The sequence below is a fragment of the Puccinia triticina genome, chromosome 3A (assembly GCF_026914185.1).
Source record: "Puccinia triticina chromosome 3A, complete sequence".
Classification (NCBI taxonomy): domain Eukaryota; kingdom Fungi; phylum Basidiomycota; class Pucciniomycetes; order Pucciniales; family Pucciniaceae; genus Puccinia; species Puccinia triticina.
Genome location: NC_070560.1, coordinates 462,680 through 528,538, shown reverse-complemented (window position 1 = coordinate 528,538; position 65,859 = coordinate 462,680). Strand labels below are relative to the sequence as shown.

General features: G+C 47.4%; 8 protein-coding genes across 8 annotated transcripts; 4 read left to right on the top strand and 4 right to left on the bottom strand.

Moving 5' to 3' along the window:
- Window positions 1-9,449: 9,449 nt before the first annotated feature.
- On the top strand, window positions 9,450-10,907 carry PtA15_3A50 (uncharacterized protein; the record flags this gene model as incomplete). Its single annotated transcript, XM_053167486.1, has 2 exons — window positions 9,450-9,479; window positions 10,224-10,907. The coding sequence occupies 2 exons, from the start codon at window positions 9,450-9,452 to the stop codon at window positions 10,905-10,907; spliced, it is 714 nt and encodes a 237-aa protein (XP_053018242.1).
- A 6,367-nt stretch (window positions 10,908-17,274) lies between these two features.
- On the top strand, window positions 17,275-17,899 carry PtA15_3A49 (uncharacterized protein; the record flags this gene model as incomplete). The annotated part of the gene is made up of 3 exons (XM_053167474.1): window positions 17,275-17,567; window positions 17,657-17,748; window positions 17,823-17,899. The coding sequence occupies 3 exons, from the start codon at window positions 17,275-17,277 to the stop codon at window positions 17,897-17,899; spliced, it is 462 nt and encodes a 153-aa protein (XP_053018241.1).
- A 790-nt stretch (window positions 17,900-18,689) lies between these two features.
- On the bottom strand, window positions 18,690-24,272 carry PtA15_3A48 (uncharacterized protein; the record flags this gene model as incomplete). The annotated part of the gene is made up of 17 exons (XM_053167463.1): window positions 18,690-18,823; window positions 18,891-19,027; window positions 19,108-19,201; window positions 19,270-19,437; window positions 19,505-19,718; window positions 19,777-19,988; window positions 20,064-21,210; window positions 21,278-21,754; window positions 21,825-21,976; window positions 22,039-22,082; window positions 22,147-22,325; window positions 22,396-22,979; window positions 23,045-23,210; window positions 23,273-23,291; window positions 23,363-23,745; window positions 23,826-23,898; window positions 23,995-24,272. The coding sequence occupies 17 exons, from the start codon at window positions 24,270-24,272 to the stop codon at window positions 18,690-18,692; spliced, it is 4,461 nt and encodes a 1,486-aa protein (XP_053018240.1).
- A 2,189-nt stretch (window positions 24,273-26,461) lies between these two features.
- On the top strand, window positions 26,462-26,770 carry PtA15_3A47 (uncharacterized protein; the record flags this gene model as incomplete). Its single annotated transcript, XM_053167452.1, has 2 exons — window positions 26,462-26,522; window positions 26,607-26,770. The coding sequence occupies 2 exons, from the start codon at window positions 26,462-26,464 to the stop codon at window positions 26,768-26,770; spliced, it is 225 nt and encodes a 74-aa protein (XP_053018239.1).
- A 5,899-nt stretch (window positions 26,771-32,669) lies between these two features.
- PtA15_3A46 (uncharacterized protein) lies at window positions 32,670-34,187 on the bottom strand (the record flags this gene model as incomplete). Its single annotated transcript, XM_053167441.1, has 8 exons — window positions 32,670-32,695; window positions 32,798-32,998; window positions 33,084-33,119; window positions 33,209-33,343; window positions 33,446-33,705; window positions 33,780-33,842; window positions 33,927-33,981; window positions 34,088-34,187. The coding sequence occupies 8 exons, from the start codon at window positions 34,185-34,187 to the stop codon at window positions 32,670-32,672; spliced, it is 876 nt and encodes a 291-aa protein (XP_053018238.1).
- A 1,154-nt stretch (window positions 34,188-35,341) lies between these two features.
- PtA15_3A45 (uncharacterized protein) lies at window positions 35,342-37,620 on the bottom strand (the record flags this gene model as incomplete). Its single annotated transcript, XM_053167430.1, has 13 exons — window positions 35,342-35,501; window positions 35,590-35,722; window positions 35,829-36,031; window positions 36,113-36,322; window positions 36,404-36,432; window positions 36,504-36,527; window positions 36,622-36,750; window positions 36,831-36,883; window positions 36,950-36,987; window positions 37,069-37,179; window positions 37,258-37,297; window positions 37,412-37,470; window positions 37,556-37,620. The coding sequence occupies 13 exons, from the start codon at window positions 37,618-37,620 to the stop codon at window positions 35,342-35,344; spliced, it is 1,254 nt and encodes a 417-aa protein (XP_053018237.1).
- A 21,171-nt stretch (window positions 37,621-58,791) lies between these two features.
- Window positions 58,792-59,771, top strand: PtA15_3A44 (uncharacterized protein; the record flags this gene model as incomplete). The annotated part of the gene is made up of 2 exons (XM_053167419.1): window positions 58,792-58,799; window positions 59,564-59,771. The coding sequence occupies 2 exons, from the start codon at window positions 58,792-58,794 to the stop codon at window positions 59,769-59,771; spliced, it is 216 nt and encodes a 71-aa protein (XP_053018236.1).
- Window positions 59,772-64,773: 5,002 nt separating this feature from the next.
- On the bottom strand, window positions 64,774-65,262 carry PtA15_3A43 (uncharacterized protein; the record flags this gene model as incomplete). The annotated part of the gene is made up of 3 exons (XM_053167408.1): window positions 64,774-64,847; window positions 64,930-64,973; window positions 65,030-65,262. 3 exons carry the CDS (start codon window positions 65,260-65,262, stop codon window positions 64,774-64,776), a joined length of 351 nt encoding a protein of 116 aa, XP_053018235.1.
- Window positions 65,263-65,859: the final 597 nt, after the last annotated feature.

Below are 65,859 nucleotides of genomic sequence, written 5' to 3'. Positions count from 1 at the left end.
GGGAGGATCGACGAGCGGAACTTACGGAGTTCGACCAGAAGAGACGGAAGACGAGAACATGGAAGACGCGCTAGGAGGGCAACGACCCGCGGCTCCAGCGCCAAGCGGAGCGAAGATACGGCCCAGGGATTATCCGCACCTTAAGTTTTCAGAGGCGGAGGTGGAGCGTTTTATCGACCGGTTCGAAAGAGCGGCTTTGCAAGAAGGTCTGATGGATGCGGATAAAGCGTATCAGGTGGTCAACTTCTTTCCGGAAGGCGAGGACTTGCGGGAAGTGGAGGACATGAAGGGGTTCAAGAGTAAGGATTGGACCAAGCTCAAGGAAGAGATACTTGAGAGGTGGGAAGATCGCGGGCCCAGATATTGGGAGAGTGACTTGGAGAAAGTGGCCTTGGAGCGTGCGGAAAAGGGCGGTGTGCGGACAAGAGCGGAGTATGTGTCCTACATTACCAGTTTCGATCAGGTTCTACGGTACTTGGAGCGGAACGAGATCGTGACAGCCGATATGGGTACAACGAAGCGGATTTTCTTGAAGGGATTCGACCGGACTTTCACTGAGAAGGTACTGCGGGGGCTGATGGTCAAACCACGACTCGGCGGGCCGAAACTGTTGCCCAGCATGAAGGAGCTGCGGTCCGCCGTTAAGGCGGAACTTGAAGTGTTGGAGCTCATGAACGACAGTCAAGGAGATGCGGTCGTGAAGGCGGACCCGGCTCCGCAGGCGCCGGTGACGGTCAAAGACGTGAGTGACCTGGCAGATACGCTGAAAGAGTTGAAGCTGTTCATGCAGAAAGCGGCGCACAAGCCGAAGGAGCAACAGGCGGCCGTGGCACCAGCAGCCGCTCCCGCGGCTCCTCAGGCGGACGTTGCTCCGCAGGCTGGCGGGATGCCGCCGTGGAGGCGAGGACCTCCCGTGTGCGACTATTGCAAGGAAACTGGCCACATGCGGAATCAGTGCGAGTATTTCGAAACGGACAGGGCTGCGGGAAAAGTTTCCTCGTGGGGGCGCGCGTTCTTTTGGCCGGATCGTACGCCAGTAGATGGACCGATCCCGAGAGATGTGGTGCGGGCCGGACAACCTTTGGCGAAAGGAAAAGAGGCGGAAGGGAAAGTGAATATCGGGATGGTTAAGGGCATGGTGTGGAAGCCGCCGGCAGTGGCCAGCAGCGTGAAGTGCGTGCAAACGGGGGAAGTCTTTTTGGGGGAGCGTTTGGAGAAGATGGATTTGGATCCCGTTCCCGCTCCTAAAGCCAGGCCGGAGCCGGTCAAGCAGCTTCCGGCAGCTCCGGTGGTGGGGGGCAACAAGAAAAAGGCGGCAGAAGTTGCACGGCGAGCAATGGGCGCGGAAACCACGGTAGCTCTTACCTTGAGGGAGCTGGCGGCAATTTCCCCGGTGATGGCGGATGAGATGATCAGCGTGTTGAGATAAATCTGGGGACAGCAGAGTGAAGACGAGGATGTGTTGGAAAGGATTTATTTCAATGAACAAAAAGGAAAAGAGAGGAAAAGAAAAAGACAGAGAGAGAGGACTAACCTGGGGACAGCAGAGTGAAGACGAGGATGTGTTGGAAAGGATGAGGAAAGGCTTTCCAACACATGCTGCCCCAGGTTAAGTACACGGGTAAGAATGAGAGAGAGATGTGACATAGAGGTGACATGAAAGTGAAATGAAAGATTGAAGCAGGAAACAGAGAAACCAGAGAAACCAGATGAGCACTCTCAACACAGCGTGCTGAAAGAGGCGTCAGGGGAAAGGAGGCCAGCGGCGACGGCTGTTACCACTAACACGGAAGCTGCGGAGGTTAAGTGTGCGGAGTTTGGACACTCGCTGGATTCAATTCCCGTTCTACCGTCTACGGCCGTGTCCTGTCCACTGGGATACGTTAGTATGAGGGTGGGAAACGTCACGAAATGGGCTATGATCGACACAGGGTCCATGATCAACATTCTCCTGGCGGATTTGGCGTCGGAGGCTAACTTGGTGCTGCGGAAGACTCACATAAAAATCCGCACAATGGGCGGGTTTACTTGTGAAGTGGACGGGATAGCGGAGGCGGAGACGGTGGAGGTGGCGAAGGTGACCAAGAAGTTATCGTTCTTGGTGACCAGGTCTCACGAGATTATTCTTGGTCGACCAGCACTCTTTGCTTTTCGAGCGCAACTGCGCTTCTGCCCCGCAAGGCAAGAGGAAGTGATGCGGGTGGAAGGGACTCACGGAAAGCAGTACGAGACAATCATCTGTCAGCCTCAAAGCGGAGATTGGGTGACGGAAGTGGGCGATGGGGCACCGCATCACTGTGCGGAGCCTCCCGCGGAGGATTTTTAGTTGTTGGCCAAGCTATCCGGGCGGAGGGAGCTTCGACTCAACCTGGACGGTCGACATTTAAGAAGCGGGAGGGTATTGGCAAAGGTACGGCGAGGCGGGTCAATACCAAAGTGAGCTTTCCATCGTGTGCATCTCTGAGTGCGGAAGGATCAAAGCACTACCACAGCGCCACTGTGGTGAGCCGTGACTCTGCGACAGGGACGAGTGACGAGCGGGAAGCGGGAATGGACAAGAGCGGAATAAATGGTGCGGAAATCGGGAACTGCGCGGTGGAGGCGAGCAGTGTACAAGTAAGTCCTCCTAAGTATGCACTACCGAGTCGGCTTTCTACGAAACCCTACCATTGTGCCACGGTTGTGAGCGAAATGAGACGTCCGCGCAGGGGTTTTATTGTGGCTAGGACAATCGGCAACGACGGTGGAGCGAGATTGGGCCGGGTCAACGGCGGAAGGTATAAGCCGGTGGCGAAGAAGGTGCGGCCGCGGAATGTGGCGATGCCGCAGGAGCTCAACCCGCCATTGAGGGAAATCAAGTGGAGTCGGGACCCATTCAAGACACCTCTGCATCGGGTTCCGCCAAGGTTTGAGCCGACGGGGCGGATTACGGCGGAACGGATGGCCAGTCTCAACTTTGGGCCACCGGAATGGCTTCACAAGGAGGAGTTCCACTTATTGGCCGAAGCCATCACATTGCGGGAGAAGGCGTTGTCGTTCGGACCGGAGGATCGGGGCTTACTCAAGCGAAGTATTGGTGACCCCTATTGGATACCCACGGTTCCGCACGAGCCTTGGCAGATACGGCCCATCCCCATACCGGCGGCGATTCGTGGAGAGATGACGGAACTGGTGTGGGAACGGTTGCGGACGGGGTTGTATGAGCAATCATGCTCCAGCTATTCTAGTCCTATCTTTGCGGTAATTAAGCAGGACAAGAAGAGTCTGCGGATCGTGCACGATTTGCAACGGCTTAATTCGGTCACTATACGGGATGCTGGGTTGCCGCCACGCTTAGAAGAGTTCATTGATACTATGGCGGGGCGGGTTTGCTACGGCCTGGTGGACGTCATGGGCGGATATGACCAGCGGGAATTGCACACGGAGTCGAGGCCGCTGACGGCGTTTGAGACGCGACTGGGGCGCTTGCAGCTTACTCGGCTTCTGCAGGGAGCTACGAATTTGGTGGTGGTGTATCAGGCGCAGATGTCTTGGATTCTACAGGACGAGTTACCTCAAACGGCGCAGATATTTATTGACGATGCGGCTGTGAAAGGACCAAGGAGTGACTACGGCGGAGCGACCTTGGCGGAGAATCCCAATATTCGTTGGTTTGTCTGGGAATACGCGGTGGCTCTGGAGCGGGTTTTGTTTAGGATCGAGGAAGCGGGCCTTACGGTTTCTGGAAAGAAGTTTGCGGTTTGTGTACCGGCGCTGGAGGTCCTAGGGCACGAAGTGTCTAAAGACGGGCGGCGGGTCGCGGAACCAAAGCGGAACAAGATCCTGGATTGGCCGAAGCCACGGACGGCGTCTCACATCCTGCAGTTCCTCGGGTTATGTAGTTTTGTGCGCATGTTTATCGAGAGGTTTGCGGAGATTGCGAGCCCAATGCGGAGGTTGACCCGCAAGAATGCGGAATGGAATTGGACTCGAGAGTGTGACAAGGCGTTCGCAATGCTGAAGGACATCGTGGGTCGACAGATTTTGTTGAAGGAACTCGACTACGATAACGGCGGAATTCGTTTGGCAGTGGACTCAAGTGAGTTTGGTGCGGGCGGAGTACTCACCCAGGAAGAGGACGGGAAGGATCGGCCCGTACTGTATGAATCGGTGACGTTTACAGACGTGGAATCGCGGTATTCTCAGCCGAAGTTGGAGCTGTGCGGAGTGGCAAAAATCATGCGGAGATTGCAACACATACTGTGGGGCGTCTATTTTGAGTTACTGGTCGATGCGGATGATCAACTGTCCATCGTTGCCTAATGCCCCTATGACGAGGTGGGTGGCATTCTTGCAGCTGTTTTCTTTCGAAGTGGTGCACGTGCCGGGCAAGGCGTTCACGTTACCGGATGCGCTTTCCCGCATTCCCCTTGGTGACAATGAGGATTGATTCGCGCTGGCGGAACAGCTGGATGTGGAGCAGCGGATTCTTGATGTGCGAATGGCGAAGGACGCGGTCGTGAAGGAGGGCGGAGGCTTGCCAGTGACTCAGACGCTGAGGTACGAGTACTTGGTGGTGTTTCTGACGACCCTTCGCTACCCTGCGGGGATTGGGCCGATAGTTCAGCGCTGGATCAAGCGTAAGGCGGCGAATTTCTTCGTGCATGAGGGTCAACTATGGCGTCGGAGCGCACCGGTGCACTTGGTGGTAGTAACGCGGCGAATTGATCAGGAGGCTGTACTGCGGAGTTTGCACGAGGAACTTGGTCATCGAGGTGAAGCGGAAACGAGACGGCGAGTTCAGGCGCGATTTTGGTGGCCAGGTGTTGCGAGGAGCGTGCGGCAATGGGTGCGGAGTTGCGAGCAATGCCAGAGGCGTAGTCAGCATCTACCTAAGGAGATTGGGAAACCTACGGAAACGGACACGTTGTTCAGCAGGATATTGATGGATGCGGTGCACATTAAGGCAGGGAAATTCAAGTACCTAATTGTAGCGCGGGATGATCTCTCCGGCTGGGTAGAAGCGCGGCCTCTGATGAATCTTACGGCGGCAAAAGTCAAACAGTTTCTGGAAGAGGATTGGTTTGCGCGGTTCGGGAGCGTGCGGCTTATCACGGTGGACGGCGGCGCGGAATTTCGTGGCGGCTTGCGGAAATTGGTGGAGTCGTGTGGCGCTATATTTGGTAAAGTAACGGAGTACTATCCGGAGGGTGCGGGAATGATCAAGCGTGGCCATCAGCCGATCAAGAACGCCCTGGTGAAATTGTGTGGCAAGGATGGTAAGAAGTGGCAGCAGTATCTGCCCGCCGTGTTATTTGCAGATCGGATTTCTACTAAGCGGACGACAGGGTATTCGCCATACAAGATGTTATTCGGGTGCCAGCCGGTTTTGCCCATAGATATCGAGATGTTCACGTATCTGGCGGTAGACTGGTGGAAAGTTAAATCGGCGGACGACTTGCTTTTGGCACGAGCGGAGCAGCTGTTGCGGCGGGATTCTGTTATTGCGAAGGCGGCGGCGCGCCTTAAGGAGAGCCGTGCTAAGGCGGTCCGCTATTGGGACCATCGGTGTTCCCATCGCTTGCGGGATTCCCTCCGCAAGGGGGAATTGGTTCTTCTTTACAACCGTAGCCTTGAGTCTCAGTGGGGCAAGCTGTTTGCTAACAGGTGGAATGGTCCTTATCGTGTCGTTTCACAATTTCCTGGTGGAAGTTATCAGCTGGAGGAACTGGACGGGACGCTTCTGAAGCGGAGGGCGGCGGCGACGCACGTCAAGCGGTTTTACGCGCGGGGTTCTACGGATTTCGATCAGACCGCGGAATCTGGTGACTCTGAAGAGGAGGTGCGGGTTCCTGAGGACGCCTTGTCTTCAGCAAGCTCAGAAGGTGCGGAGGACACGGGCGCGGCGGCTAGCGACGAGGATTCCGGTTCGGAAGCTGTGTCGGAGGAGGAAGATGCGGATCTGGCACCTCCGCCTTTGCGACGGAGTCGGCGTTTGCGGACCGCTGGGGACAGCGGTAAAAAGGCTGGGGCAGGCAAACGCCACAAGTGATTATTGGTGAGAGGGTGCGCTATCTGGTCTACAGCCAGGTTACATAGCCACCCCAGAATGTTCGTTATCTTATAGAGTTCGGTTTCAGTTTGTTATACGTTTCACTGGCTTGTTGTCTATCTGTATTTCTAGGTGCGGGGTACGGGGATTTTTGTGCGGAAAATCCTTCTGGGGCGGACCAGGTACCTTGCGGAATTTCTCTCGTGGATTGCGGAATTTTCTCTGGTTTTATCTTGTGGATTGCGGTTTCTTTATGGATTGTGTTACGGTAAAAGGGTGGTGGATATAAAAAAAAAAAAAAAAAAGAAGGATAAAATAGGAAACGTAGTGCGGGGACTAAAGTGGTTCTCATTCTGGGGCGGTCCAGGCACTTATAAAAAAAAAAAGTTTTTTTTTTCGGGAAGGCGGACCTTTTTGCTCACTTTGCTTTGGATTCTCAGTAGTTTTCTCTCCCTAGGTGGCAATCATCCAGGTGCGGAGCTCAGAATGCGCGTGTATTTCGAGCATTGTTTCCGCGTATAGGAGTATATACAAGGGGGGAGACGACAACAGAAGAGGAGAAGAGGAAGCGGAATAAGGGAAGCTAGGGAAGTTGGGTGTTGGAGAAGCGGCGGGTACGCTCAGTTCGGAGGCGCTCCGCAGGGATAGGGAGGTCGTAGTCTGCGACGGTGGGTTGCGCGGGGTGTGGCTCATTTCGCAAGGTTTCCTCTAAGTTCTGTCGAGCTCGAAGAGTACGTTCGTCAGTGGGAACGATGACGGCTAGCTCAAGGCGATCGATGAGCCGGTTGATGCCGACGATGAAGACTGCGTACCTACGGCGGCGTTGTGCGGGCGTTACCGCAGAGAGGTGAAGTAGAGCACGGTACATATCGCAGAAAGCGCCTACGCATTCGAGTACGGCGGCGGCGGGGAAGACCGCTTCCTCCCAGAGGGGATTTTCGGGGAAGGTGTCGCGCAAGTCGCGGGCAATCTCCGAGATTTCACGATTAAGCGACCCAGCTGCGGTGTCCGGGGCAGGCTCGTTAGGCGGCGGTAAATGGATAGGTACCGACGAGGCTCGAGGACGCGGAGTCGGAGAGTCACGGGACGCGGATCGAACAGTAGCGGCTGGCGGGGCAAGGAGTCGAGGCGCCTTTGGGGTGGTCTCGGCCGGCGGAGACGGTGGGTCCGTGGACTCTAGCGTATGGACGGAGGCGGCGCGGGCGGTTCTGGCCTGCGGGATTTCGGCGTGCGGAGCGGATTGCGGGGAACTGGGCGGTGAGCCGGAAGGAGTATGGGACGGGTCTTCAGGTGCCATCTCGGTGTCCCTTGCTGGGGTGGCTGGAGCGAAAAGAAACGGTCAATGGTCAGCGGCGATGCGACAGGCAGAAGCGGAAAGATTGCTTACCGGGAGCCTGGGAAAACGCGGGTTCTGGAGAAAGAACAATCGGCGTTGGATCACGCGGACGAGCGGAAAACCGGGCCGCAAGACCGAGGGTTTGCGGACCGGAGGGGCACGGGCGCTTAGAGGACCGATCCGTAGAATCCGCAGAGGGGCGCTTCGAACCAGTAGCGGGAAAAGGCCTGGCAGACGATGAGGGTCCAGCGGCTGAGGTCGATGCAGGTTCTTGAGGACGTTTGAGACGCTCGTTGACCAAAGGCTTGTTGACGCCGTGCTTAGTAGCCCACGCCTTGGCTTGTTGGACGTATTCTTTGACGTTTGCACAGTCGGCGCGATTGGGTGGCGGAGTCATGAGGTCTTCACCGTGTGCGGTGGGCGACTTGGTGCGGGAACTAACCGAGATAACAGATGGGGAGCGTTCCGCACGAGAACTTTGGGATCCAGACGGCGGCGGACGGTTTTGGGATCCGCGATTTCTGCGGGAGCTGTCGGATTTGGGAGTGAAGGCGGAGCAGCGGCGCTTCGAATCTCTACAGTTGTTACACGCACGACCAGCGCGGGAGTAGACGCAGGGTAGTCCGAGTCGAGTGCAGCGATCGCAAGCTACCATGTTTGAACGGGAAGAGATGGGTGGGAAAGGAGGATGATGTGTATGGGGTATGTGTGACGAGTGTGGGAGTGGATGAATGTGTGGGAAGATCCTGGGGGCAGGACTTCAAAACTGGGGCGGATGTGGTGATTTATATAGGCAAGCGTGGCAGAAATGTCCACGCGGGGATAGCGCGGGCGGGGAATGCACAAAGCCGGTGCATTCCGGTGACATAAGCACTGAGGATTAGGTCAGGAAAGCACGCTAGGAAAGCTTACGGAAAGTCACACGCGGATTGGAATGCACGGATTGCGGATCGCGGGTTTCGGATCGGAGCGGAAAAGACAGGGCTGGACTGCGGTGGGACTACACATGTGGACTGGTAGCAGCGGCGCGTCAGCGGGTGAGCCACGACAGCCGGAGCGGGTTCCACTAGCGGGTGGAACCGGGGTGAAGGCGGAGGCGAGAGAACGACTGACGGGGGCTAGACAGAGGACGGTGGGAGGACAAGCGTCGGAGAGGAGCGGAGTCTGGGAGAGTGACGAGCGGGATAGCGGGCGGAGCTGGAGGACTAGTGCAGGAAAGTGTCAGACGTGCGGGATTGGGTGGGAACGGTGACATGCGTGGAGGGAAGGATGGGGTGGCTGAGGGTTTTCTCCTTTCCTTTCTTTATCCTTAATCCTATCATCTTACGGATTACTCGCTATTGTACTTACAACGACGGACGTACTAGAGTATTAGGAGATTACCTGTGTTCTTATTCTTTTTAGAGAGATACTTGCGGAGTTTGTGCTACGAAGTGCGGAGCTTTATTCACCTGCGGATTATTACGCTATAGATCAGGCTCAGTAGAGGAGCGCTGAAGGCTAGCGGAAAGTAGCAGTGCGGAGCCGAGTTACCGACAATCACACAGCCCGGACATCAATATATCTTGAAGGAGGCGGTTAGCGGACAGTTTTCACCAACTAACCAGCTTTTATTCTCACAAAGGAGACCCCAGAATGACTCAGTCATTTTTGGAGGGGTTATGAAGGGTTGTTCTATTGATCCCTCAAAAAATATCCCAAAAAATGCAAGCTGTTTTTTTAGGGGAATTCACAGTGCGCAAAGAGCCATGGCAGAAGCGCGCACTGGGGCCTGGATGTCAAGACAGCAACTCCCACAGTGCGCCAAGAGTTTCCGGCAGTGCGCAAAGTAAGTCCACAAAATTATAGTCAAATTTCCCAATGTGAAAAGGGCCATTTTTTTAGCAAGAGTGTGGCATTGTCAACCAATATGAAGGGCACAGTTTTGATTCCAACAACACAGTTTTGGCAAAATAACACCTATCCAACCATTTCTTAGAAAGAGATTATGGAATTGTCAACAAGGTTGAAAGTCACAGTACTTTTGATTCCAAAAACACCCTCAAAGTAATTAAGCAATCATAAAATACTACTCAGGGGCAAATGTGCAGATGTCATGTGGAGGTCTGTAAGGTAAATGAGTTTTTGTGATTTGAATTTAAGGCCATCTTCCTTTTTTTATCTTATAATCTTCCTACAACTGTTGTTACCTTCCTTTGACCAAAAAAGAGGATCCCAGGGCATGGTTTATTGGATTTTGCTGTTCCTGTCAGTCCTCTCAGGCCTCAGTACAACCAAAGCCTTCTCGAATCCTACCAATTCCCGGCCGTGCTCTCAGATAAGCACCCCCTCTTCATGTATGTATGAATGCCTCCCTGTGGTTGGCGGTGGCGCTGCGCTCTACTCAGCCACACTTCAGCGGGGTGCGAGCATCTCCACGAGTTGGCGACGGGGCGGCGGGGACGGGCGCCTCTTTCCAAGTTGGAGGTGTCGTGATTTGCCAGGCAGGTTGGGGTGTGGCTGGGCACCCCATCGGGTCCTGTTGTTCTCTGGCCCGCCCGCTGGTCTGCAGTGCCCAGGCCCAGAAATATCGTACCTTCCTCCCCCTTCTTGTACTCCAGCCCGGACGAGTTTCCACCCCAAACCATACCACGACCAGACATGTCTCAACCCCTCAGCTTCAACCAACCCAGCATCAGCACCAGCTGCAGCAGCAACAGCAACAACATCATCAACAACGTCAACTTCGATCAGCTCCCAAACTCCGATCCAGCAGCTGTATTCTCAACCACCTCGCTCGAGCTGGCCTTCCATCCGATCCACTTGCTCAAGTTCGCACTCCTCCTACTAGGTTCGTAATCCCAGCTATGTACATAGAGCAGAGAAACAGGGGAACTGAAACACGATCTTCCCTCTGCAGCCTTCCTCATCATACCCATCCTCTCCACCAGCAACCTCCCTCGCACTCCACTCGGCCACTCCTCCCGGAAGCTCCCGGCCAAGAACTCCCATCGACGACGCCGCATCGGCCGACGCCAGCTCCCGGCGAGCTACCAGCCCCCACAGTCCGTCGTCGATGCCCCGTTCATACCCCTGCCCACCCGACGACACTTCCGCATCTCTCACGTGGGCAACCAACGAAGACGGCCGGCGCTGGGCACGGTGGTCTACACCAATCACTCTTCCTCTGAATCGGACGAGTACTGCTCCGAAGATGCCCACCATAAACCCGAGCCCGTCGAACACTTCAGACTCGTCTTTGGAAAGAGACTCAGAGGCGAAGAGCAAGAGTTCCGAGGGCTTAGCGCCATGAAAGGATCCCGTCTATCCGCCCGGCCTTCAACAGCCACCTTTTCCTCGCCTCACCACGATCATCCCGAGAGCAACCACACCCAGAAGCCCAGCCCCCCAAGACCTGAGCCAGCTGTCCATGAGAAGCAGCACGAGCCCACACTGGAGAAGAAGTCCATCAGTTTCGCCGCAACCACCCAAGCCTGCACTCAGCGGATCTCGACCCAGATTGACTCCAGCCTGAGCTTCCTAAGCTGCCAGCTCAAGTAACCAAGCCACCCCCAAGCCGCCTCGTCCTACCACCCCTATATCGGCTTCGTAGAAGGAATGCCTACCACTCGTTCATCGAGGCAGTCCGATACCCCTGCCAACTGACGAGCAACACATTCATTTCTCTTATCCTTCTTTTTCTTCTATTCTCTGTCAGTTGCCACGCAATGGACCCTTGCTCTTAAAGAACAGTACATATTTATTGTTAACTTCCCTTGTTCATTCTAAAAAAAATAATATATATACATACTCTCATTCAAGATTTCCAGTTTATCTATTATTTATTTCATTTTTTTTTGGTCATGCTACACACATTTGTCAACCTCAGCAACAAAGCTTGACTTGATGAGCATCAGATCCCAACACTTTTGTAAACCCATAGTATCTTCAAAAAAAATCCCTTTTTCTTCACCCACAGGGGTTTTTTTATGTTGATTTGTCTGTATGTGTATGTAATTCATACATTTGAACTGCCTATCCCCAGTTTCAATTAATAGGGGGAAGCAGAAAGTCCAGTTAGCTAGGGGCATTTTCATATTTTGAATAGCTCTGCTCCCAGCAGCCCCCTACTGGGTTTGTACCCCTTGTTAATCTTGAGCTTATTCTCTACATATTGATCTCAGGATTTCTCTACTGCCTTATATTGAATTATAATAATATAGTAATGTTTGTACTTCAATGTTGGCTGCATGGAGATCCAGCCAAAGGCTGTTTTATTTATGTCCAGCCATTTCAAAAAATCTTGGCTTCTTTGGAAGGAATTTCAACTTGAATTTCCTCTTGGATTTGCCAACCTATATACATTATACAATACACTATCAAGGTTGGATGTATGGATATTCATGCCTGCCTCATTGTGGTATGCAGGATGCATATACAGCAGCAAGGTCAGCTTGATCAGAAATTTCATCTTGTTTTTCCTAGGTTTGGTTCCAGAATCAAGCAGTTCAACTGATTTTCCCTCCAGAACCCCTGCATCCACCTGCCCTGAGGTATGATGGCGCCCTGTGGTGCTGGTCCCCTCAGTGTCAAGTATTTATTTTTCTACCAAACATCTTGATTGGTAGCATCCTGCAAGCAGCTGTGCATGCAAGTATGAATATGTATCCAACCTTGATGTTGGATGCAATAGATCCAATAAGAATTTCCAGTAGAAAATCCTTCCAAAGAAGCCAAGCCTTTTTGGAACAGTGGCATTATTTTATTTTGATGAATCTATGCAACTAACTTGGAACACCCCTCCTTTTTACATAAAAAACAGCAGGATCCACCCAAGTAGCCTCATGGCACCTTATTTGCCAGTGATACAATTACAAATACAATCCACATTCCTGTGAAGTTTAGTGAATTTTGACAGACCTGATCAACTGTCACATAGCATGTCAGGAAAAAATAATGACATATCACCAACATTATTGCTTCCAAACAAGGTGACAGGTCTATGATATATTGCTTGTTGATCCTTGAATTTTCATGCTGAAACTCTGGTATTCTGTGACTGATTATGATTGCATCACAGTATTGATCTGTAGGAATCTAATACATGCAGTGTGGATCCACAGACGGATTTGCCAAACTCAATCAATAGGGTTTTTTTTGTTTGTGAGCTCAAAGGTGTCTCAAACCTTAGTTCTGAATGCTTTTGTCACTAAGAGTGGGGGTAAAAATTGCTTAGCTATAAGGTGCCCCAAGCAGCTGGAAATGATTATTCTTTTTTGATTTTTTTGAACAGCTGATTTGTTATTTTATCCCCAAAAATCATTTCTGCTTCTACTTAATTTTTGAGATAAGTCATAAGCCTTGCCTATGCCAACGGTGGGCCAGCTATGCTAACATTAGTGCTAGCGTAGCGTATGATGAGTGAGACAAGGGGTCTTGGACTGAGGGGCGAGTGAGTGGTGAGCAGAATGGATAAGATAGATTGCATAAGATATCAGAGACATGACAGGAAACAAATGGAAGAGAAAGTGAGATGGGACTATACCTGAGGGGTGAGTGAGTGGTGAGCAGAATGGATGAGTAATCCATCCTGTCACCGTAGGCTCCTCAGGTATAGCCCTCTATATGTGACACCTGTGCAACAGGCATGTAGCATACGCGGAAAGGGGCTAGAGGTCTAGCTCAACAGCATAGTGTTAGCTTTTTTAAGCTACGCTATGGTGGCGCTAGTGTTAGCGGCCGGATTTTCCCGCTAACACTAACAAGGTAGAAGAAAGCACTTGTGTAGCGCTAGCGTAGCGTTAGCGGTTGTTTTTTTACAGCCGCTAATGCTACCATTTCGTCTGGATAGCGTTAGCGTAGCGGTGTCAGCTTAGAAGAAAGCTAAACTAACTTTTAATGTAGATTTTGTGTACGCTAGCGCTGCCTGAGGAAAAAACTGGGCAGAAACAGCCCAATTTTGTCCCCGCGCAACTACAGAGATGAAACTGGGCAGAAATAACACTCCATTTTTTTCCTGCAGTCACACAAATACAGGAAAAAAACTAGCGCATCATTTCTGCCCAGTTTCTGCCGCCCTAGCGTAGCGGGAATTCATTGCGCTACGCTACCGGGGGAGCAATAATCCGTTAGCGCCTATCCCGTTACGATAACCGTTAGCATAGCGGATTTGTTTTTGCGCTAACGCTAAAAAAAGTGTTAGTGCAGAAAAAAAAGCTACGCTAAAGCTTGGTGTTAGCGGCGTAAAATCCCGCTAACACCAACAATGGGCCTATACTATAATTTACTATAACCAGGCCTTTCTGTTATTGTATAGGTCTGGTTGTACCACCCTATACTAATAACTGTACTAGTATTGGCCCGTATAGTATTCTGTGGTTTTTCTCTGAAACAAAAAATACAGGTATAGTAACTTTTTTTGCCCCTGGTTACCGCAATAACACACTTAACCAGGTGTAAACATAAGGCAATGACATGTGGGCTCCTGATGATTGTACAGGTGAACCATGCCACCTACCTGGTCCTTGCGGCAATAACACTGGGTAGGTCTTGTTCTGTTGAGAGATTGTTCTCTGTGGCTGCAGAAGTGTGTGGCTCCAGACATGGTGGTCTGTTCCCCTCAACTACTTCAAAATCCTTCAGCAGCCTTATGTGGCCTTGTGAGGATTTTTCCCTCTCAGGGGACTTTGCTGAGGCCGGAAAGGCATTGGGTGCTCTGATCCCCAAGCCCAATAAATAGATAGATTTTCATCCCTACTGAGTAGTCGTACTGGCCACATCTGGCCAGTATAGTATTGAGATTTTTTTGTTTCTTCCTTCATTTGGATATATTATTTTCAAAAAAAAAAATCCTCGTGCAATTGGATATAGTATTAAAATTTCATTACGGAAAATGGAAATAACAGTACTGTTATTGGACCAAAAAAAATACAATGACTATACTATACCAATATCTGTATAGTAAAGGCCCATTGTTGCTAACACTACAGGAAAACTGGCTTCCTGTTAGCGCCGCTACGCTAACGCTAAGTGGCCCTGTAGCGTAGTGTAGCGTAGCGGCCCAGCGTTGCCTATGCCATGGAAAGCATCCTGCAGGGCAGAGCATGAGGCTTGGTTAAGCTATTCCCTTTCAAAAAAACTATAGGTCAGTCACAGTACTGTGCCAAAATTTTGGTGACTTGTGCTCTCTTAATTTGCTTGATTGACTCAATAATATAGCAGCTTTTCCTTGCCTATCCTGGATAGGATGATCAGCTAAGATGGTCAGGGAGATTCCCTGCCTGTGAGCAGGATCAAAAGAATGGAGGCAAGATTAAAGTCTGCAGGTGAGCAGAAATGCAAGATCACTTGAAGTTGAAGTAAGGTGAGCTATATTGTGCGTGTACTATTGAAATCAAACCTGCAACCTCAGCATTCATGAGTACACACTGCTAGCTTTGAATAAGGTAGCAATTTATGCTTGTGCTGATGATGAATTACCTCCAATGCTCAGTCTCATCATGAATGTGTAAGCAAATGTGTATTAAGCATTTATGGTGTTCAAAGTTGGTTTGCATAATTTTATGCATGCATAAATCATAAAATCATTCAAATATTCTGGTGAGGAATTTTTGTATTACATAATAAGACAGTCATATCCCCTGCAAAAAAGAATTTATGATTTTATGATTTATGCATGCATAAAATTATGCAAACCAACTTTGAACAGCATAATTGTCTAGTTTGACACTTCAACAAGCTATCTGGAACTGGTGGAACTGGTTAAGAGAAGGGGGAGGGCATTCTTCTGGCCTTCCTTTATTTGGGTCACCAGTTATCTTGATTTATGTATCCTGGCAGCCCTCAAAACCAACATGACCTCACAGCAACGGTGGGGAGCATGTTGAAAGATTTCAGAGAACTAAGAAATGTATTCCAGTTAGACTCGCCATTACTCTAGGTACAATTAATGATGAGAGCAATGATAAATTTAGGTTTTACCTAAGAGCAGACACTAGACCGTGTTCTACTAATGAGATAAGAGTGAGAATAGAAAAATGGAACCTCAACGGTTCAAAGGCTGATTTGATCTGTTCTGCTTTAGCAGACACGGTATCAGTCCTCTTATCTTCTTCTTTTTTCTATTGAACTCTTTTGTTCCTTACATTAATCCAGCCAGAGACCAGGCAGGTTCCAAAGCTTAATTTGTTTCCGCGAAACAACTGCGAAGAGTTACAACATTATCTGTAGATACATGTCATCCCCTTCTTAGTCTTTTGTTTCCTTTCACTGCTTCTAACACAAACACATACCAAGTTTTTCTCCGGCTCTTTGAGCGGAATCGGTGTGTTTGGTTCCTCTGTCTTTGGCTTTGCCTGAAGAACATTGGATAGTGCCTTAGGAGCTATCTACCCATCTGTCTTTGATTTATATTGAACTACATACCTTTTGTAGCAGTTGTGATCCTCTCAAACAGTGGTTGCACTTCGGGGTTTCCCTTGAGCTGAATCTTGTTGCTCACGGTGATTGGACCTGCATGCATCAAAAGATGTTTTCAGTTTACAATCCCGCGGCACTAGTTTGGACTGCGGATGTGGTTTGCTTTTGCTTACCATTCTCCGGTGCTGTTTCGGATCCCGGCATCTTTCTCATTTTATGAGATCAATGCCTTTCACCTAGACGTGAATTCTCACACATGTCGGGTAGATTTATCCGCTCCACACGAGCGCAAAGCAAGCCGGATAAATCTGGTCCGGGTGTGTGGTGAATTAACTACTGCAGCCGGAGCTAAACCCAAGACATGGTTCACCTGACAAAACTTGGTTGTCATCAGCCGTCTATTGATCAGGACCCTGGAAACCCCCTATAGATGTGGGTAACCAAAAATCAAAGATTTTGGCAAAATTCATACATTGGGGGGCACCGGGGAATGGCTTTTTTTGGCTGATTCATACATTTTTGTGCCTGTGCCTGGGGCAAAATCGCCCCGGGGAGCCCGAAGTCCCCGAAGGTAAGCGGGGTTCTGCGGGTTTTAGGGGATTTAACTGAGTATCAGCAGAAATCCATACATAAATGCCATCTTTGGTGTGTACCCTTTTGGGTTCCAAACCCCATTCATACTGATTTCGTGCCTAACATTTTGCAAAAAAATGTAAAACTTCATACATTTAGGTTACCCACCTACATCGGGGGTTTCCAGGGTCCTTATCGATCCAAAGGCAAAACTCTAACTTAACTAAGTCCCTCTCTATGTGGAGGGGGGACGCCGTCCCGCAGGGACCCTCCCTCCTTCGGAGGTCGCTTCGCTCCCCCGAGGAGGGAAATTAGCCAAGTTAGGGCAAAACTAGACTACAACTTTTGATTTGTTCACCTGGTTGCAGCACTGCATATCGAGGATAGGCCAGTTGTGATGTTTCATGTTCGCATCGACTGGAACTTTATTCAAGCAGAATTCATTTTTGGTCGTATCAGGGGCCTATAACACTCCGGTGTGCTTGGATATGAATAGTCGAGAAAACCAGCAACCTCGTCAACTCAATTGATGCTGTAGCTCTACCCAACCGGCAACGGTTCTGGCAGACCTGAAAGTCGGTCACCAGCGATTGGTATCTCAGATCTGAAGACTCGCATTACAGGTTTCCAAAAAATATGTTTGAGGGGGAAGGAGACGGCCCTTCAGGATTCGGATGACTAGGAATCCGAGGTCACATTGACAGTTGGTACGGGCGCCGAGGGCCCTGTTCGACTTCCACGATTTTGCAGCCGCTACGATGATCTCGACTGTGCTCGCGCGCTTAAAAGGCAGCATTTCTCCTGCGACCCCACATCACCCACACACTAAATTACCATATCTATTACAATTTGAGTTAGATTGTAAATATCGGCTAGTTTTTCTCTCCTTATCCAAGCACCGCTTTCTCCTTACCTTTTAGGTCCATAGCCTTCCAAGATGGTTCTTATTAACTTCGCTACGATTTTCAGTGTCTTACTGCACGCATCCCTAGTGATCAGCTTGCCCCAACCCCAGGATTTTAGTCAAACCATAACTCTGGAAACAGAGAATGTAGGAGTAATCGATCTTCAACGGAGATTTAAAAGAGTACTAGACGCGGCAAACAGAGATGACCCGCTTACAGTGTACTCGTTGGTATCTGGCCTCCAGCAATATGGCATACAAATGACTGCCGCTGATGGCTCGACAGTTACGGTGACCGGGGGATCTGATTACTTGAACCTCATGGAGTGCGTTTCTTCGTTTTGGTAGTCGAAGTCTGCGCTAAGCAGAGTTTGCTGAACTTTACCTTCAACAATCTTACTTGGTTTTCTTACAGTGAATTTGTTACCCAAGTCGTTTTCCATACCTACGATACGGATTGGGTGGTACATCATGCCACACAAGCCATGGAGCTGATTCAGAGAACTGGTAAATCTCTTAACTTCAAACCACCTGTCTAAATTCAAACACTCTACTGACCAATGTTAACCTTACTTTGACAGGGTACACGTATTCCATAGATACGACAGTGAAAAGAACTACATATGAGTCGAGTCAAGTAGTCCAGGTTGCGAAATAGGACTATTGTAATTAATGAGACTACTCTAGAAATTCAGAATGTTTGAATCTAAGTTACAAAATCCTCAATCAGCCTATGTGGATCTTACTGATCAGCAAAAGGTAAATATATGTATTTCTCACAAAAAGCGATTGTTTTTGTTTTTTGTTTTTTTTTGATATCCAATGTACATATCATGATTTCGTTTTTCTTTGGACTATCAAAAACTGGTTTTTGAAAAAGCAGATGTGATTGTGACTTCTCAATTTCAACGTAGTGATCAGAGAGTTTTAAATTTCTTTTTTGATTGTAAATATTCTTGTTTGACATATTTCCCTAAGCTGTAATAAATGCGCTCTCTTACATTTACAAAGCAAGTAGGTCATGCATGCCGGGAGTCCGCGCGATGCTGGAGCAGGGTGCTTATGGACAGAGATACTCACTCAAGTACATAACAAGACTGATTGACAGTGATATTAGACCACCCAGGAATGCTGCCATAAGAAAACATATAAAGAGAACTCAATGAATGAATTGGTCATTGTGACTGGGAGTTGATTACAATTGACTGGCTTATAAATAAATAGATTGTGATTACGTATACTATCAATGATAACAAGGAATGTAGGGGTACAAAAGTATGAATGAACTGCAAGGGAAAACCCAAATTAGAATACAAAAGTGTTTACCAAGGCACAAGGATGATGATGAAGGATACTGTTACATCAGAGGGGGGGGGGGAGAAACAAGTGGAGTCGGAACGGGGAAAAATTATAGAGCTGCGTGGATGTTTATGACATAAAGGGGGAGATTATCTTTTGGCGTATTTTAGAGTCAACGTCTTTGCGGCGGTGACCATGACGAAGAAGTTGAAGACAACAAACAGGGCCAATATCCCCAAGTCTCTCCAGCGGTTGGAGAACGAGAGATTCAAGCCTTCATAAACTAATATGAGCGAAAAAAAACTTTAGCAATCTGTAGAAAGGCCGGAGTTGAAGGTGTGAAGACTTACATTGGTCACCCTTGGAGAATTGGCAGTACCTGCAGTCAGTAGTTGAGTTGGAATTCTCAAGGTAGCCTCCTCTACTGGAGATGAAATTTTCAGCCCATTGTCCACATGTTTGTCCAGCTGGTGGTTGAAAAACGGAGCTGCGATGGAAAACGGGCAAGAAAATGTCAGTTTTCGTTATTCATTAGCAGGAGGACTAGATCCTGGAGGAGCTACATACAGTTCAGGCTGCTTGCAAACTACGGGCATGTCGTGTAGTTCATTCACCAGTAGTCCGGAGATGATACGGGTGTAAGGATCGAGCTGATACATCCCTGTAGAACGTGTCGCTTTAGCTATCAAGTGTATGTTATAGCGCTTAGAAAAAAAGGAGGAAACGAACAATCTCTCCAGAATTTTGGCATTTGAGCCTGTGGTACGGTAACACCGCAGAACAAATTCAACATGACGGAGAGTGGAGAGTTGACTTGGGAGGCGAAGAAGATCGAAGGCGAAAGCGCTGCGATGGCCTGACCGAGCGTGACGGCGAACATCTCAACCATCCAAATCACTGAAGTAAACAAATTGGAAGATCAGCTACGAGAATCAGGTGTTCAGATGAGTCGCGGAAAACTCACTCAAGAACGCATACCCAGCCCGATCCGATGAAGCGTTAAAGCCAGCAATGAAGTACCAAAGCACAAAGTAGGCAGTGGCGCAGAGCAACGAGTAGGGAACTTCGGCCAAGAACTGAGCAAGAGCAAACACCTGTTCGCTGTATGTTTTCGAGGAAGCTTCCCGCAAGAAGATCATTCTTGCCATTATGAACGAGGGCTCGACTTGAGCTATGATCTATTTTCAAAGCGGTCAGAACCAGCCAGCTTGCTCTCGAGGAGAAAGAGGAACTCACAAGAATAGGTAGTACTCCAGCAATAAAAATACTGAAGATTCGATATTGCAAATCGGCCACTCCATTACCAACTTGAAAGAAGGTCAAACCGACAAGCAGACTGATAGTGATGTGGTTAAAGAGCCTTGTAAACTGGTAATCGGCATTACGGTAACACGCCAGGCTTGATCGAGCCAAGACGGTCTTCAGCTGGAACCAAAAAGTTTGTGCGTCTGTCAAGTTAGAAAGAAGGGGTCAGTATCCTGTTGTTGAAAGACGTGAAGGCAAAATGAAATGAGGGGACGAACATTGGGTGGCGGGGGGTCCTCCGGGGCTAGCTTGATCATGGGAAATGGACTCTTTGTTCAACAATTGGATCTCACGTATGTTTTCTTGGTGTTCTTCACTTTCGAGCCAACGATCGGCCCAATCCTTGTCACCGCCCATTTGACGTGTGGTACCACCACCAATGGCTTCAAGCATGAATTCAGCAGGGTTCGCTTCGACGGGACATACAGCACCATTGCGAGCAAAATAATCTCGGATGATGTGCGAGTCAGTACCAATGTCTCCAAAGTATACACATCGACCACCTTTCTTCAAGAGCAAAAGTCTGTCGAAGTTTTCAAACAAAAGGGCATTTGGTTGATGGATTGTGCACAGAATTGCTTGTCCGGCTGAGGCCAACTTCCTCAAAAATCGCACGACGTTGTAAGCGCTCTGACCATCCAAGCCAGAAGTCGGTTCATCAAGGAATAAGAGTAATTGGGGCTTGGCCGAAAGTTCAACACCAATGGTAACACGTTTACGAGCTTCCACACCTAAGCCAAAACCGGGAAAACCAATCATCGCATCGGCCAAATCTTCAAGTTCTAAGAGCTGAATGACCTCCTCGACGTATGCGTTCTTCTCTTCGACCGACACACTTGGGGGTTGTCTCAGGTATGCCGAAAATCTAAACGCCTCTCGGACGGTGGCAGTCCATTCATGCACATCTTGCTGCTCGCAGTAGGCTGTCCCTCTTTGGAAGTCGGCGCCTGGGGCACGCCCGGAGACCTTCACATCGCCTCCAATCACACCCGTCGTCTTTCGGTTGGCCAGGACATCCAGAAGTGTTGTCTTTCCAGCTCCTGAAGATCCCATCAAAGCTGTCAGAGTTCCGGGTTTGACATATCCATAAATGTCATTGAGTAGACGGCGTTGGCCACCTGGAACTGGGACATCGTACGTCAGGCCTTCCCAGGTAAACGGCTTTCGAGCGGAAATCAAGCCGCTGAGGTTTTGCTCGACCGTGCCTTTACGAAATTCTTCCTTCTGAGCTTGTAATGCGGCATTGAGTTTCTTTCTTTCAGCATCTTCCTTGGCGAAAACGTTAATGGCAGGCATTCCGGATCCCAGGGCGAGATTCTCAACCGCTAAGAACAAGCATGTCATGAACAGAACAATGTAGGCGCACTGCAAACCAAGCCGATGATCAGAGAAACGATTTTGAGGTAGGAAGGCATGTAGTTGCTTCACTCACCTCAATACCGAAATTTCTCCAGACATTGCTAGTGTGGTAATTGAACGAGGCGCGGATATAATCAGTTCCGGAGACGATGGGGTTGCCAGGTTTGGAGCCTCGGAGAGTGCAAATTTGATTGGGGCCTAATGAGGTTGGATAGCCTGGGCCGTTGGGCAGAATGAAGGCCCCTTCACATAAGATATCAAGCCTCTTGAATTCATTTGCCATCAATGCTGAGAACGCGTAGTTGACTGGGTTGATGTGGTATATCCACACGAGCCATCGCTTCATAGCCGGTTCGGGAATCATGTACCCACTGTATAGGACCATGGACATCACCAGGGCACTGGCCATCCTTGCCGCGGTATCAAAGCTGAACGAAATCGAGCCCAAAAACCTGAAGAATGAACTGAGAGCCAGGAAGGTAAAGTAAACAATGATGAAGTATGTGAAAAAGGCTCCGCCGTCCCGAGTTAGTCCTGCCATCATGTAAAGCTAGCCAGAGAAGATTTGCTCAGATATCTATCGCACCCGAAGTAAACAGAATACCTGTTAAAAGACTTACAATGAGCGAAAACAAGAAAATTTTGGGTGCAGAGAAGGGTATGTCAGAAATTGAGTTCGCTATCGCCAGAGCACCGGGGCGATAGAAACAGAATGCGGTTTGTCTCCACATGATAGGACGGCCTAACATTTGGCCAGGAAGTTGGGTGAAAGCTACATAACGACAGCTTGATCAGCAAAATACGAGAGAATTCTTTGAAGTAGAAAGAGCCTACAAATAAAAACATTAAATAGCAATCCGATAAATATAACACCGCCCCTGAATGAAGTGAAAGACTGCGATCAGAATCAACTAAGAAAAAAACAATGTCATGGAAGCAAACCTGGTGAATGCGCCGGCGGCAGTTTTGGGAATATTAAGGTAGATACTTCCAATAATAATAGAGATCATAATGGCTGTGGCCCAGCTGAAAGCCAGACCCATGCGATCTTGGAGCTGTAATTGTAAGTCTCGAATGACCAGAGCTTTCAACTGACTGAAGATCGAGACTGTGAGAGGGGACTGAATTTCCGGATAAAACTCAGTGCTGGGTGATCGAGAGGAAAAAGGGGAGAAGTGCGGTAAGACCGACCTTGCTTGGAACAGCACTACCCTTGTCGTTCTTGACAGCTTGAAGGAAGTTTTCTCGGTCTCGGTTTTCCGCCGCCAAGTAGAGTCGATAGTCCTCCATCTCCGCCCGCACCTTACTGCAAATGTTGCTGTTGAGATACGCTTGCTCCATTTCTTCAGCCGTCTGCGGGACAGTGCTTGGATCGACGCCATCGGCAAACTGGCGCTCATTGGAGTCAGTACAACCTGTGAGAAAATCGGCAGTTGTTTGGCGGGGCATGTTTTTGTAGCCCAAATCGATGAAGTACTGGCGGGCTTGAGAGGCAGGGCCGAAGTAGACTTGACGCCCTTCATTGATCAAACAGACTTTGTCGAATTGCTCGTAGATCCCTTCTCCAGCTTGGTATAGTGTCACGAACATCGTAGTCCTGAATATGTTGGTCAAGATCCTGAGCGACTTGGCGTATTGAAGTGCAGTCGAAGCATCGAGACCTCTAGTCGAGTTGTCCCAAGCCAGAACGGACGCTCTAGTTGCCATCATCTCGGCAATGGAGACTCTCTTCCGTTCACCGCCTGAAACGCCTCGGATCTGAGCGTTACCGACAACTTTGGAGGAGCCAAAATAAGCTTTACGCAAGGGTATAATTCATGCAAAATGTTCAGAGACTTACGTGTATTCTTGGTGTGGCTAATGCCAAGCATGCGTAGAAGGAGATCCAAGACCTGTTGCTGGAATTGTGACTTGGTCTGTTGAGGAAGACGGGTGGCGGGTACTTTGGTAGAGAGTGCGAACTTCAGAGTTTGTGCGACCGTGAGGGTGGCATGGTGGACATCATCCTAAAGGGAGAAGGCATCATGTCAGTCATCGTAGTGAGAAATACTCATTGAATTACACATACCTCTGGATTGTACACAACTCTGGAAAAAGTTGAAGATTGCAGCGAGGTCAGCTCACCATGTTCGAGGACCAGCAAGAACAATTTACTCACTCTCCCTGGTACGTCTTTCCCATTGTTTTGGCATCAATTCCGCCATACTCGACCTGTCCGCCAACATCCATGAATCCAATGCGGCGATTGGCAATGACTTTGAGGAATGTTGAACAACCGGCATTGGGGCGACCAAGGACAAAGCACATCTCCCCAGGTTTGACAAAGCCGTTGAAGTTTTGTAGGAGAAGCTTCGGCGGTCGGGAGACGAAGTTTTTCATGTAGAAGATGAGAGGAAATAACAGGTACTCCTTGATGGCATCGGGGAAAGTTCGAATATGAAGCCGCAAGCCACCCATACCGCTAACCGATAAGTTGGAAAAGATGACGCCGAGACATTTGAGTTGAAACCCGTGCTGGTCCCGCGCTTGTGATTTTCCCCTCTTGAAAAATGAACGATAAAGCAAGCATTACAGTGATTAATATGTTGGTTTGGTAGGAAACGATTGAAAATGGGACAAACCAGGTAGGCCAGAAGGTCAAATTCGTCGTCTCCACTCTGCTTTTCCTTATCAGCATACAGCCCGGCGGACGAGCTGCAGGAGGTAAATTTGGCAGTGGAGCAGAGTAGTCAGCACAGCTAATCAAACGGCATTTCGGCACGGCAAAAAGAAAGACGCCGAAGAGCTCACGCTTTAGAAAGTTGACGACTCAAGGCAGCAAACTCGCGTTCGGCGCGTACCACATCTACCGAATCTTCCGTGGGGATCGAGGCTTCAATAGTCGAGTCAGAGTCGACTATCCCGGAATGTTTTTCGATCACCCCGTGAAGTTTTTCATCTTTGGAGTCACCATTGAAAGATTCGGCGCGAGTAACGTTGGAATCCCGGCGTGAGGCAGCCGAGTCTGTGAGGGGCAGGATGGTAAGATCGTTATCGTGAAGGTCCTCGAGCGGTGGTTGGATGGTCATGACTAGTTTTGATGCTAGACGAGGACAGCTGATTTGGAGTTGAAATCAAAGCAACAGATTAGTACAACCTATGGCATTTAGACCCAGCAAAACAACAACGGTATAATCCTCAGCAGTTAACGATAGGCAAATAGTTCTAGGACAGGAGAGAAGCAGCCGGGAGTAAGCCTAGTGGCAATCTTGGTCGAAATCCGATCAGGCTGGAGGCGCGATTGGACAACTCTGGAAAGGTGCGGCCAATTGTACCTGAGCTCCTTGACGGTGGGATTACTAGGGAGGTATGGAACGCGGGAAGAGGAGATCACAGGGGAAGAGGGGGGTATGATTATGTTTATAAGTAGATGAAGGACTGTCAGTTGGGTCAACTGCTCCAAAGCAATCAGCTGTTTCATCAATAGAGGTAAATCCTCAGAGGCAAAATGTGTAAGTTTGGAGTGCGCCGAGGAATATGGTTGGCTTCATGGATGCCAGGTCTCCAGAGGCACCAAGAGGCAGCAGCTGATAGGAGTGGTGGAATGGGGTGCGTGGTAAACCGATTGGATGCGAAGATCGCTCGAGCGGGTCGATCCCACAAATGGAAAGAAGATCACAAAGGCAATGATGCAAGGACCAGAATCGGGTGGAACTTACGGAGCGAGTTTCGAGCAGGGCTAGTTGACAAGGTGGGCAGCAGCCTTAAAAGATGAGTTAGGTTATGAGGTTTAGAGTAGGGTCGTTGACAGTCCAGGATATCGTGGAAAACGTAGATAAATGTGTAGAGTTAGGGATTAGTAGAAGATAATTTGCGATAGTCAATAGCGTTAAGCTTGTCTGAGCTGGGGTGGCTCGAGGAATCTCCTGGGGAGATGGGTAGTGGGCTGAAGATGGGTCGACTGACTCGGAGATTGGAACTTGGTACTGCAGGGGATGGAATGGGTAGACTGGTAATGTCTCGAAAAAATTGTGGAGTTGTGCTTGATGTGGTCGATTCAGGGTTATGATGAGAAAGGCAAGACTGCAGACGGCCTATCTTTATACTCGATCCTCTACTGCCAGCCATTTCTCCTCTCAAAAGGCCCAGGTATTCGGTCCTGCCGATATGTCGCGCTGCATTATCAAACTCAAGACCACCCAGGCCATTGTGCTGATGCTTCCTTACTTCCTTCCGAGCTTTCAGCGGGCGAGCGGCCGGCTCGTTACTATTCCTGCATCCGCAGGGACCAAGCTTGGTTCAGCCACGGACTAGCAGACATGCTCGGTGCCTGACTGTGCAAGGAAAGGCGAAACCGCTCAACTAGGGCTGGCTGTCTATGCTGTGCGCCGGTGGCCGGGCCAGTGCTGGCCGAAAATGGAACTGACTTAGTGAGCATGACGAGAATAATTCGATGCAACGAGAGAACAAAAAGAACGAGAGAAAACTGTCTGTGACAGCGAGATGTTCGCATTGGTCCAGGTCATCTTCAGTCCTCCCACTTGGTACCGTTCAGTAATTCATCTCTCTAGCGGCCCGGGGTTCAGGCTGGAGGAGAGAGCCCCGAGAAGGGGATATCCGGCTGTTCACCCTGACCGTAGGGGCTGTCGCATAGGGGCTGTCGCAAGTTGGGTCGACCTTGGCAAAAAGCAGTCACAATTTGGGAAGAATAAATCTGAAGGAAACTGACAAGCTATGTTTAAAGTATGTATCTGCCGTCGTCCCATGAGCCTCACGGGGTCTGATCGTATGCAATCCTCCTCCACCGATCGAGGGTTAACCGGCAGCCTTTCCGACTCTCCTCCAGAATCCGGCTGGGCTTCCTCAAGAAGATCCATAACTGCCGCGCCGAAAACCATGCTACACAAATTTTTATTTAAATTTAAATAAATAGTTGCATGTAGATGGGCCGGCGGGATTTCTGGTTCGAGCTTATAGGTCCAACAAAAACTCACTGGAACTTCACTCCTATAAGTAAATATCCTCGAATCTCATGCCAGACCACGATCTGACTGGGGCGCAAAGAAATTTGAGGAGCCCAATAAACACAGGCTGGACTATTTACATAAATATGAATATACATACTCGCTCCCTTGGACTCTTGGAGGCACTTGGACTTGAGCACCTCAGCACCACTTGAAAAATCTCACTCATCAGACTTGAGATGCGCGTGGCTGGAAATCCCTCGAAGGCAATATGTAAAACGTGCTGATGAAGGATACAGCCCTTCCAGAAAAGGATGGCACTCGTGAGGAATTACCGCCCCTCGCTTGTGCAAATCCTTGCACTTCGTGATCCAGGTAAGTTTGCAGTGGAGCTTAAGCTTAACCATGTAGCCACATGCGATGTCCGACCGGACCAATTCCCCCCCCTCCCCCCTCCAGCAGCGGCCAGATCCTGCTTCCCCTCTCAATTCCATCTCTCCCGGATCCTCGAATGGCTGAACCCTTTTCCACCCACCCTCTCCTCGCTCCGCGGAACTCGGCAAAAGGCGACTCCCGATCTACAGGAAGACAAATTGGACCGCAAAATCGGCGGAAAATTGTAGGTCTCTGACGAGTTGTTGATTCTGATGCCAGAAAGATTGAATGGAAGCAAAGAGCCGTCGGAAAGAATCTGATGATTGTCGGTGATCAAGCCATCGCCGGGAGTGATAGGAATTTTTCAGGTGCAAATAAATCCCTGTCAATGAAGCCCTAGTCAGCTTTGTTTGCCTCAGCCCTAACAAATTTCATCAGTGATTTATGTCTACGTACCACCATCAAGGCTGTAACGCTGCGCTGCGCTACAAAAAAGCGGTCTTTTAGCGCAGCGCTGCGCTGGGAACCCTGCGCGGTCAGCCCAAAAAGCGGTAGCGCAGCGCCAGCCCCGCTGCGCTACCGCTGCAAATAGCGGGGCCCCGCTTTTTCCCCGACCCAAAAAGCGGTAGCGCAGCGGGCGGGGCCGCTCCTTTCAGCGCTGCGCAGCGGCCACCAAAAAAGCTGCGCTTTGCGCTGCGCTGCGCTTTTTTGGCTGGCAGCGGGGGAGCGCTACGCGGCCAGCTCAAAAAGCGGTAGCGTAGCGGTGGTTCCGCTGCGCTACCGCTGAAAGTAGCGGGTCTCTGCTTCTTTCCAGACCCAAAAAGCGGTAGCGCAGCGGGCAGGGCCGCTACTTTCAGCGCAGCGCAGCGGCCACCAAAGCCGCTGCGCTGCGCTTTTTGAAGCGCAGTGATTTCACCCTTGCCACCATGCAGCAGACTTGAAGGGATATCAACAAATATTCCGGCCAATTTCGTCGCATAAGGCCTCCTTCTCTGGGGCCCCGTACTACCTCTCAAAATGACACAAGAAGCAACACCGCAACAGCTACGCTATGCAAAGCGGGAGCGTAGCGGAAGCGTAGCGAATTCCAGGTCAGCTTTGCTACGCTGAGGGAAGCAGCCATGCTGCTTCGCTTTTTCGTTCAGGAATAGGGGGTGGGAACCCAGATCATAATAGCGCACTATTTTTAGCGGCAAAGAGTGGGCCACCGCTACGCTAACCACTATAATAGCGGCAAACCCGCTAGATAGCCGCTTTTTAGCGGCTTGGTGCCGCTGAATAGCGAGTTCAGATCGCTAGTGCGCTTTTTGCTATAATAGCGTTGGGTGCAGGGGGAAAAAAACATTCATTTCAAAGGGGGGGGGGAACTGTTATTTTATCTAAGGGGGAAGGAATAGTATTATTTCTATTTCTTGAGGTCAGATTTGAACTTGGGATTTTCGGCCGCCGTGTCCAACAATGCTTGGCAATCTTGAAAGTTGCCGGCAGCCCTGACACCATTACGAATCCAGAGGTGCGAACTGATGCACCTTTCAATTGTTCGAGGGGCCAGAGAGCTCCTGGCTGATGTACAGATGTCTGAGGCTGCCGAGAAAGTTTGCTCAACACAAGCGGAGCTACTTGCACAAGCAAGGTAGTCCCTTGCGAGGGAAGATAGCACCACAAATGACAAGGATTGGCTCTGCGGAATCAAAAAGAAATTCAGCGATTCCAGGACCAAATGTGAGCAGATGGATAAATTTTGAAGTACATACCTTCCACCACGACAAAACATCACCCTTGATTCCCAGCAAGAACTTCGAATCATGGTATTGCATGAGCTCCTCTTTGCCATTTTCTAGCCCTGGGTAGCTCGGATAAAAGTTATATTCTTTGTCTTTGGCAACGACTTCAGGTTGTGAATTCTGTTGGGTTGGCAGAGGGGTTGGCGGTTCTAGGACTGCTTGGCGTTCTTTGAACTTCTCGGTGAGTAGCTGCTGAGCGGTTGAATGATGTGATGGGAACTTATTCAAAAAAAGGAGCAATCGCCAAGCTGGATGGAGCATGGTTGCCATCAATATTGGCTCGCACTTGAGAGCAAGGTCCAAGTACTTCTTGGCCACTTTGATCATCGGATCAAACATGCACTCCAAGACTCCATTCTTACTCGCTTCCTTGTGTTTCTGAAGTGAATCGATTAAGCGACTATACTCAAAGAGAACCATCGCACAAGATGGCCCATTGCCCTCCATCCTCTTGGTCAATAACAAGAATTCCTATGAGAAGTTTGTCCGTTAGTTCTTGGGTCTAAGCACAATTGGATCGATCAAATCATCGGGTCTAAGTACAATCGGATTGACTGATTCATACCTTTAGAACTGTGTTGAGGGTCTTGATATTCTCCCATTCTTTGGAAGAGAACTCGTATCCTTTGAAGAAGGGCTTGCCTTTTCCACTCTTGGATTCATTTACCAGAAGCTGATTGATCACCTAAGGCCAACCACGAGATATCAGCCAGGGAAATTCAAAAGTGTATTTGATTTGGAGCTTTGACATACCTTTCGCGCATTGTATGCTCGGTTCCTGCTGTCATAAGCAATATTCCATTGGATACCATACCCACCGATAATTCCAGGACCCTCGTAACCCAGCTTTTGAGCCCAAACCTTGAACTCGGATTGCTTTGCAGGCGAGCTTGCAATGCGGCGACACACATAGTCGATCTGCAAGAATGATGGATGATTTTCAATTCAGTGTGACGAAGATATGCAGCAATGATAAACACCAAGAGTATCTGACCTTCATCAAAGTAAAACCAATGCCACTATTGGCATACTTTCCTTTCTTCTTGGTTGTTCCGGCCGGCTTCGGATCGGATCCGAGTTCAGATTCCAATTCAGATTTGGATTCAGATTCACATGACTGATCATCTTCATTCGCCTCTTCCTCCGCTTCAGAAACTGGAGTATCTTCTAGCATCTCTCCCTCTTTGCTAATTGTTGGAAGGCATTTATGGGTTGCGTCAGGCCCCGCTCGTCTGGTACAAGCGTCTGACATCATACCTGAAGACGCTGGACTTCCAAATATCAATTTCTGACCCGTGTGTGTTCTGGCGACGCGAAACGGCCAGCAACCCGGCAACCTGGCTATTTGCTCACGTGGATGACATAGTTATCATCAGTCATAAGCCAGAAGTATTCAGAGCTCAAATGGAGAAGGAATTCGAGATAAAATACCCAGGAGAAGCGGAATTTCTTTTGGGGATGAATCTTCTTCGCTTCAACGACGGCATCCAGATAAATCAAACCCAATATGTGGAACGCAAGCTAGCTGAATTCGGACTTGACAAGGAGTACCCGGCATCGTGTCCTCTCAACCCAAGGGAACGTCTTTCAAAAGCAACACCACTAGAAATTGAAACACTCAAGAAACTCGAAGTCAACTACCGCGCACTAGTCGGCTCGTTGAACTACCTCAGTATACTCACTAGGCCAGACATCTCCCTAGCAGTCAGCCAACTCTCACAGTACCTGGAAAATCCAGGAATCAAACACTATCAAGCCGCGATCCAGGTATTCCGCTACCTATCGGGAACCAAGCACGTAGGACTGACATTTAAGAAATCGTCCTCAATCAACCTCAAGGCCTTCTCTGATGCCGACTGGGGAAACTGCCCCGACACAAGGAGGTCCACCACTGGCTTCGTCGTGACAGCCGGCTCGCATTTGCTCAACTGGAAGTCGAGCAAGCAGCCAACGGTCTCCCTCTCCACGGCAGAGGCCGAATATAAGGCACTATCTGATCTAGGTAGAGACCTAGCTTGGTTCGCAAGCCTCATCAAGGAAATCGAATTGCAAAAGACCGTAGAAGACATCACCGTCGCCGTTGACAACAAAGGCGCCATCGATCTCGCAAACAGCGAGACGTCTCAGAATAGCTTCCGAACTAAACACATGAACATCAGACTTCACTTCGTTCGAGAACTGATCCTGGCCAATCTCATCAAACTCCAATATGTGAAAACAAACGCCAATGCGGCTGATTTTCTCACCAAGGCTCTTGGACGCTCAGTCATTCGGCGTTCACTCGCCCAAATAGGAGTCATCCAAGTCTCCGAGGCTACTTCGAATCTCGCGACTCGAAGTATGCGAGGCTGTAGGAAATCAGGATCAGACCCAAACCCGCAGCAACCTCCTAGGAAGCTCGCGCGGCTAGACCAAGGCGCAAGCCCAGCTGCCATAAAAGGTTAGACCCCTTTTGCAGTCCAGACCAAGACCTAACCACGGCAAAGCTAACTGTCGTGTATCGCCCCGTCGACCGCAGATGCCGAGCAAGCGAGAACCTTAACGGTCACAGCCCCCAGACAAGCCCAAACGCAAACCAGAACCTTGTACGTCCCGAGAGTAGCGAAAAGCAGACTTAATCTTAAGGCTGACTTTATTGTGTTCACTTGTAGAACTCTCGCGGAACGACTCGGATCCAGAACCCAGGCAGACCTGCTCTCAAGACTATCGTCTGAGGCACCGGTTACGCGTAAGCACAGAAATAGCAAACAAACAGCACAAAACAAAACAAAGAAAAACTAATGTTGCAAAAATGCTCCTAAACAAACAGAACAAGAGCGTATAGACCCGTACAGACAAGACAAGACGAAGTTACTTCAGTAACTCGGCTTGCACCCGTAAGTGGGAATAGACCAGAAGACAGACTCATTGCATAGAGAGACTAACATCGGTTGTGCCCATCGGAGTGCAGGATTCAATAGAACACCCCTTAACGCACGAAGATGGCACAAGCGTGCACTCAACTCAGTACCCGGGCACCTCCTGCCCTGCCTTCAGGTACAAGCCCGGTCTTATCTCTCTACTCACATCATAATCATATGTTGTCAATGCGATTGTATATACAGAGCTCTAATAGAAATAAACCCTTCAGTTGCTCTAAAATTTTCAGGGAGGACCTCCTTCGCCGAGCTGGATGCACATGTATCCTGCTCGCCAGGACCTCACCGAGCTGGATAAATATGTATCCAGCTCGCCGGGACTTGACCGGACCTGACGTATCCAGCTCAGCGAGGGAGGTCCTCCCGACGAGCTGGACACGATCAGCTCGCTGGGTGGACTCTCGCCGGGACCTTCCTTACCGAGCTGGGTGCATATATCCAGCTTGGCGAGAGAGGTCCTCCCGGCGAGCTGGACACATCCAGCTCGCGGGTTGGCTCACTTCTTTGACGGAAGGAATCCCTCCGGTCAGGGAGGTGTACATACCTCTCGACCGGGGGAATCCCTCCGGTCAAGGAGGTATCAATGACTGAAGTCATCAAGGTATGTACCCAGGACCGATGGTACATCTAATAGGTTATGTGTTGATGTGCGGACCCTTCCACATGCAGAAGCCCAATTTGCTCCTGAAACAATTGTAAGTGGGGGCATTGGAAGATTGCAGGAAGTTTTGTGTACTTGTATGGCAACTCTGGCGCTTGGATTCATTGGAAAATGGATTTATCATTTTCAAAAATTTGTTTTTTGTTTTTTATTTGTTTTGGCATGATTGGCGTGTCAGGGCCTCCATATCCGACTACCAAAATGCGCCCGGGTCAATTTTTGGTCCGCGCGAACCGGGCGCAACGTTGAGTAGCGGTTCTCCCGACGTAAACCGTGTTTGGCAGTCGGAAGTTGAAATCTAGGGTAGTCAATTCATCAAGACCCTAATAGTATTGGTTTCATGTAGCTTACAAGCGAGCATTTAGAATAAACAAAGCCTTTCTACAAGAGGAAAAGAGAAGACAAGAACAAGAAGTAGAAAAGTAAGAAACAGAGAAATGGAAAGCAAAGATTCTTTTAGACGTTTAAGATCTGAAATCTCAAGTAATCTTTGTTATATGTAATTCTTGCAAATTTGCTTTAAATGGTATGCAAGCTGGCTAAATAGCAGTATTATCTACAAAAATTGTCTGTGGATTCAGGCTGGAATTTCGAAAATACAGAGGCGAAAATTCAGCGAATGGGGTGAAGTCACATGAGGTATGAGTAATCTTCAACTTGCAGTTGCACTAATGGTACCACAGAATTGCGGTTCAACTACAAGAGGTCTGCCTAGATCTCCTTTTGGTGCTTGGATTCCCACTTTGTGGAATGACATTTGTGAAAAGTTCTGGGGGTAGTTCTTTCATGGCAGGAGTTTCTTGATAGTTACTATCAAAAAGTAAAGCCTCTCCAGCCCCTAAAACATAACGAGTTGAGAAAATTAGTTAATGAAGCATTCATATGGTTTCATCATATTTCAATAATGCTTACCTGGGAAGAAGCCATATTTGCCAATCCAGGAATCTTTTGGAGTTACTCCCCAAACTGTTACCGACACACACCCATTTACCTCTTGACATGTCTCAAGAACAAACTTATAATCTTTGGCCTTTTGGGCTTGCTTTTCTTGAGTAATACCCTGATCAACATTTTCAATTCTAACATCCAGTTCGGTGATAGCCACTTTTAATCCTTTGATTTTGAACCAATGAATTGATCAGCAAGAAGAACTCCGTGGGGTCTCAAACATTCGCCAAGAGGAGCAAGACAGATTTACCTGCATTTGTAAAGCGCTCCAAGTTTTCCCGGAGATCTGAATGAAGCATTCGACGTTCCGGGCAAATCAATTAATTTTCATGGAGCTACTTAGAAGGGTCATTGTGGATAGGCACTATATCGTACCTTTTGGAACTTGTCCCACGATAAAGTGACCTTGAAATCCGACCGCATCCAGAATTCCTTTCTTGTTAAGCTGGGTAGCCAAGTTTAGCATTGCATCGGACTTGGGGCCTATCCCTTCAATACCATAGTCATTGACTAAAACAGAATTGGATCACATCCGACATTTGGAGCATGAGCTTGAATCCTGGAATGAAGAATACGACTATGATAACCGAAAAGACGAAAAAATTAAATCACGGTAGAGAAGCAGATTTTTGTTGTACTTCTTGGTCAACTGCCTGGCCCTTGTATACACAAATTCGATGAAATCTCCAGTTAGTTTCTGGACCCAAATCGTGTTGCGTAGGGCGCCGCTCTCTTCGAAGATCTCGTTACAAACATCTACTGCTATCGCCCGTTCAGAATATCGCTGTATAACCTTGTCCAAGATATTGACCATGGCAGCCTTCACTTGGTGTGACTCCAAATTCGCAATCCAATCTGGAATTTGTGATTGGCTAGAAAAAAGCATACCAAAGTTTATTCTAACTGAGCAAGAAGAATAATTTTGAAAGCTTGGTAGGGCACATACGCGAAGAACGTGTGGATCCGAAGGAATTTTTTATGCGTCTTTACGTAGTCGTAAATTTGATCACTAAACCAAACCATACAAAATGTGCGATGCATCATATCAACAAAGGCTGAAGTTTGAAAGAAAAGGGTGTGAAAATACACATACGCGTCCCGAAAGTTGATTTCGCCAGGAGCCCGCTCCAATAACCCCCATTTCATTTCTATAAATTATAAATATGAGCACATGCACCGCCGCCAATGCCGGTGAGTTCATTGTTATTCAGCTGAGCCAGCCCCCAGTGCACACTAACCAAGGTGAAAACTTACCATTTCCCGCCGTAAGGAGAATAAATTTGTTTCGAACAATTTTCTCATATTGCTGATCTGATTTCAAAAGGTTTGCGCTCACAGCTACTCCCAAAAGCATCTTGTCTCCAGGCCCACTTCCCGAAATGGTCGCAGAGTTTAAACAGGGAAGCGAAAAGCAGAGAAGTAAGAAGAGAAAGAGAACGTGCCCCAGGCAGCATGTCATATTCATTCAGCTTCGACGGCTCCCGGCTGACCAATCAGAATAAAATGTGCACAAGGACAAGTGATAGAGTTAAAACTATTCTGCAGTTGGTGCAGGTAAGGCTACGAGTGTTTGGCGGAGGACATGCGAACGACTATCTCTTATATGTTGATTCTGAAGGTTGAGCATCACTTCGTACAGGCTGGTGGGGCTTGACAGGAGCTAGCTTCGTTGATTCCAGTATGGAGTGTCTTGGACATCACCAGACAGTCCACAATACATGCTGTCCTGAGGACCAACATCAGCCAACATCCGGGTTACTGCTTACAATTCTGAGAATTCAATGTGTCGACTGGAGATAAGCACAATATGCGCAACCGTTCAGGTTACCACGGGTAGGGGCTGGGCGAAGGCGATGTATTTAGGAAAGAGTGCGATTCCTTGGGCTGGAGTCTGACGTCGTTAAGTTTTGATTCATAGGTTACGGCACGACAAGCGTGAATTCCAAAGTGCAGAGAGTCTACTACACACTTGGGTTGGTCGGCAACATCTTTCGATGATCATTGCTGTGGTTGATGACTGTAACCGTGGGGGCTTCTTTTCAGCCAATCGCAACGGGTCACCCGTTATGGCTGTCGCGAAGTTGATAGATAAGATAAGAAGATGAAGATGTGCTTCACGCCTGGATGGTGAACTCGCCCCATGTTTACTGCAGAAGACCATCGTGAACTATGACACAGCGAGTTTATCGCAGGATCAAGGTTGTGTGTCATTGATAAGTTGAGCTATTGACAACAATCATTTAACTCTTAGCCGTCAAGGACTGTTTAGGAAACACTTCCGTCTCATCAAGACTTCGCTTGCAAATGTAGGCGGCGGTTTTCTCAAATTTCAATCTAGATCCCTCACCGGTTTGCTTAGGAAGTGCGAAGCAATCGTTTGTGGCAATTACTACTAATACTTCTGCCACATTTCTGAAGTCCAACAATGGCACGGATGGCAATACTCCAGTAATTAAGATATAGTTGACTAGACCACTAGCTTAGAATGCACGTATGCGTTCATGCGTTTTAAGCGGCTGACTTGGATCTGATAGTCAAGCAATTGATGCGGAGAACTTGACAGAATCGGTCGATCGTTCTTAAGGAGCTGCCAAAGTAGCCGACTATGGTGAAGAAAAACATCAATCGTAAATAAACTAATTCTCCCCATGGAGACAGGAAGGCGGGTCTATGAATGAAGGTTTCCGGATATGTTCATGTATCAGCTCATACAAATTCGGGCTTAAGAAAAAAAAAACTGAAGAGATGAAACTGACAGTCCAATCATAGGTAGATTGATTGCTATTGATCCTCCTATAATAGGAATCAGCATTCCAGACCAAAAAGGAAAGGTCGATTTCGTCAAATGTGATAGAATGATTCTCGTAGCGATTCGGCCGAATATTAAACCTGAGATAAATGATGCCAAGATCAGCCTTTCAAATTCAAGGATGAAAAGGAACTGTGATATTTCAAAATGCAGAAGTTGTTGTTTCAATAGAATGAAATCACTAACATAACATTAGGCCAAACTCGATTATCTTTTCACTTTTCAGGATGTGTGAATTGGATGATGCGAGCCACGAGGCGGAGCAGAATGTGAATATTAACAGTGGAAACAATCTAAGCAAGGCTTGTGAAAACGATGAGATTCGCGAATCTTGTTTAGAGCGTGGCTGGGACTGATTATTTCGAATGGCCACATATGTATTGTAAAAACTGTGAGGCAAACGCATAAGGTCACTTTGGTGGGACCCAAGGTGACAAGAGACAAGAAACCGCGACCATGTCATTACGTACCATGATGGGGCGTGTCCGAAAACAAGAGCAAACAACACAAACGACACAAACAAGTCTAATAATTTCAGTTGGTGTCCGAATTTGTCACAGTAGGTTAGGATCAGCCGTGGCAGATAGACTAAGTCTTCGGCTGGTTTGCTCCACATCTGAACTCCACCAAAACCGGTGCTAAGTAATACCGCCATCGCTATCAAAAGTCCTTCCGTAGGCCTAGATCGAAAGAGTACGAAGAGAAGCCACACACTTTGAGTGCTTTATTTTTTATGGGCTGAGTAACCCATGTTGACATACCCATTGACAAAGCCCAAATACAAAATGCCCTTATCATCATACAACAAAATGGGTTAGTAGTGCTGTGACAGCGGAAAAATAGTAAACAGTAGACACCTACAGTATGATACTCTTCCCAAGTGCTCTGTTCAAAAAAAAAGAGAAAGAAAACAGAAAACAGCGATGCATTAATCTCGACGAAGAAACTGTCGAATTACGTCTATAAAATTGAAATTTACCAGATACATTGGCCAACAGGCTACAATGAGTATGAAGACTGCGTAGAGCGAATGTCCAGTTCCAACAGCAGCGCATTGTACCAGACCTCCCAAGACACAGTTTAGTGAATCAATTCCATGATCGAACAACTGGTGGGAACAATGCGTAGAAAGACATCAGGTTTGCAAATCAGTCTTGAAGTCCTGGCAAGAGTAATGGATAGGCTGACCTCGCCTAGAGGAGAAGAAGTTCCAGTTTTCCGGGCTTGCTTTCCATCGACATCTGCCCACGAGTAGTACGATACAAATCAGTGCCATTGACACGTAAATGTTGCCAAATTATACTGACTATCCATGGTTTGGTAGATAAACAACCCTAAGGCGAATCTATCGGAAGTAAAACGTGTCAGTCAGAGGAGGACATAGATTACACAAAACCTAAGTACAAGAAAAATTTGAAGTGCTGACGAAAAATAAACCCAACTTGGGGCATCGGTCTTGAGATCAGGTATATAAATGATTACTGTCATGACATTCAAAACAATGAACATCAATCCGATCAGGGTAATCGTATTAGGCCTATGTTGATCAATTCATGGTTGTTATTCGCTCGGGTTTCTCAAGTTACAGTGCAAAAACGCCATTTCCTTTACTTACGCCAGCCACGGGGGCATCCATCCTGCTACATACTCCCACCCTACCCTTTTTCAAAGATCAAAATTATCAGAAGAACAAAAAGGAAAGGTTCCATCAGTCAGTGTTATTCAGAGTTGACCAGGCAGAAAGTGATATTCGTTTGGATTGAACGTACAATGCCTCAAAATATACCTTGTAGTTGGTGAATGATCCACCGATCTGTACTGATAATTCCTGCGTGAGTACACCCAAGCGACCAGAAGCAGGTCAGACCGTCAGTGGTCAGCCAGCTGGTAGTCTTGAGGATGGAAGTATATACTTGAGTCTGCTGAGATGCTGATCATTTAAATAGTCCTCGGATCGGGTACATTCAGTGTAGTCCATTGTTGTTTTTGGTGGGTTGGTGCTGCAAACCACTTGTCTGACTCCAGGGAGAAGTGCTCGGCGTACGAGCCCCGCGAGCCTATCGGCGTGAGCCCGAAGGACAGCCGAACCAACGCAAGTCCCGATTCCCTACGGGGCGTATAGCTCGGGGTGGGTGGCTGGGAACTCACAGGTTCGGGGTACCAGGCGGGAGTGGCCCGAACTTAGTCAGTCCTCCCTTCTGAGGTGGCGAAATGTTGATGGATACTACAGATAATCAAAAAAATCACGACATTAGCACACAGCTTTCAGCACTCAAAACACTCTGCCCGCCCCAGAGGAGCTACTAGACTTGATACATGAAGTATTCCAATAGCAACCGGACAATTCTTCACGAAGATATGGCTTACATTTTGTAGGTTTACTGGAAAGTTTTCAATTTGTACTTCTCGAATTGCGAACGGATGACTTCGGAAAGTGTCTTCTTTTTCTAACCAAACAAAACCAATGAATCAAACATAAGTATCCGAACGAGATTTATCTCAAGCAGACAAGAGCATAAGGCCTCTTTCCAGTATCTAATCGTAAAAAAAATAGCTCTCGCTACCACTGTAACGGGGCTCTTACAGGTGATTGGACAGAGCGCGGTGATGAATGCAAAAAGGTAGTGATCAAGATCTGTGTATCGTATTCGATGAGAAAAGGATACAAGATCAAAACAACAGGCCTTTTATGTACAACCACTGAGAACTACGAGTGAAATAGCATAGGCAGCATGAAATAAGATGAGATATTTATGCTGCAGTGAGATATATAATAGGCATGATCATATGTAATATAAAGTGAAATACATAATAGGGGGGTTCACAATTGAATTTTATAAAACTTTGGAGGTTGTTTTAAGGCCTTTATGAACATAATTTAAAAATTTTGGCAAGACGTCCAGAAAAAGGTGTGACTGATCAATCAGTGCAATTGATCAACTTTTTAAAAATATGTTGATAAACAGGTTAAAATGGGTCCTAAAGTTTTACAAATTTCAATTGTGAACCCCCCTAATACAAAAGGAGAAGAATAGTCTTCGATACATCTACATGAGAAGCTTGTAATAGTAAGTCCGGGGGTTACGTAATCCCTAGGACGCACGGCTACAGGGGGACCCCCACGTCCCAAAGGGACTCTCCATAGGAGAGTCTGGTTGTCGGCGCCACCCCTCATGGCGCGCCTAGGTGCGCCCGCCCCGCACCCACGCACCCAGGCGCGCACTTTTTGTGAAAATGAGGGTTGGCGCGCACCCAGAGAGATCAATTTTTTCAGGAGCTGGGAAAGAGTGTAAAACAATAATGGAATTTGAATCCCTGATAGCCCTGGGAACCGAAGTTCAGGGAACTCAAGTGGAAAGCAAAGAGTGAGGGCTAACTGAGACGTACAGAGGCTTGATGAAGCCATCATCCTCATGGTCTTCAACCTTCTGCTTGTTCATTCTTTCAACAAGCCAAATCTGCTTTAATATGCGGCCAACTAGAACCTTGCCTGCTGCACCCAATTGGTCAAAGCCGTCTCCTTCCTATGGGCCAAAATGGGCTGGCTTCTTGATGTCCAATCTCTGGAATGTGTGATACAGACATTTACTCTAGGTTTGAGCCGTTCAAAGAACACTGTCAAAAACAGAGAAGAGAAAGCAAAAAAACTGAAAGAAAAAAAAACTCCGAGTATGAAAACATGAACCTATACAACTCCTTTCTTACTCCAGCCAAGCAAGCTGGAAGCATTGGAAGAAGGTGTTTTTGACCAATATCAAGCTCGGAATGAGGTGCTCCTCTTGCAAAGATGCCTTCATGGATACACTGTTTGAATTTGATTTGATGGAACACTTTCCTCCGCTAAACAAGGTCATTGATATTCATGTGATTATTATCAACCCCAACAAGGATTCAAACTGGAACCCCGAAGACCTTATGTGCTGCTCTACTTATTTGTCTCCTTGTCTTATGTATATACTTCAAAATTTTATATTTTATGATTTTGCAAAAAAATGCTTGGCGCCCCCAGCCAAAGGCGCCAGCTGCTGGCATTTTAGAGGCGCCGTCTAGCGCGCACTTTTTCAAAAGTGGCGCCGACAACCATATAGGAGAGGCTTATGACTTATGTCATACTTTTTGCCTGAGAGTTAATTGGGGCTTTTGTGGCTTTTTATGCCCTTTTTTCCTTTTGTCCTCCACACAGCAAAAACTGACAAGCCTCTGCTGAAGCCCTGAAGGGTCAATATAGCTGACCATCTTGGCTTCATATCCATGTCCTCATAATGAGGATTGGATGCATGAGCTGGATTGGCCAAGGCATATTGACCAGAGCTTGGAGAGCTTGGATCCTGTGGAATTGAATTGAATGAGCATAATGTTTTCCGAGGTCAGTTCAATCCACACATGTCATACAGCCCAGAATACCCCAAAGACCATAAGTTTGGAGGGCCATGGGGGGAGAACGCTTGGACTTCCAGAGACTTGTGCAGCGGCAAAAGATAGGGAAGAGTGAGACGAGTTTCATGATCCAAAGGGCATGCCTGGGGCCCTTTGGGAACAGGGTCAAAATTTGAATGACACAAAACACCCACCAAAAGGCCTCAAACCCTCAGGCCAAAAAGTGGACATTAGTCCCAAGTGCCTCATTCGGAGGTTGCGCTTCGCGCCAGCCCAGGCTGTACCAGGGCCCTCCAAAGTGGGGGACTTGTGTTAAGTTAGGGCGCCCCTCGCGAAGGAGGGACAGAGACCCTGCGGGGCTCTCCTCCAGAGAGGCTTGGTTAAGTTTGAGAGTGGTCTTGGTTGCATTGCGCCAACCTTTGGGAGGGACTTGCGCCCAATCACACAAATCTGGTGTGGATCCTTGGCAATCTTTGGTGGTGCACCTGTGTCATCTATGCTTAATTTTTACCCAAATCATCGGCCCTTGGAAGCGAAGTCATCCAGGTTGGACTTTCCCGGAAAAAACACCTCCTGGAAGGTCTCCTGCAAACCTAGATTCCTGACCAGCGAGACCCTTCAGGAGGTCAAGGAAATCAGGAAAGCCCAGTGTGGAACAAATAAACCAACCCATCTTTGACCTCATGAGCCCCGAACAGAACTGAACCCCGGGAGCTTTTTTTGCCATCTTCCATTCCAGTCCAGCATCTATTTCCACTTATCAATGATGCAATAGCTGTGCATTCCTCCCCCAGCCAGCTCCGCATCTCCCCAACAAAGCTGTTGCTACCAAAGCCTTTTGATGAACATTTTGTAGCGGTCATTGAGAGTCACGAGTTCTCTTGATGACCGGTACAAACTGGCCATTGAGACAGGACCTCGGAGAGCCCCTACCAAGCCGACATATGTCGCACGTATCCGGGGGACATTTTTTTTGCAAAATGCTCACCAGGAAAAAAAACGTAGTCACTTGATGGCAAGTGACATGACACAGCTTTTTTTTCAGCTCCAACACTGCTCCAATGCTGCTCCTCTCCACCAGCACATCTGGGGCTCACATGATAGGTGTCAGGATCAAAGCACTCAATGTGAAAAAACCAGCTGATGCTCAGCTTTGGCCCTGGCCCAGCTGATGCTCAGCTTTGGCCCTGGCCCAGCTGATGCTCAGCTTTGGCCCTGGCCCAGCTGATGCTCAGCTTTGGCCCTGGCCCAGCTGATGCTCAGCTTTGGCCCTGGCCCAGCTGATGCTCAGCTTTGGCCCTGGCCCAGCTGATGCTCAGCTTTGGCCCTGGCCCAGCTGATGCTCAGCTTTGGCCCTGGCCCAGCTGATGCTCAGCTTTGGCCCTGGCCCAGCTGATGCTCAGCTTTGGCCCTGGCCCAGCTGATGCTCAGATTTGGCCCTGGCCCAGCTGATGCTCAGCTTTTCCCCTGGCTCAGCTGATGCTCAGTTTTTCCCCTGGCTCAGCTGATGCTCAGTTTTTCCCCTGGCCCAGCTGATGCTCAGCTTTGGAACTGGCCACCTGATGATCATCTTTTGCCCTGGCACAGCTGATGCTCAGCCTTGTCCATGGCTCAGCTGATGCTCAGCTTTGGCCCTAGCCTAGCTGATTTTCAGCTCTGGTCCTGTCCAAGCTGATTCCCATCTTTTTCCCTGGCCTGGCTCAGCTGATGCTCAGCAAGCTGAGAATCAGCTGGCCGGCTGGCCCAGGACTGGGCCAAAGCTGAGCATCAGCTGGGACAGGACTAGGAGAAGGCTAAGCAAGGACTGGTACAAAGCTGAGCATCAGCTGCGCCAGGACTAGTACAAAGCTGAGCATCATCTGGGCAAGGAATGGTCAAATGGCTTTTTTCCAATTCTGAGAGTGAGCTGCGTGAAAAAGCTGACTATGAGCTGGGCAGAAAAGCTGAGTATGAGCTGAGTACCAAAGCTGAGTATCAGCTGGAAAGAACTGAGGATCAGTTGGGATCATCAAAAACTGAACGGGACCTCCTTGGTAAATTTTGGAAGTTGAGGAGATGGTTGGGAGATTGGGTTAGATAGTGGATAGATATTGGATAGATGGTGGGTAGCTGGCTGGAGCTGGTGTAATTTCACTTGTCATCAACTGACTATTTTATTTTCCTGGTGGTTCCTGATGTAATTCAGCGGATACGTATCCAAATTGAATTTTTGTCCCAAGATGATCCTGATGTGGTTGGTATCTTTTTGGCATTTCCTAGAAACCAAAACCAAATATTTGGGTCTTGGGTTCAATTCCCACCCAAAAAAAGGTTTTTTCTGCCCAATTGTTCCCTTTTAGGCCTTTATTGTTCAAAATCCTCCTTATTTACACTGTATCTAAACCGGGTCTAATTGGGAAAAACCCAATTTCTCCACGTATCCAAAACCCGGAATTCCAGGAATTTAGATATGTCGGCTTGGTTGGGGCTTTCCGGGGTCCTATTGAGACTGAGAGGGATCAACTCTTGCAATGAACAGTTTTTACTGGTCATCAGGTGTGTAAGGACTCTGTTAGTCCTTCACTGAGAGTGAGCTGGAACAGGCACAAGGGACAAGGCGGAGAATCTAGAGCAGTTCTAGGACCAAACACAGGGGGGGTTTGATTACTGGCTCAGAGAGAAGGATGTCAGTTCTCTACTGGGAGGAAGAAGAGAAAAAAAAGTAAATAGCTTACCTGGCTCAGAGAGAAGGATTTCAGTTCTTTACTGAGCCAGAGAAGGAATGAGACTGGGCTATGTAAGAGGGTATGACGGGGTTGTGTCACCTTGTAAACCCCAAAGCACCAGGAAAAATAAATTGTCACTGGACTACAGGTGACACCAGCCTCAGTCCACTGAGCTACCCAGAAGTTGCACAGCTGGCCGCATGTACAGCCCCCTGTACGAAACAAAGGGGCCATTGTAGCCTAGTTGTGGTAGTTCCAGAGCTGGAAAAAAGTGACAGCCATTGTTCCTTGATGTCACCTGATGTCTGGTGACAATTGATTTTTCCTGGTGAAGGAGGAGGGGGGTTTACAAGGTGGATGGTATAAACCTGTCATCTAGAGGACGCAAGCTGCCCAATGACCAGTACAAACTGCTCATCAAGATGACCGGTGTGGTGATTTATATGGGAGTGTGCTATGAAAGAATTCAGAGAACTAAGAGTATATTTCTTGAGTCAGAATCTTAATTGCCACTATATACAAGTGTTGATCTTAAGCTCTTAGGAAAGAAAATTACCTAAGAGCAGGTGATTTTCCGCTCTGACAAAGTATGAAAAATAAAACAAGAGTGTTGTTTTGATTTTTCTGTTTCTCGTTTTCTATTGGGCTTACGTTGGCGCTAAGGCAAGACGGCTGAGGAGTCAAGCAATGTTTTCTGTGTTTACATTGATTTTTGCCCTCATTAGCCTTTTTTCTCTTTGTGCCTAGCTAGCAGTGGACACAGGGGTCTTACCAATTGTCTCTCCAAATCTTTGAGTGGAATTGGTTCCGGTCTTTGTCTGTTTGACTCTGCCTAAAGGATCAAGACAGAGGGTTAACTCTCATCTCGTCTACATCTTGGTTAGGAATCCAGCCGCTTACCTTTGGCGCTTGCTGTGATTCTTTCTCCAAGTGTCTTGGGGCTGGGAATGTCCTCAATGTTGAGGTTACTCTGTTGTCTAGTTCACTCATACGTTGTCCGCTTCAATCCTGTCTTTCATTCTCATGTCACATGTTGTGACACCTTTCCGCTCATCTCAGTTTCACTATATAGTCTGAGGCAGCAGCAGTCGGAACCCTTTTCCTCATCCTTCCGACACACTCATCACTCTCGTGTTTGCTACCTCAGGTATTTTTTTCTTTTCTTGTCTCTTTCTTCATTTGTTGAAATGCATCATCCTTCCGACACAATCATCACTCTCGTGTTTGCTGCCTCAGTCTGAGTACATCTCAACACTCAAGCCTAGTCTTCTGGCTTGCGTATATTGTACCTGCATGCACCAGAGGTGGATCAGTTTTTTCAACTTTGCTTGCGCAGTCTTGGACTGCGGAAAAGGTTTGCTTTTTTGCTTACCTTTGTCCGCAGCTGATTGAGATCCTGGCATCTCTCTCAATTTATGAGATTGATGCCATTCACCTAGGCGTGCATTCTCACATGCTACAGAATGTCCACTTGGCAATAGCACATGCAGGAATTTCGCATGCAAGGCTGAGTTCACAGCACATTTGGTGACATAAGAACTGAGGGGATGTCAGGAAGCACAACTAAAAGGCATATGGAAAGCACAGAATGGGAAAACTTAGCTGGACTGTGGCAGGCCAAGACATGGACTGGATAGCAGCGGGTGAGCCAGGGCAGCTGAAGCGGGTTTGTGAGCCTGAGTCTCTATAGTGACAGCAGGACACAAGAAATGGGGGGGCAATAGTTGGATTTCTTGGGATAAAGAAATTACAACTATAATAGAAAAAGAGAAAGAGAGAGAGAAACCAAGCAGGATAAGAAGGAAGAGAAGTACTAGGTTATTCTAGTGGGAATGCACGTCCACTGGCAATGCTACTCTTCAGAAGAGTGCTGCTAATCTGTGCAAGAAGTGCTACAGCTTCCTCTCAGGAGGGTATCTGGATTAGATAAGTCTTAATCCAGCCACAGTTTTTTAGACTTCTCTCTGGACAGTCAAGGTTCTTAATGGGAAACCTGAGGGACAGCCCTGAACCTAGATTTTGAGGCAAAGGCCTGATGATAAGAAGGGACAGCCCTGTGATCAAGATGGAGGCAAAGGCCTATAGATATGGAGGGACAGCCCTGTGATCAAGGAGAAAGCAAAGCAAGAAGAAAAGGCAGATCCAGCAAGACACAGAGTTGTACCTCTGAGATAAACAAGGTTCAGTGAAAGAGGTTACTTACTGTCAATATCCTAGGCGCCTGTGACGGTAGGTATACTGGGAGTATAGTAGGCTCTTTGGTGGTGATCCTGGAGTTATCTGGGTGGTGGTTCTGGTGTGCTGAAGTCTGTGGATCCGCCTCAGGCAAGGGGGATCCTGACTACGAAAATTTTCACAGTTTGCTTATGTAATTTACATATGTACATGTGGTTTGGCGCGCCTGGTAGCGCTGACACGTCACAACTGCGCAAGGGCGCTACAACTCAGTAACTCAGGGAAGGAGTATAGTTACAATGAATTGGTAAGTTGTAACTAGGGTTAAAATTGCATGAGGAAACAGAATATGAAGTCAAGACAGGGATATCTCTTAAGATGAAAAAGATATAAAGTAATTTATATGTAACAAAGGTAGAACAGGCAGCTTTTAGGTCAGCTGTGATGACTCTAAGGCTGACATTCCCTACCACCAAAAGGGTTGGATTTCTGTAAGAAATTAAACCACAGGGTTAGACCTCTTGTCACTTCTGAATTTCCTGAGAAGGATAGCAGAGTCTGGGATGTCTTTCTCAAGGAGCCATTCATCATGATCAGCACTCATACCTTTGTATCTAGCTAAGTACATCATAACATCTCTGTTTTCCACTCTCAATCTCTTGTCTCTGAGAATCTTTTGTATGACTTTACTCTGAGGGGTTTTATCCATAGGGGGAATGACAACTTTGACTTTTTGTCTCAAAGGGAACTTGTCTGGATTGGGGTCCTTGTATGGTTTCACCAAGCTGACAGGAAATGTGGGATGTTTCCTGCTAAACTCTTCAGTCAGTATCACTTCTACAGCATTCTTCCCATGTAAAGCTTTCACAAGGAATGGTCCAGTGAAGGAGTCTCTCATCTTCTTAGGGCCAGACAGGTTGTTGAAGTTTGCTGTGGATATTAGGACTTTATCACCAACTTTAAAAGATGGTTCTTTGTGACTCTTGTCCCATCTTTCTTTGTTGTAGGATGTAGCTTCTGTTATGCATTGCTCAGCATGTTTTCTGGCTTTCTCAAAGATCTTTCCATAAGCAAGAGCAGTAGGATGAATGTCTACAGAGTCTTGCTTCAAGAAATTTCTGGGAAGGTTTGGGATCCAGCCTTTTTCCAGGATGGCAGGAGGTTTTCCAGTGGTTGAATGTATGCTGGTGCAGTAAGCTAACTCAAGGATTGGTAGAAGTGAAACCCAATCATGAGTGTAACCATCATTGTCTTTGAATTCTAGACCATATGCACAAAACCTCCTGATCATATCTTCAAGTGTTTGAATCATCCTCTCAGCTAATCCATCAGTCTGAGGGTGGTAAGCAGTGGAGAAGGAGAGTTTTGTTCCCAGCATACTATGTAAACCAGTCCAGAATTCAGATGTGAACTTAGGGTCTCTATCAGAGATGATGATTCTGGGGATGCCAGTCCTAGGCATTACTCTGTTCCAAAACAGTATGGCAGTGTCCATAGCAGAGTCATCCTTGAAGCAGGGTACAAATATAGGGGTCTTAGAGTATCTGTCCACTATTACCAGACAAGCATTGAAACTAGCTGCTCCTCCAGGGGACAAAGAAGTTACCCAATCCATGTTAATAACATCCCATGGCTTTGAAGGTTCTTCAATTTTCATGAGCAGTCCAAATCTTTTGCCTGTGGCTTTATTTGCTTTCTGGCATCTATCACAGGAAGAGCAGTATTCACCAGTGTCTTGTTTCCAGTTAGCCCACCAAGCAGTATCAGCTACTTTTTCTAAAGTCCTGTCTTCAGAAAAATGACCTGAGTAGACACTGTCATGGCATTCATGCAAGATGGTGTTGATACTTTCTTTGTCAGCTAGGACTAGGACAGAGTTGTGTTTCTCTCTGAAGTAGATGAGGCCATCAAATATAGAGAACCTTCCTTCATCATATAGCTTTCTCCAAGGATCTTGTAAGGAATTTTTCAGCTGGGCATCTTTAGCATCTTTCAACAAAAGTTCAGATAATATGGTAGTGTTCTTGTCTTGCTTGTAGCCTTCTCTCACTGAGTCAAAGAACTCATTCTTGAAAGTGGAAACATGTATGCCCATGATGGGGAATCTATCATCATCCTTGTCTTCTGGGTCATAAGCAGGGTTACTAGGATCATTTGGCAAAGCCCATCTGCTCAGTCCATCAGCATTCTTGTGAATATTCCCATCTCTGTGGATTATGGTCATATTGCCTCTGTATTCCTGAATAGCAATCTGCCACCTGAGCATATGTCTATTGGGAGTCTTCATGTTCAGCAGTGATCTCAAAGCTGTGCAGTCTGTTACAACATGAAAGACACTGCCATCTAAGTAGTAATGGAGTTTTTCCAGGGCCCAGACCAGACATAAGCATTCAAGTTGACTAGCACCATATCTTGTTTCACTGTCCTTCAGTTGTCTGGATATGAAAACAATGGGTCCTTCTTTTCTCACTCCATCAATGACTTGGACTTGATGTAAAGCAGCACCTAGACCAGTCATGCTAGCATCTACATATAGTGTGAAGGGATGGGCCCAGTCAGGAAACAGTAGCAATGGAGCTGTGGTCAGTTTCTCTTTTAACAAGTTGTAGGCTACTATTCTATGATGAGTCATCTCATATATGACATCAATCCTTGTCAGTTCAGTCAGAGGTTTTGCTATCTCTGCAAACTTCTCAATGTGTTGTCGGTAGTAGCCAGCAAAACCAAGAAATGATTGCATTTCTTTCCTATTACTAGGCACAGGCTTTTGGAGAACAGCAGCTACTTTATTCTGGTCTATTCCTATGGCAATACCAGACACAAGATGACCTAGAGCTTTGATCTGATCGAATCCAAAGTTACACTTCTTCAAGGAGATTTTCATGTTCATGTTAATAACAACTTTCAGGATCCTGTCTATCCTATTGAGGTGTTCCTCCCAAGTGTTGGACATAATGATGATATCATCAATGTAGATAATGGCCCACTTCTCATCAATTTCCTTTCTGAGTTCAATGTCCATCATTCTCTGGAAATGAGAGGGGGCATTCTTGATCCCAAAGGGCATTCTCAGGTACTCATAGATTCCTTTGTGCATAATAATCCTGAGTAGATGTCTGGAATCTTCTGCAATGACATTCTGGTGAAAACCTTTGAGTACATCCATGCTAGTCAGGTACTTAGCTTTAGCCAGATTGTTCAGAGTCTCACTGATCTTAGGAATGGGATACCTGTCTGAAGCAGTGTAGGAATTCAAAGCTCTGAAGTCTCCTACCATTCTGGACTTTCCATTGTGCCAGGCAATGATCACAGGAGTAGTGATCTCAACTACTTCATTATGACCAACTTTCCTTAGAACATTCAGTTTTACTAGCTCTTCAATGTGTTGCTCAAGAGCTTCTCTGCTTTTGGGGCTGGCAGGATAAGGAGGTCTTCTGAGGAGAGGAGGGTAAGGTCTCTCAGTTGTCAACTTGATATGAACTTCATGACCCTTAATGGCACCAAGGGGCTGATTGGTGTTGGAGAAGGCAAGGTTGTTATTGTAGAGGACCTCAAACAGTTTCTCCTTTTGCTCAATAGTCAACTTATCACTGAATTTGGCTTCACAGAGTTCTTCTGTAATAAATTTCTGCAGTTGAGGATGGGACTTCTTTACAGCAGAAATTTCATTAGAAGGGCTCATTTTCTCCAGATGATGAGACTTAAAGCTGAATTTCTTCCTCTTGTTCTCATTTCCAATGGTAAAGAATCTCTCTTTGCTGTTTGTGATGTCAAAGCCATAAAGAGACATGTAATCATTTCCAAGGATAAGATAGTTAATTCTTGCATTTTTCATGACTACAAATTCTGTTAGAATTCTAATAGAACCTTTAGTGTGAGGAAAAATCAAAGCCATTTCTATTATGCCCATTGGCTGTAATTGGTCACTACAGCTGTGGAATTTAGCATGGTTAATTGGCATGAGCTTGTTTTCCCATTCTGGTAATATAGAATCTAGCAATTTGTTGCTGATGATTGAGCAAGAAGCTCCACTATCAAGAAGACATGATTGTTCTCTGGATTCAATGAGGACAGTAGTAAGATTTGCTTTTCCAGTAAGATGAGCTTTTCCTCTATCAGGCTTGCATTTCATTAGTCTAGCATCTTCTATGTGGGAAGACTGGCAGGATTTGTCCCAGGTCTGAGGTTGATGAGTTTCAGCTTGAATTTCAGCAATGGAGAAGTCTTGGTTTATCTCACACTCTACAGCATGTGTTCCAAAGTCAAAATCAACTAAGGGATCATAATTGGCACCATTTCCATTGTCCATGGCAAGAATCATGTGATTGGTTCTATGATTCTCTTCTTCTTCATCTAGTTCTGATTCAGACTTGTGTGGTTCACCTTGGTCTTCTCCATTGTCACTCTTGGGATCATCATCATCATCCATTCCTACATTATTGATTCTGTTCTTCTTCTTAGGGCATTCCCTGGAGAAGTGACCAGTTTGTTTACAGAAATGGCATATAAGTTTGTCTTTCTCAGGGGCAGAGACAGGATTCTTTTTGGCAGAGGAGTCAGTTGGCTTATCAGTTTTCTCAGGGGCAGGATTGCTTCTCCATTGGGATCTGTTTGGAGTGTTATAATTATTTGTCACAGGCTTGTTCTTTTTCATGACTCTGTCTATGACCTCTTCAGCAATTATAACCATATCCTCAAAACTCATTTCAGTGGCATCTCTTTTGTATCTGCTTTTAATAGCATGCTCAAGGTTTGGAGGGCACTGCTTTAAGATCTTCTCACAAATAAGGTACTGACTGAGTTCAGGTTGATAAGCTTTCAGTCTTTCTCTCTGATTACCAAACCATTTATGGATTTTCCTCCCGTCATAGGCAAAGTGATCATTCTCAAACTCTTGTTGCATTTTCCATTTCAAGTTCTCAGTGCCAAACTTATTTCTGATGGCATTCTTCCACCAAGCCCAAGATTTGTTTCCATACTCATCTCTGATGCCTAGGTACCAATTCCTTGCAGTGTCAGTTAACAAGATTGTTAATCTACTGATTATCATGTTATCCAGCATCAAGTAGTCTCTAACCAGGATATCAGTATTTTTAATCCAAAGTTCATGATTGTAAGGCAATTCTCCAGAGAATTTCTCCCAGTCTCCATTTTTGGGGATACCTTTCCACAGTTCTTTCCTCATTTCAAAGTCTATAGCTCCATGATCAATGTAGGGGAATTCCTCTTGGGTCTTAGTATCAGGAGTATTGCTAGCAGGCTTAGGAAAGTGATTTCTTGGTGGTCTCTGTGGTTCAGGAGTAGGAACAGGAGGAGTTGGTCTGTGTTCCTGTTGTTGCTCATGGTGGACATTCTGGAAGGGATTATTGTACAAGAGATGAGGGGGTTGGTCTCTGTCATCTGGTATTAACACGGAATCCAGCTTTGAGCTCACGGTGTTTACTACAGAAGATATGTCACTGAATCTTCTCTTAGATTGTTCAAACCTGTTGTGCTCATTGGCATGAAGGTCATTGATCTGATTATCAATGGAAGTAAGATTGTTGCTCACTTTCTCTTCAAAATCTTTCAGATTTTGGCCAATTGTATCCATGTTAGAATGACATTGTGATTCATTTACCAGAATCAAATCTTGAACTGTCTCAAACTTATCATCTATGTGTTTCTTCAGTTGTTCTAACACATTGTTATTCACTGTGGATTTCTCTCTGGCACTTTCTCCTATGTTGTTCAGGATTTGATCAAGCAAAAGGGGAATGAATTCATTTTTAAATAGATCAAGAATGGAATGATTCAGGACATCTTTAAAATTGCTGACACAAGATTCAAGAAGAGTACCAGGAATGGTTTCAACAGTACCAGATAATTCAGAGAGAAATTTGGAGAACAATACTTGTAATTTTTCTTCTAGAAACAAGGGGCCATTTCTAGACATTTCAGAGTTAAGATTATTGAGAAAAAATTCTCTATTTGAAGGATCAGAGAGATTATCAATATATAAACTGAGGCCTAGTGGTGAATCACTACTTAAGGAACTTTTAGGTAAAGATTCATCTAATAAGGGCCTCTCCCTCTGGCTCTCCCTCGTCCATAGCCTCTCCTCACTCCTCGTGTGGCTCTCATCAAGTATTCTCCTATTTCTAGAACTCTCTGAGTGTCGTCCTGAGGGCGTCTCCAGTTCCTCCCTGATCCTCTCCAGTTGTTTTGAGGAGGAGGGGGGTTGTGGCCTGCGAATTCTTGCGGCATTTGCGGATAATGGGGTGGATTGTAGCCGCCAGTTTGCAGATGCGGGCTGGGGCGGAATAATTGAACCACCTCTCGCGGTATAGAAGCTGGTGGCTGCCTCGCTTGGAGCGTCTGCGGCGGTTGTGGCGGCGGCAAGGGAGTTCCTTGGTAGTTCTGATTCTCTGGGCGCATTTGAGGCTGCGTCTGTGGACGGGATTCTGGAAGATTGGGAAGGATAGGAGCCTGGAACTCCTGCGCCAAGGCTCGGTGCTGAAAACCCATAGGCTCTGGAGTCGGCGTGACTAGTAAAGGCTGTTGGCTGGCGTGCGGTATCATTGCTAGCTGCGAAGGAGCTCGGATTTGTAGCGCGGTCGAGTTCGGCGGCCCGTTGCCGTTGTTCTGGCGCGTCAGAGATATTTCTAGATTGTTGAGTTCCTCTCTGGGGATCCAATCCTGACACAGGCGTATCCCGTCGTTCCTCCCAACCAGATCTATGATCATTTCTTGGGTCATTGAGGCTTGGGAGAGGAGACGCCTCATAGTTAATATGTTCTGCGCTTCCCTGGCGCGGACAAAAAGGTCGAATTGTTTGTTGAACATACTGATGAGGCTGGATAACTCCTCCTCTTCCGGGATAAGGTCCATGGGTCCTGAGGACGCTTCCCGTCGAGGGCTCTGAGTGTACGGAAGGAGGGCTAGATTGGACGGCGCCGTGGGTCTCATGCCCTCTGGGTTGATAGGCTGGGAGGGCGGCTGACTCGTCTGAGGAGGGTTCACCGTCAAATCTATTTGTTCCCTGTCGACAGGCCGTGGAACCGGCGTGGATCTGCTCGACGCTAGAGCTATGGACGTTTCTCTCGGCTGGTATAGAGCCGGAGGGATCCCGGTATCTGGGGGGAGCGGCTCCTCTTCCGGGAGCTTGAGGAAATCCTCCTGTAGAGGTGGCAAGGCTGCTTCTAGCCCTTCGAAGCCGTTCTTTGGCGGCTGGGCTAAGGCGGTACCGGTGGCGGAGCTCTTCGGAGAGGTCTCGGCCATTTCTAAGGTGAGGAGGCATTGTGATAAGGAGTAAGAGAGGTTAATTTAAGCGGAAAGAGAAAGTTTTTTTAAGAATTAATTCAAGGTTAAAATACCTTGGGACTTAGGTTTAGAAGATAACCTTTTACTTTTACGCGTCGTAGTAGAGGTTTTTTTCTTAGTTTCCTTTGCGCTGGGTTTCGCGGCGGATTTTGAGGTCCAATCAGAGATATTAACAGCGGCGGTGACCTTACGGCGACGGACTTTTGGGTATTTAGTAGTAGCAATAGGGGTCCAAGAGGAACTATTGATCCAGTTTCCTTCTTTCGGATCAGTTACGCGGTTGTCGTCGCAATTTTCGTCTTCTGCGCTAGTCTGCGCCGTTACGAATTTTTTTACGGTCAATTGCGGCAATTATAGTTAAGAAGCAGGAGAATCTTTTGAGCGTACTCCGTTTTTCTCTATCTCTTCTTGATCCGAAGATATAGAGGGTTCTGGGGAGGATAAGTCCGACGAAGGGATAAATAGCGGCGCGGAGGAGTCGCAGTTCTGCACTTTCACGAGTACACAGGACGTAAAAAAAAATTTTTCAAGGGTTCAGTTAGGAAATTTATCAATGTAAAAGCAATTTTGGATGATTTTAGAAGAATTTCAGCGTTAGTAAGATATGTAGAAAAATTTTTTAAGGTGATTTTTCGAATTTTTAGAGTTTTTTTTTTGTTTGATTTAGTCAGGAGGATCAGTCTTTTGGCTTTATAGCAGTCTAGAATTATGAAAAGGTGAGTATATTTCCCGATGAGGCCCCCAATTGTGAGCCTGAGTCTCTATAGTGACAGCAGGACACAAGAAATGGGGGGGCAATAGTTGGATTTCTTGGGATAAAGAAATTACAACTATAATAGAAAAAGAGAAAGAGAGAGAGAAACCAAGCAGGATAAGAAGGAAGAGAAGTACTAGGTTATTCTAGTGGGAATGCACGTCCACTGGCAATGCTACTCTTCAGAAGAGTGCTGCTAATCTGTGCAAGAAGTGCTACAGCTTCCTCTCAGGAGGGTATCTGGATTAGATAAGTCTTAATCCAGCCACAGTTTTTTAGACTTCTCTCTGGACAGTCAAGGTTCTTAATGGGAAACCTGAGGGACAGCCCTGAACCTAGATTTTGAGGCAAAGGCCTGATGATAAGAAGGGACAGCCCTGTGATCAAGATGGAGGCAAAGGCCTATAGATATGGAGGGACAGCCCTGTGATCAAGGAGAAAGCAAAGCAAGAAGAAAAGGCAGATCCAGCAAGACACAGAGTTGTACCTCTGAGATAAACAAGGTTCAGTGAAAGAGGTTACTTACTGTCAATATCCTAGGCGCCTGTGACGGTAGGTATACTGGGAGTATAGTAGGCTCTTTGGTGGTGATCCTGGAGTTATCTGGGTGGTGGTTCTGGTGTGCTGAAGTCTGTGGATCCGCCTCAGGCAAGGGGGATCCTGACTACGAAAATTTTCACAGTTTGCTTATGTAATTTACATATGTACATGTGGTTTGGCGCGCCTGGTAGCGCTGACACGTCACAACTGCGCAAGGGCGCTACAACTCAGTAACTCAGGGAAGGAGTATAGTTACAATGAATTGGTAAGTTGTAACTAGGGTTAAAATTGCATGAGGAAACAGAATATGAAGTCAAGACAGGGATATCTCTTAAGATGAAAAAGATATAAAGTAATTTATATGTAACAAAGGTAGAACAGGCAGCTTTTAGGTCAGCTGTGATGACTCTAAGGCTGACAGGGTTCCACCAGCGGGGTGAGACACTGACTGTTGGGGGCTAAACAGAGGATGTGGGAGGTCAAGTGTTGGAGAGGAGAGGAGCCTGTCACCACGGATGTTTGCTCAGCACTTGCGTGCAAGTGCCTTCACCCCTCTCTTTAAGAACCCTTTAAGATCTCTTTAAGGACTTGGCTCCAAGTGATGTGTAATTTTGTGCTGAATGTTTGTTGGAAAGGGTCTGATATCATATTGATACCAACTGCAACTTGAACGTATACATTACTTTAACTCTTTAAAAACATACTAGGTGCCAAGGCGGCTTTGCCGCTGCAGGTTTATGCCACAACTCCTGGCTCCCACTGATGCAGTGGGTCAATATTTCACAAATCTGTCAAACTGGAATTTCATCTTTATGGGCTAAACACACTTTGATGGCTCAGATCCAAACTAAACATATCCCACATGAATGAAACTTGATTTATAATAATGAAACTTTTTCTCTTGAAATGAATGGATGCAGAGACATGAATATTTAAGCTTGTTGTTGCTATGTAGATTTTTCCAACCCCACAGCCTTACAGGATCAAGAAAATGGCATTTTTAAACTTCCTGTAGCAGCATCATTTCCCATTGGGTGATTGGTATTTGGGGAAAAAAATACACACAGCATAAATCCTTCTATAATCTATAGAGGCCAAGGCGGCTTTTCCACTGTAAAAAAAAGTTCAAAAGCCCTTGCTTGTCTCCATTGGAGCATTGGCATTTAGTAAAACTCCCCTCCTATGACCAAAACTACTACACATTAGTTCAACCTCCCATGCAATGAATTTTTTGGCTTGATGTTTTGGAAATTTCTCCAATATCCCATTATTGTTCACAGCTCAAATTAGTCTTCAAACTTTTCTAAGATTTATTTCTACCAATCTTGCCATCAAAGTGTCTCTGGAAGGCCCTTGGCTTCATATGAATTTCAAAATTAGAATTAAACTTTTATCAAGAATGTTCAATCACAAATAAACCCATCCTTGAACCAACTCTGTAACTTAATTTTGACAAGTATTAATGTGACAATTATCAACCATGAGCATCTTTTTTCAAGCTAACAAGAACCCAAGGTTAATTTCTTACAATGCAATCACTCAAAACAGATACATCACAATTTGACACAGATTTATAGGAAAGCTGGAGGTCAGGATGGAGGGCTGGTGTGATCACCTTGATTTTGGGTATGATGAACTTGCCATGAAAGCTTTGAATGTGCTTGAAGCTTCATTTGCCTTTGGGCTTGACCTTAGACTTGGCAAATTTTATACTTCCCACCAAAGGGACAAAGATTTCTTTAGCAGGCACTTCACCTTACCACCAACCAACTTCTCATGGTCTTTCTGAATTTTAACTTGTTCAATAAAATTGTCTCTGGCGCGCGCTATGACGATACTCTCCATGGGCGCTTGCTGGACTTCCACCTCAAAGGCTCAAGTGTATGGGGACGCCCCACAAGCGCAGCATGGACAGGGGCGTCCATGGGGCGCCCAAGCTGGTACATACTCCAATCGGGGGGTGAGGTCATGCTTGACAGTTCAGACAAAAAGACAAGGGCGGGGTCGAACTCCCGCCGCAGTTGAGCATTGCAAGCTGTGTCTGTGAAGCCCCCGCGTCCCGCGGGGTTTCACAAGGACAATCACAGGCACATTCCCCGCTCGACTATATCCTCCGGTCCTCGCACTTCTCCTAGCCGGCAGAGATCCACGACTCACATCTCTCCCGGCTAGGTAAGCTGTTCCCCAGTTTCCTTTTCTTCTTCCCTTCCTTCTCCCCTTGTCTTCTTCCTTTTTCTCTATCCCTGGTTGTATGTAATCACAGAGAGATCCACGACTCACATCTCTCCCGGCTAGGTTTCCTTCCTCCCTGAGCAATACATAGCCCCGTGAACCAGACTTCCCTCAAGGTTCACCCTCTGTGCCCCTACTCGGACAGACAGTGAAGGACCCCAAATTGGAGTCCTTACAGTGTCCCTACTGACTATGCCAAGGAAGATCTCCGTGCCAACAGTACAATGGGCTATGTTATATAAACCTCATAACTTCGCGACTTGACGGTCCTAGGAATCAGTTTTACGTCAAAGTCCTTAGTTTTCTCGTGAGCACGTGTGGGTAGAGTGCAATGGAGGAGAACGCGCGCCGCATGAACACATCACATCGCCTCCAACTACCTTCTTGGTTTGTTTGACAGAGTCAGCATGGATCCCAACACATCCCTCTGGAGGAGATGAAGATCAAGGGATATGAAAACCCATGTTTCCCGCCAGAATTCAACTGAAACTGCAGTAGTGCGGTCAGTACAGAGTGCAGCTGAGGAAGCCTGGCCAAGCCGTGTGTTGGAACCTGCACGCAGTCAGTTAATTCTTTTGCCAGGGGCGGCAATCCTTTCCTCCCCGGTTGTTGGACATAAGGCGACGTATGTGGGGCGTTGTGGTGAGATCACTCAAACTCATGCATAGTATTTCTAGCCCATATAAGTAGAAAATACCTCATTATTATAGCAGAATCACAATCTTCAGGTCAAGTTATCCAGGGTCCCATCTTTATTACATATGCCTAGCTATATTATTTCTCTTATTTTGCTCTTTTCCTTATTTTCTGTTACATGGCTACATATCACAAAAACAGTCACAGACCAATCATTTCACAAGATATTCCCACTTATTTATTATACAAGAGCATCTTTATACATAGTACAGATATATCCATAATCAAGAAGGCTAAAATCACTCTAGATAAATAACCCCATCAGCATCTGGCATAGTTAGTACTATTACATCATCCAGTCTAGTCACCCCAACTGAAGAGTACATAGTTTAGCCTGAAGAAAATTCTAGTGAAACCCCAGCCAGTTGTAGTAGTGGAATTACCCCAACCAAATGTCCTTCCCCAGTACAGAATAACCCCAGACACAAACCCCAACCAGTTGTACAGGGAAGGCATTGCCCCACTATTTCCCTTGATTATTATTTACCCCAATGTACTAGATCCTTTATAAAGATTACATTCATCAGTTGTTGTTTCCTTTCCTCTCATGCTTGCATTAGAATAGTAAATGATACCTACTAGCATTCATCACCTTTATCCTTGAGAAATATCATCAGAGACAGATAACCATCATTGAAACCAGAACAGAATACCTTAGTGAATAATTGACAGAGAACCAGATACATCCTTGAATCCTCAACCATTCTCCCTCCTCCAACCCTCATTCTTCCCCCCTTGCAGGTTGTCCTTGTAAGACTCCAGTAATAGTTCTCACTAGAATAGAAGTCAGCCACAAATTATTTTATTCTTAGTGAACCCTTTCTCCCAGAGTTATTCCAGGAGGGCAGTCTTACCAACACTCAAGTATCCCAACATACTTTTCCCCTCCAAGCTCATCTCACTCAGTTGAGAGGTTCCACAGCGTCACCCCACTCGCCACATATAGCGAGCGCCCGTGGAGGGTATGGTCACAGCGCGCCACTGAGGCATACACCGCGGGGCGGTCGAGTCGCCCCAGAAACCATCAGTGGGGCGCCCCCATGACCCAGCCATTAGGCGGCGACCCTGGTTCGACCCTAGGGACACCGCCCCACAGGCGCCCCCAAAGACGACCTTGGGACCGTCAGGGAGGTCCCAGGGGCCTCCCAAGTGGGTCTCCCCGAGGCCGCCGCACTCCAAAAGGGCGGACTTGGGTCGCCCCACCGGTTTGGCCATGGGATGCCCCTGTCCCATGGTCGACGCGTTGGGGGTCGCATAAAAAGGCGATTTGAGGGGCGGCGCAATCGCGCGACAGGGTGGCACCCATGTCGACAAGACTTGGCGACTGCGCGGCCCCAAAGGGGCGGGTTGTGAGCGTCTAGTGAGACGTATCCGGGGCCTCCACCTGAGGGCCCAACCGGTCGGCCATAATCCGCATAACTGACAGGCGAGCTGGACGACGGGGCGGGCGTGCCGGAGGCGTACGACGGTCGGTTCACCTATTGGCCCAATGTGACAGCAGGCGCGGCGCTCAGACGAGCAGGGGACGCTCACTTGGGGGCACGAGGCAGGGCAGAATAGATCCCGGTGGGCTTGTGGCCCCAGTTGGGGCAGGCATCATGGGTCGGCCGCATACAAGATTCATGGGTATTCGGTCTTATTCATTGCATGTTGTTAATAATAACAGAACTGGGGAACAACAGGCCCTTGGCCGATGCCAGGGGGGGGGATGCCCTTTAGAGGTGGGAAAATGAGGGGGGGGGGGGCTCTGCAGAGCATCCTGTTTCATCCTGGGGGTGTAGCAGGATGAAACATGATGGACGTGTTGTGCCAAGAACCTGAGGGCATGTCCTTCCGACATGGCCCAAGGCCGAGCCGGGGCTCGGCCATGAGATGCAGGCCTGAGCAACGTAAGGGCAGCATGGAGCCCCCCGAGGGACGAACCAGTCCTCCCGCCCTCGGGGCGTAGTGATCTCGAGACTCATGGCTGGCGATCCAACAAATGGCGCGAGGGGGAGGAACCCGGCCAGTCATTAGGATGCCCAGGCACGCGAGGGTCCCGAGGGACTCCTGATGGCGGCTCCAAGACTTGTACCGACCCAGTGTCGGTCATGGGGGCGGTGGCTCTTGTATGCGCCACGCCGTGGCAATTATGGGTCACAAGGGGCGCCGATTTGGCGTGGCTGTTTTTTCAAAGTTGGTCGCGCCCCGCCCCCTCTCGATTGGCCCCGCGGTGTAGTTTCCCATGCGGGGTCAATGGGGCGCCACGGTCGCCGCCAATTTGACGCCCCACTCATCCAGCGGTGAATGTTTGGGAGGTGGCTTTGGGCATCGTAGTGGGGACGGTGTGGCGGGATGGGTTGCGGTTGTGTACACTCGTCGCTTGGATATGGTGTGGTCTTTGGGTCGCATCGAGCTTGGCGGGGTGGAACACCTATAAGAAGGGCGGTGAGTTTGAGGTGTGAGTTCCTCAGGCGACTCACGGGCTGTACACGGCAGTTGCACGGATTAGGGTTTCGGCCGTCAAAACTGCCGTCAGAGCCAAGTGACAGTCAGATTGACCGCTCACCTAACGGCCTCCCGTCAGCCGTCAAACTGCCAGCCAAATTAACAGCCGAACCGCCGCCACTTGACTCCAGGCAAGTTTAACATAACTTGCCTGGGGTTGGTTTGCCGACGAACATGGTTGACCAGACACCTGCCAGCTGGAACACAAGATGCTGTCAGAACAGCCCTAACCCAAAAGGGGCCCAAGACAACTCCGCTTATCGGAGATACATCACCCTTGGGGCCTTGGCCCTCAGGGCTCACCCATCCGCACTCCTCATTTTTTCCCAAGTCCCCTCATTGGAGATACATCACCCTTGGGGCCCACCCATCCGCACTCCTCATTTTTTCCCAAGTCCCCTCATTGGAGGACACTTCACCCTCCATCTCCCCCACCCTCACCAACCCACAACCTCATCCAGACCTTCAACTTTATCCTCTCATTCCGTATCTCACAAGCAACGTGCTCCGATCGGCGCGCCCAAAGGTAGAAAGGCCTTCAAAGCCCACAAACTTGGCAGAACTGGTAAGCTCCAAGCAATGTAAAATTGCCCAAGAAATACTCTTGTCCGAATATTCATTCGATCTGCAGAGCTCATACATACTCCCCGTAGCGCCTCTTCGACGACAGTCAGCCTGACCACGCCACAGCAGTCCAAACCTTTTCCGAGGTCCAGCCAATCGATCCGAGAGAGGCGGAGGATCTTTGAGCAGCCTGTCAACCCGTCGACTAATGATCTTCCTCATTTTTATCATTTGACTAACTCCTCATTGGCCGTCTCCATCGCCTCGCCCAGCCACTCTGCATCCGGAGGCGCCTAGTCAACAAGCTCGGGCGTCAACCGACGTCATTCCAGTGTACCAAGTGAAAGGCGGCAGTCCAAACGTAAGCCGACACCTGCCGAGATCATGTTGCGAGACGAGACCCGGAGTGTCAAAGCTCTGGTAGATAAATTCCCTCTCTTCCTCTCTCCCCTCTTCTCTTCTCTAGCCAGCCATAAAAGCAGACCAAAAAAAGAAAAAAAGAGATGAAAAACAAAACCAAAAAACACTGTACCATGCAATAAAAAAACAAAAAAAGTGCCCAGGTGGCTGTAAAACTTAATTGAGTGTGTCTTGTGAGTTGGCCCGGGAGGTGTGCCAAAAGCTATTGGAGAACGAGGGCTTTTTGTGGTCAAACAGTGGGCAAACGGCCCTGACCGCTTTTGTAGGGAGGCTTGGGTTGGACGGCGTATTGCCGGTGTGGTAAGACCAATCAAAACCAAAATCTTTGAAAATAAGTTAAAAATACATTTCACATACATTAAAGTTATTTACACACCGTCAAAAAGCGTGGAAGAATTCAGTTTACAAGTTATAAGGCTATTACATACAAATTACATAAGAACTGTTCACCTTAAAGCGCTCAAAAGCGCTGAACACCCTTGAAATCACATGTACACAATTTTGTTTTCACATGGTGTTTATTTTATCACAAGTTCACTTAAAAACCACTCATAACTTGGCAATCACCTGAATTAGGTCATATTTTCCCCAATAAGAAATTTCCCCACTTTGATCTTCAATCACATGTAGCAAATCACTTCTTAGACATAATTTTCCTTCCCAATTAGTCCAAGCCAAGTGATCATAACCCAAAGGGGTAATTGTTTTCATTACATATGTAAATCTTTCCCAATTGGTACAATTATTTCACATTGCATTGAACAGCTTTCCCCATTAGTACATTTATTTCATTCCATTGTAAATCACTCTCAGATGTGATTTTTCCTATCAAAGGAGGCCTCTCTTGCCCCTTCTTGTTTTCTTTCCCCCTCATGCTTGCATTAGTGAATGAAAATTGATATCATTCAGCAGACATCACATCAAAAATTGCCCCCTTCCAACATTGTCTTATAAAATTGCCCCTTATCAAATATTGCCTCAACTTCTCACTTGACTCAAAAATCTGACTTATTAATTTAAGTTCAGGAATCTCCCAGAGTACTCATCACGCCAAAACTCTTCTAAAATCATAACATTACATCAAAATTACATATTACAAGGTTTAAAATAGTAACAAGATTTAAAATAGATAAATTCAGGAAGATTGCGCCACACTAAAATAAAAAGTGTATCTCCTAGAGCTTAATTACAGGAGGGCAGCCCTTCAAGCACCCGTGTAACCTGTCATTTCCCGTGATATTTTGCATTTCCCCTCCAAGCTCTGCTTACGCCCTGCGTGAGAGTTCCACAAGTGGTGTCCCAACAGTGGCTTGCCTTCTCTCAGATATTTTAAACTATAAAATCCTGTAGGGTTTAAACCTTAAATATTTGAAAATTTAGTATTGTTGCGCATTTTGGCGCCTTTGTTGAAAAACTCTTTAGTTTTATATAAAACTAGAGTACAAGGCGGCTACACCGCTGCACTCTCAGGTGCTTCATGGCCCTTGTAACCAGCCATCTGTATGTATCACCCCAGCCCCCTCTGAAATGTTGTAACAGTAAATGTGGAGTACCCATTTAATGAACCAGTGGAACAAAGTCACTGAGATTTTTAATTAATATGTTTCTGGATAGCTGGGTCCAATGGATAAAGTTGCCTCTGTTTAAGATGAAGTTGTGAGAAGTGTTTTATGTTCACATGATTTCTTAGAAGTGCATTTCAGTTATCAGGCACAAGTTCAACTTCTAAGATAAATGCCAACCATGCAACAAACAAGCTGTTAGTAATTAAAATTGTTTGACTTGGTGAATCTTGGCCTTTACATAAGACTAAGGCATTGAATCATCTTGGCTTGGAAATAAAACTCAAATCCACCATCCACATCAAGTCAATGGTGGGTAGTTACAGTATGGTTATCGGTAACGTACCGATATCGTAACGGTTTTTCTCTCGTTACCGTTACCGTTAACCGTAACAGAAGGGCGTTACAATATCACACACCGAAGATCTTTGAAGTTTGACATCCGTTACGATATCTGCCCGCACAGAGGGGCAGATATCGGACTGAATATGATCCAGAGGGGGCCATTTGCCCCTCTTTATCTCGTTAACCGGTGGTTAACGCGTTACGCTACTAGTAACGCAAGTAACACACCAAAAAAATCAGGCCCGTTACGATACGGGCCCGGGGTTACAACTGGTCGTTACTGTAAACCCCCCGCGCCGCGGACGCTATGGAGTTCACAAACATGTCACCAGAACAACAACAGTTCCTTATAGTCCCGCCGTCACCGCTCCTCCTAGCTCAGCAGAGACCCGACCCCTGACTGACTGTCTCTCTGAGCTAGGTAAGTTTCTCTTGTTTCCATTCTCCTCTTCCTTCCCCTTGAGACCCATTGTATATAGCAGAGACCCGACCCCTGACTGACTGTCTCTCTGAGCTAGTTCCCCATTTGCAATCAAGCCCGACGTTGGTATCAGAACTCAGGAGAACGGTGTCTCCCCTGTGCCAACGCCATAGCTCAGTGAAGAGCTTCGGCTCTTACACTTTTTTTTTCTGATTCCGACGACGGCAATCAAAAGAAATGTTTTCCAAACTTTATTGCAGCGGACCAACTTGACTGAAGCTTGGATCTGAATATTCCGCTGCGTGGACTTACCTTACGAACTCACGGACTCTCCGAACTTAACCTGCCGAATCAACGGACTCTTAAACTCTATTACTCGGACTATTCCTTGCCCACCCGACCTCCTACTCTTTGTTGATGTCAACCCGGCGAACGACCTCCTCCAACAAACTCTTCCCTTTCACTGACCCTGAAGAAATCTTACGCCGCGCGCGAACGGAACAACGACGATTGCAACAGGCTGCCCTAACGGCCCAAAGGACCGAGACCACACCAACGTCATACCATCTGGACCCAACTGAACCGTCCGAGACCCTTCCAAACCCTGACCCCCCTCTCGTGGTCGGCTCGGCTCCAGCTTCTCTTCCATCCCCTCTCCACGACTCTCTACTTACTAGGAACCACATTGGAGCCTCTGAGCCGACACCCCTGACAATCTCCCCGTCCGAACATCCTCTTCCACCCGAAGCCCACCCTCTACCACCATCACCCACTCGTGCAGCACTCATGGACGGCTCCTCCCTCGCGCCCGGTTCGGCTGGAGACGAAAAACAGCCCACACCAATGGACCACACTGGGTTGCCAAACGCGGGGAGTACCGCCACCCCAGCCGGGTCCTCGGCCCCAGCCCCTTCGTTGACGACCTCCAATCTCTCGACAAAGGATTACATGAAGATGATGATGGCGGCACAGCAGGCTAGCATTGTGCAGGCACAAGCGGAACGCGCAGAATATACGGCCCGCCTGGCCCGCAGCGATGAAGTAAATGAAGGCCGCATGGGTCGACTTAAGGAAGCGTTCATCAATCTTCTTAACCGACCCTCCCAACAACCATCAGGCCAGGTGGACCTTTGGAAAGTCAACACTACTGACGCCCCTAAATACACGGGCCCGTACATGGAGATTGAATCCTTTCTCGTCTGGATCAACGGCGTCGAAATCTTTTTCACATCCAAAGAAATTACGGAGGATCGGCATAAAACTCTCCTCATCGGCCGGTTGATCTCGGAGACGAACCTTCTTTCCTTCTATCAGTCAGCGGCGCCCCGTCTCCTCACCCTCTCATGGACAGAGGTCAAAGACGAATTATTTGACACTGCGCTCCTGTCTGATTGGACCAGAGTTCTGAGGTGATTGATTCGGGTTTTCGCGGAGGAGGGCCCTCAGCAGTGGATAGCTTTATAGCAGCAATGCCCGCGCCCAAGATAAGTGATATTACGTGACAGAAACAGCGCTGATGATTGACCGAATGATCCCAGAACGTTCCATCATGATCGCTGATTAAACTCAACAATTCAGCTGTCATCATGAAGTTATTGGAACCTGAATCTGTCGTTTTTGCTAGGATGTAAGAAAAGCAAACCGAAGATCAGGATTTGAAACAGATTTTACCTGTTCATATTAAACAAAACTGTACATATCTTTTTATGAAGATCGTTCTTTATGACAACCCTGGCCAACGGTGCAGCAAGGAACTTTCCTTTGTGGTTCCATGATATGTATTTGATTGAAAGGTGCTGTGATCGATAGACCCACTCCTTTGTTATGTAGCATGCTGAGATCACAATGAAAGCTTTATGGCCTCCTTTGGTAGTCCAAACATCGGAGACAAGGCTGATCTTTGAGTCGGCATTCTAAAAAGAAGAATATTGAGCATTAGTTTTGGTGGCAATTAAACAAAGACTAGTTTCAAAACATCGAGATCACCTTGATATCAGCCAATACTGCTTGCTGAAGCGCTAGATAAAGGCTTTGAGCCGTTTTTGCCGCCCAGGTTCGGGAATAGAAGACCGATTGGGGATTCATATTGTCACAGACAATACGCAACGTCCTATCTTCGAAGCGAGCCCACGGTTGTGAATGCTCAATAAGCCAGTAGACCATCAATTTGTTCGAAGTATGATTTTCAAAACAGCCCTTTGTAACAAACACTGACAGTGCAGTTCCTGACTTCTTGTCCGACTCGGAGGATTCTTGAGCAATTTGAGCCGCAGTCGGAGGTAGCTTGCAACCTTGCGCAATAGCCCTGGTTTGATTGGGGCAAGCAGCTCGAATCGTTCCTTTACAGTCAACACCATCACGGTGAATCTTCAAGTTGTAGTACGAGGAGGTCAACGCTTTGACGATCTTTTTGCACCAGACACAATTATACGAAAGAGAATCTCCGATCTGGGTAAAATAAACAAGCACACTGTCGGTTCCATCCTTGCGCGGTGCAATCTTTTTTTCGGATTTGGACTTGAGTGAAAGCGCGGCCGCTTTCTTGTTTTCGTCATCTGAGTCCTGCGTCATGTTGTAAATGGTTTTGGGCCCAGCACTGGTCTCTTGGGTTGAGGAGGGTTCGGTCTGAAAGGTAACAAATGTGGAATTAGATATAGACATATAAATATGCCACCCGGAGAAATGACAAGATAATTTATAAACATACCTGGGGCTCGGAGCCGGTTGTAGCATTTGATTCCTTTGATCTTTCTTTAGGAACAAGGACTCTGAGGGTTCTGCGAGAATCAGCGTCAGTTGAAACAAACCCTGGGGTGGCAGTTGGATTATTTTTGCGGGCAGATTGCCTCGTTTTTGGCGGGATGGGTGGGCGATGGGCAGGAGTACTGGTAGAATCGGGATTTGGGATGGTTTGAATGTCGTCTGGGGTTGAATCACGGTTTGTGTCGGCCATTGGTAAATCAGATGAGCTTTTTTGGGTAAGAACTGGTGTCTCAAAGAGGGCAGGGCAGGTTCTGGGCACCGCCTCAGGGTGGTGCATCTTGTGTCCAATCACACATTGATTGGTGAGACTGCGCTGCGCGCCCGGGATGCACTTTTCAGGCGCTGATAGCGGTAAAGCGTGGTTTCCCCGCTAACAGCGGAGAATAGCGCATTGGTGCGCTACTGCGCTAAAGCTTCGCTATTTTATAGCAATAGCGCAAAAAATTCGCTCCGCTACATGGAGTTCCAATTTATCATAGCGGGACTGTCGCTACGCTACCGCTGATAGTAGCGACAATCCCGCTCCGCTTTCGCTATGCGGTTGTAGGAATAGCGGGACATCGCTAAGCTACGCTATAATGCCGCTTTTTGTAGCGTAGCATAGCTGTTGCGGTGTTGCAAGAAGCTCAAATTATCATTGATGGTTTTATGGGCCTCAAATTTTTGTTATTTTTCAGGCTTTTTCTGACTTTCATTATTAATGCTGTCATCTTTGTTTTTTGAATATCATCTCTGGGCAAACATTTGTTTTTTTGAAAGCATGCAATAAAATATGGCTATTCTCCTTCTTAATATCAAAGAGTGCTCTCGCTCAAAATAGAACCATGATCACCAAACAACCTGGTTCCTGTTAAGGCTGTTGTTCACATGTTTT